This window comes from Chrysemys picta, chromosome 6, assembly GCF_011386835.1.
Source record: "Chrysemys picta bellii isolate R12L10 chromosome 6, ASM1138683v2, whole genome shotgun sequence".
NCBI classification, from domain to species: Eukaryota; Metazoa; Chordata; order Testudines; family Emydidae; genus Chrysemys; species Chrysemys picta.
In genome coordinates this window covers 130,348,236-130,416,816 of record NC_088796.1, presented here as the reverse complement: position 1 = coordinate 130,416,816, position 68,581 = coordinate 130,348,236, and the positions used below count along the sequence as shown (strand labels likewise).

General features: G+C 47.6%; 1 protein-coding gene across 3 annotated transcripts; it reads right to left on the bottom strand.

Annotated features, from left to right (window-relative positions):
* Positions 1-21,619: 21,619 nt before the first annotated feature.
* TAL2 (TAL bHLH transcription factor 2) lies at positions 21,620-66,349 on the bottom strand. Of its 3 annotated transcripts, none has more exons than XM_065549855.1 (3): positions 65,650-66,349; positions 54,542-54,673; positions 21,620-25,414 (listed from the first exon to the last, which is right to left on the bottom strand). In XM_065549855.1, exon 3 carries the CDS (start codon positions 25,402-25,404, stop codon positions 25,051-25,053), a length of 354 nt encoding a protein of 117 aa, XP_065405927.1. In that variant the 5' UTR covers positions 25,405-25,414; positions 54,542-54,673; positions 65,650-66,349; the 3' UTR covers positions 21,620-25,050. The 3 variants fall into 3 exon arrangements, with proteins under 3 accessions (XP_065405927.1, XP_065405926.1, XP_023964264.2); XM_065549854.1 differs by lacking the exon at positions 65,650-66,349 and adding an exon at positions 54,949-55,078; XM_024108496.3 differs by lacking the exons at positions 54,542-54,673; positions 65,650-66,349 and adding an exon at positions 36,003-36,128.
* Between the last annotated feature and the right edge of the window lie 2,232 nt (positions 66,350-68,581).

The following is a 68,581-nucleotide window of genomic DNA, read 5'->3' as shown; positions in this document are numbered from 1 at the left end:
ACCAGCTTGCATGTGGTCATGGGACACGGGAGAGGGAGAGAAAATGGCAATAGGTACATTTAGGAAGCCACTTTAAAAGTACTCATTGCTTCATTATACAGTACTAGATGTTCCTTTGGAGAGGGGCCTTCAAAATGCTATACTAATGATTCCCTCTCTTGTGGAATGAGGGAGACCCGGGTGCCAGAGATGGTTAGAGCCCTGCACAGATACAAAATTTGTATCTGCATCCCATCAGCAATCAGCAGAAACGATCAGCGGATATAAAGCAGATATCAGCAAATTTTCAGGGCTCTAAAAACAGTAGTGGGCCGTGCCTGATTTTTATGGTCTGGGAACAGTTTTTAAATGAAACATCAAAACGAGAGTGGCAACCAGTTCTCTTACTTCCTGGAGATGTAGGAGAAGGAGCTGGATGCCGGATGTGTATTGACAATTTAAAAAAGGTTTGCTTCTGATGCAACGAGAGAGAGAGCGCAAGCAGGAGACTACCAGTGTTTCCTAGTCAAGTTGTTACTGAAAAGCAAGGAGTGTGGCAGGCAGGTTCTTCATCTCATTATGGAAAAAATTACTTCACCAAAAATAAATCAGACATGAGCAACACATGGTCAGTGCTAGTGCTGGATTGGAATCTGATCTAGAAAAAACAACAACTGGCCACAGACTTTCCAGAGATCAAAGATACTTCAAGAGTAATTAGAAGACAGAAGATGAAGAGCATATACCTGAAATTAATCATATCCAGTCTTCTACCTGATATGCAACCACTCAGAGAGCTGATGACTCCCCTGTGTGGAATGAAGAAAAACGAAGGTGCTGAAGATGGTAGAAGTGCAGGCCTAATGGTATGTCTGCAGCACTATTAGATAAACTTCACAATACAAGGGAGAGTGGGAATCAGATGCCTTTACCTCCTCAGACCTAACAGAAATTGGGGGAGGAGCAGTGCGCACTCATCAGCACTGCAAGGCATTCAGCTTTATTGCATGAGCATGGAATTCACGATCAACTCCCCAGAGTACAAGCCGTGAATGGTTCTACAATCAAAGAAATGTTTGGATGAACTTCCACCTAAAGCAAAAAAAGTTTTGCCTTAGACACCTGCACTTCACCTACCATCCCTTACATCTGGCCTAAGAAATATTTTGACAGCTGTACTTTCCCTTTCTGAAGAAAAATGGGACTTGGAGAAAGGAGTCCAAGTGCATGTTGACTTTGTGACATAATATCCCCAAATCCACCTCCCCATCACAACAGAAAGTGGCAGTTTAAAAGACAGACACCATCATCCTGTGACTCTCCAGATCTTACAAAAGAGGCTGGAGATATACAACAAGGTATTAATCTCATACCTCATGGTGGAGAACGTACCCATAGGAAAAAGGACTGGTTGCTTTTTTTCTAGTAAAGTTGCTAGTGAAAATTAGATATACTTATTTAACCTTTAATGTCTTAATGTCTGGGATCCTTGTCGGGGGTTGAAGTCTGAACTTGGCAACAGGGCCTAGCAGCGAGAGTCAACAGCTGTGTCACCCAGTGGTGAGAGTCAATGGCTGGGGGGGTAGGGGAACCCAAGCCTTCCCTACTTCACCGGGTTCCGATTCGGGGCCCTGTGAGTAATGGTTCAACTGTGCAGCCAGGGCTCCCCATGCCTGCTCCCTGAGCCACTTCCTACCCCGGCTTCAGTTTCACTGATGCCACTGGTCTGTGTCTAGATCCCCCCTGGAGTTCTCACTGTTCATGCTCCGAAGGGTTTTCCTCTCAGTCATGGCCCGTCATTCCCACCCCTATGGATGAAGGGCCTGCAATGGCTTGGTGGTTGGGCCTGGTCCCAGCCAGGTGGAGCCCCGGCGGCATCTCTGCAGGAGCTTAGGCTAGGCTGAACTGAGCTGCTCCCGCCACTGTGAGCATGCCCAGCAGGTGCAGCTGGGCAGGGCCTTCTTGGACCCAGAGCTGCTCCTTAGCCCTCTGTCATAAGCATATAGCTAAGGGTAGCACAAAATCCCTCCTTTACCTATAAAGGGTTAAGAAGCTCAGATAACCTAGTTGGCACCTAACCAAAAGGACCAATAAGGGGAGAAGATACTTTCAAATCTGTGAGGGAAGGTTGTTTGTTTTGTCTCTTTGTGTGTTCTCTCTGGGTCAGCGAGGAACCAGGGCAGGGAAAATACATCTCCCTAAGCCATATCTGAACTAAGCATACAAGATTACGAAAATAGTAAGTAATAGCAAGGAAATGCATTAGATTATCTTTTGTTTTAGCTTGTGAATTTTCCCTCTGCTAAGAGGGAGGTTTATCCCTGTTTTTGTAACTTTAAAGTTTTGCCTAGAGAGGAAATCCTCTGTGTTTTGAATCTGATTACCCTGTAAATTACCTTCCATCCTGATTTTACAGAGGTGCTTCTTTTACTTTTTCTTTATAATAAAGTTCTGTTTTTTAAGAATCTGATTGGGTTTTTAGTGTCCTAAAAACCCAAGGGTCTGGTCTGTGCTCACCTTGGTTACTCTCAAGCCTCCCCAGGAAAGGGGGTGAAGGGAGTTGGGGGGGGGATATTTTGGGGAAACAGGAACTCCAAATGGTTCTTTTCCTGAATCTTTGTCTAACTCACTTGGTGGTGGCAGCAGTACTCATCCAAGGACAAGGAAGGATTTGTGCCTTGGAGAAGCTTTTAACCTAAGCTGGTAGAAATAAGTATAGGGGGGTTTTCATGTGGGTCTCCACATCTGTAACTCAGAGTTCAGAGTGGGGAGGGAACCCTGACAACCATGACATTACAAATATTGTGGCTTTTTTTGGTTTGATTTTTGTGCCTGTATAAGAAGCCTCCCAACCCCCAATCTCTGTGCAGTCATTCCAGGGCCAAATATAACCTTGATACACATTCAAAACCATGCGAGTTCCACTGGCTTCTTACCCACTCCTATTCCCTGGTGTGCAGGGAGCTGCCAATCTATCCTCCGCCATCCTCGCATCCATCTATTGTCTCCCTCCCTCCCCTCCCCTCCCCTTCACACATAGTCTCCTGCCTCATTTGCATTCTCCCTACAGACTCCCACACAGCCTTCTGTCCTCCACATGCCCCCTACATTCATCTGTTCCCATATTTTCCCTCACATTCTCCTTTCTCTACAACAGCTATCCTCCTGCATCCACTCAGTCTCCCCCTTTCAACTCCCATAGTCTCTTTCCTCATTCCCCATCACCCAGTCTGCCTCTTACTCCCCCACAGTACCATCACCCAGTCTCCTCCTGCAATTCACATTCTCCTATCTCCCCTCAATCACTTCCTGCAACCCACATTCCCCATCCACAGCCTTTCTGATCCTCATATTTCCATTCCACAGTCTCCCCATGTGTCCCCCTCATTGTCTCTTCTGCTTCTCACATTCCTCTGCACTGCCCTCATTCACTATTGCTGCCAGGGCTGGCTCTAGGCACCAGCAAAAGAAGCTGGGGCTTGGGATGTCACATTTTTAGGGGTGGCATGGCCGGCGCCAGAATGCCGCCCCTAAAAATGTGCCCCGGCCGCGCTAGCTCACCTCCGCTGCTGCCGCTCGCCCGCCACAGCGCGCGAAACAGCTGATTCGTGCGCCACTGCTCGCCCTCCCTCCCAGGCTCTCAAACCCGGGAGGGAGGGGGAGATCCCGAGCGGCCGCGGCGCGCGAAACAGCTGATTCGCGCGCCGCTGCTCGCCCTCCCTCCCAGGCTCTCAAACCCGGGAGGGAGGGGGAGATCCCGAGCGGCTGTGGCGCGCGAAACAGCTGATTCGCGCGCCGCTGCTCGCCCTCCCTCCCGGGTTTGAGAGCCTGGGGCGAGGAGGCAGGGCTGGGGATTTGGGGAAGGGGCGGAGCTGAGGCGGGGCCGGGGGTGGGGTAAGAAAAAAACGGGGGGGGGGGGGGCAGCCAAAATTGTTTCTGCTTGGGGCGGCAAAAATCCTAGAGCCGGCCCTGCCTGCTGCATCCCACATTCACTATATCCCTACACTCCCTGCTCCACCTCACATTTCCCCATCACTTCCAAGCTTCCCTCCTGTTCCTCACCTTGCTTCCTCCTGCAGGTCAGATTCCTCTGTCTCCTTGCAGCCTTCTGTCCAAGCACATATTTGTTTAAGTGCTTTAAAGAGTCCCAGAATAGGTTGCCTGGTAATGTAAGGATAAGGCCTTTGTCTGCAGCCATATTGTAAGGCCTAAAGCCTAAGGCCTTCGTCTGCAGCCAGATTAAAAGAGCAGCCAAGCAGCAGCCATTAGTGGAGAAGCAGGAAGTCACATGCTCACATTCCATCTAAATTACATTAAAACACTGTAATATCAGGCTGTTAAGAAGGAGACCCCGTCCTAATGACACCCACTATCACCAGATAAAGAAACAGATCTTAAGATGGTTAGAGAAAACTTAGTTTGATAGCATCTGTCTGTCAAGAAATGACTTATCAATAGGTGTGGTTGTGAAATCCTCATTTCTTTATTGTTTTGTCATTATGGTCCCCACTTCCCTATTGTTTATCTGTATAGTCTCTGTTTGGTTCTTTAATTGTTTGTCTGTTACATCATTAATTTTGCTAGGTGTAAATTAATTAAGGTGGTGGGGTAGGATTGGTTAGAAAATTTTGTTACACTGTGTTAGGATTGGTTAGCAAAATTTTAGTATAACGAATGGTTAAGGAATAGCTAAAAAGGGACTCAAATTTCACTCTATAAACTGAGTCCAAAAGGAAGTTCTTTGGTAACCAACTCCAGGACACAGCCCCAAAGATCAGAGCTGCCAGAACTCAACACTCTGCCAATGACACCGTGCAGAAACTGGAGTCCCCCAGAGGGACCTGATCCTGACTGACCATCAAGAAAAGTTCATCTGTCTGATTGGGAGTGGTGAGCACTGTATGTGTAGTGTGTGCCGTCTGCTTTTGGTGATTGTTAAGATTGTTGAGATTATGTAGGCTATTACTGTGTAGGGCTCTTTCACTGGTAAAAGGTCCTGCACATCTGCAGAACTAGTATACACCCGGAGCCCTACGTAGTGGGAAAGGGTGTGGGTACTTAAATTGACCAGGTTAGTTACACTCTGAGCCCTACGAATTGGATATGGGTGGCCCTGAGCCCTACAAATTGTGTACAGGTAGGTGCTTTTCGCCTGGAGCCCTATGGACTGGGAAAAGGTGGAGTGACTTAATGTGTGCAGGTAACAGTAGAGTAAGAACATGGGAAGGTGAAGCAGCCAAAGCCAGCATCAATCCAACCCCTATCATAATGTATCCCCCTGTGTGTGTTCATTATGGGTTGAGTTGGTGATATGGTCCCAGTTGAATAAACCAGGGTTCAGCCCATGAAGTTGAGAAATGGGATTTCCTCATAACTCAAACGGAAACACACACAGGGACATTCTGGGTCACACCTGTGTCATAAGTGGGGATCTCACACAACCTTCAACTCCTACCATGCTCCATAGTCCGTCTCCTCCATTGTGTTTGGCCTCTGGTAGAGAGCAGCAGTGAAGTATCTGGGTGGTATATAGGGACACCAGCTCCTGTCTCACCTCTCTCTATATGTATTATCCCCCAGAGTGTCAGCTCTGAATCTACTTCTAGGATCCTTAACTGATCAAATAAAGGCTCAGGTATTAAAATTGAGAGAGTGGGTTTCCTCATAAAGTAACCCCTAAAAATGAAGGGTAATAAGGCAGGACATGGGATTTTCCCAGTTCATAATCTGCTCAAGAAATAAAAGGAAAAGCGCAGATGGTAGAATACGGGGATCCGGTGCCAGACTTTTGAAAAATTAGTGAACTGAGAATAAGAAAGGCGATTCAAACCCTACAGTCAGTTCAGATCAATGCACATATGCATGTGCACACATAGGAGCCCAGATATAGATTTAAAATTATTCCTCCCTGCCCCATTCAGTGTCACTGAGTGGATCCCCTTGATAGGGTGCTAACAATATATGGCTGCTGCTCATATATACTAACCTTGAGAATGTCACCTCTTCCATGCTGGGACCTTTAATCCCTATAAACAGGTGAGTGAAGAAAGTCCCACAAACCTAAAACACAGCAGGGAGTGTTTATATTTATACACCACGATGGGTGAGTGTGACTGGGGTCTTAGTGGGGAGTCAGCTGTGGTCACTCAATTATGGTGAACTGCAAAGAATGGGGCAGACAGTCCCCATAAAGCTGGTGGATATTCCGATACTTAGATTTACCAGGCCAGCATAAAACAGTTTCTTTGTTACCTTACTGGTTACTCAGAAGTCCAAACAACACAGTTTCCTTAAAGTGATCCAGCCTCAGACCTCCATCCAGGTACCCATGTCAAATATGATGAAAATCTCTAAATCTTATTTCATCATATAAAAGAAAAGGTTCTACCAATCCTAAAGGATTGGACACATTATCTCCCAGGTTATTGAATATTCCAGATCTTACCCAAATACATGCTTAATTAATGATCTGGAGGATGGTGTAGACTGCACCCTCAGCAGGTTTGCTGATGACACTAAACTGGGAGGAGTGGAAGATACGCTGGAGGGTAGGGATAGGATACAGAGGGACCTAGACAAATTAGAGGATTGGGCCAAAAAAAATCTGAGGAGGTTCAACAAGGACAAGTGCAGAGTCCTGCACTTAAGGCGGAAGAATCCCATGCACTGCTACAGAGTAGGGACTGAGTGGCTAGGTAGCAGTTCTGCAGAAAACGACCTAGGGGTTACAGTGGACCAGAAGCTGGATATGAGTCAACACTGTGCCCTTGTTGCCAAGAAAGCTAACGGCATATTGGGCTGTATAAGTAGGGGCATTGCCAGCAGATCAAGGAACGTGATCATTCCCCTCTATTCAGCATACCCAGCATATCCAGTACTCTGGAGTATTGTGTCCAGTTTTGGGCCCCACACTACAAGAAGGATGTGGAAAAATTGGAAAGAATCCAGCGGAGGGCAACAAAAATGATTGGGGGGGGCGGAGCACATGACTATGAGGAGAGGCTGAGGGAACTGGGATTATTTAGTCTGCAGAAGAGAAGAATGAGGGGGGATTTGATAGCTGCTTTCAACTACCTGAAAGGGGGTTCCAAAGAGGATGGATCTAGACTGTTCTCAGTGGCAGCAGATGACAGAACAAGGAGTAATGGTCTCAAGTTGCAGTGGGGGAGGTTTAGGTTGAACATTAGGAAAAACTTTTTCACTAGGAGGGTTGTGAAGCACTGGAATGGGTTACCTAGGGAGGTGGTGGAATCTCCTTCCTTAGAGGTTTTTAAGGTCAGGCTTGACAAAGCCTTGGCTGGGATGATTTAGTTGGGGGTTGGTCCTGCTTTGAGCAGGGGGTTGGACTAGATGACTTCCTGAGGTTCCTTCCAACCCTGATATTCTATTCTATTCTATTCTATTCTATTCTACAGTCAATTCTTATTAACTAAAATCTAAAGGTTTATTTATAAAAAGAAAGTCATGAGTTAAAATTGGTTAAAGGAATCAATAACATACAGTAATGGCAAAGTTCTTGGCTCAGGGTTGTAGCAGTGATGGAATAAACTGCTGGCTTAAGTCAAGTTTCTGGAGTACATTAACTGCTTGGATGGGTCATTCAGTCCATTGTTCAGAGCTTCAGTTTGTAGCCAAGTTCCTCCAGAGGTAAGAAGCAGGATTGAAGACAAAGTGGAGGTGTTTCCAGGGGCTTTTGTAGCTTTTGCTATGTGGATGGCATTCCATTGTTCTTACTGTGGAAAATTACAGCAACAAGATGGAGTTTGGAGTCATGTGGGCAAGTCACATGTTCATGCCCAATTTCCCTCAGTCATTGCAGGAAGCCATTACCTACACTCCAGACAACATGTTTACACGATAGTCCACTCAGTGTAGATGGGTGTCTCCCATGGTCATTGTCAACCAAGTGTTTCTTGATGAGCCACTTAATTCAAATAGTCCCTCCAAGATGCGCTGGGTGTTACCTTGTGGGTGTTACCCCATGAGCCAACATTTGAAATCCAGGTATAGAGCCAATACTTAACTTCAAATACAAAAATGATACATGCATACAGATAGCATAATCATAACCAGCAAATCATAACCTTTTCATAGGCACCTCACTCGACAACCTTTGTACAATATTTGCTGCAAATATATAACAGTGGTTGCAACAATGATCTATATGGTCACATTTTAATCCGATAATGTCACAGTGTCTAATGGACAAACTGTGCCAAGAAAGTACATGCCCCAAAGAGCTCACAGTCTAATCAAGGAAAGTTTCAAATCATACTACAAAGAAGCTTTACCATGAAACCCTACATCAAATGTGAACTATGTCCTGGTACGATTTTTTTTAAATGAATATTTCTCCCTCTTAAAAGTATTTCCCCCACCTTTAAACAATTTAAAATGGTCACAAGTGTTTTTTAAAGCCACAGGGCTAATATTTTCCCTCCCTCAGCCTCCTCCCATGCCCCCATTCCCCTACTCCTCCCTCATCCTCCTTCTGTACCCCCACATTCCCCTACCCCCTCAGCCTTGTCCTACACCCCCACATTTCCCTGACCAACTCTCAGCCTTCTCCTATGTCCCCACATTTCCCTGCCCCTTCCTCAGCCTCTGCCTACACCCCCACATTCCCTTGCTCCCCTCAGCCTCCTCCTGCATCCCCATTCCCCTGCCCCTCCCTCAATGACCTCCTGTGACCCCACATTCGCCTGCCCCCCTCAGCCTCCTCCTGTGCCCCACATTCCCCTGCTCCTCCCTCTGCCCCCTCCCACACCCAACATTCCCCTGCTACTCCCTCAGCCTCCTCCTGCACCCCACATTCCCCTGCACCCCGCTCACCCTCCTCCTATGTCCCCACATTCCCCTGCTCCTCCCTCAGCCCCCTCCCACATTCATTCCCCTGCCCCCCCGCCTCCTCCCATGTCCCTACATTCCCTTGCCCCTTCAGCCTCCTCCTGCACCCCCATTCCCCTGCCCCTCCCTTGGCCTCCTCCCACACCCCTATATTCCACTGCCCCCCTCACCCTCCTCCTGCACCCCCACATTGCCCTTCCCCTCCCTCACCTTCCTCCCACACCCCCACATTCCACTGACCCGCTCAGCCTCCTCCTGCACCCCCATGTTCCTCTGCCCCCTCTTAGCCTTCTCCTGTGCCCCCATATTCCCCTGCAACCCCCCAGCCTCCTCCCACACCCCCACTTTCCTCTGGCCCTCCCATACCCCCACAATCCCCTGCACCCCCTTACCCTCCTCTTGCGCCCCCACGTTCTCCTGCTCCCCCCTCAGCTTCTTCCCAGAACCTCACATTCCCATGCACCCTCCAGCCCCCTCCTATGCCCACACATTCCTCTGTGCCTCTTTATGCTTTCCTGGCATATCCCTCCTTTGCCTCATCCAGAGTCCATATTCCCTGTCCCTTTTCAGCCTCTTCTCTCCTGATTCCTTCTGCAGCCCCTCAGTGTCTTCCTACTCCTCTTATTCCCTCTTGCCCTTCACATGAACATCCCAACCAAGTCTCCCCCTTCTACGTCTCACCCAGTGCGCTCACCCACCTCCCGCACCTCAGGGTAAGGATCTGTCCCTGTTTTCATGGGAACCCCCAAGGAGGAGATGTTTGTAGCACCCTCAACTGCAAACAAGAGTTGACTGGCTCTAATCAACACCGGAGCTTTGTTCTAATTCAAATCATGGTAAATTCAGAGCAAAGTACTGTACACATTCATAAAACAACCGCCTGCACAGCCCTGAAAACACTCTCTTCTGTTTAAAGTAAAAATATGAATTTCCTCTCTCCGCTCATACAAGATGGAACATTCAGGCCAAGCTATGGCTGCTATAGGTTAAATAATTGCTAATTAAGACAGGTTTACAGCTGCCTTTTTATTTTTCATAGCATACCAGTGAATGTCAAATGCCAGAACAGACACAAAGGCTGATTTATTGGTTATATCGCCATTCCACTGAACACTTGCAGCAAACAACCCCCTACTACAATACCCTCTGCTGCTGGATCTTGGGAGAGGTAAGTTATCACGGGATTTGAAACTGCTGATCGTCTTAGCTTTAGCACAACTTCTCTAAACAGAGATATTTCTGTACAGCACAAGCATCGCTCATACAACGAGCATATGTTTTGGTTCATATCCGATAGAGACTCAGAAAGATATTTGCATTATATTATAAATATAACTTGCTTTGTATATTTTTCCTTCACATCAGAGCGATGCCAGTTACTATGCAGCAAATCTAAACAATACACTCTTTATGGTTGAACTTAACCTGTTAATCCTATTTCACTTGTGTGGGGTTTTTTCCTCACTGCCTACTCACCGCTCTGCTGGAGCTAATTTTGTTAAATATTGCTGTATAAATTATCATTCCCCCTCTGAAATAATGTGAATTTAAAACACCCGTCAAGGCTGATTCCCCACTCTGGCACTTCGAGTGCAGAAGGTGGGGGCCCTCAAGGATTCTAAAAATTAATACTGGCCACTCCAGGCTGGTATTAAACTCCCAAGGTTACAGCTATTCTCTGACCTTGGATGGGTAGATGCTGCCACCAGCCAAGTGCAGAAGCCCCTTGAGAACCCAGGAAGGCGCATTGGGAATTCCTTCCTGTGGGGTACCCTCAAGCACCTTCACCCCCTCCTCCCCCCGCTCCAGGGAAGAGCTGAGAAAGAAAGGGGAAAAAAGAAATCAGCTGTTGCCACCAGCTAATTAAACAACATGTGCACAAACCTCTTAAGATACAAAAATCCAATTCTGTTCTTAAAAAAGGTAAATTTTATTAATTTAAAAAAAAAAAAAGAAAATACATCTGGGAACTCAGGGTATTGTTAGATTTTAAAAGAGCAATTACAAGGATTAAGCACCCAGAATAGCTTTCTTGAGGTTCAGCTTAAAGGTTACAAGCAAAAAAAAAAAAGCATCTGGGTTAGCACAGAGGAATCCACAAGCCATAAAGAAATAAAAGGGATAAACCTAATCACGTCTTCCTAGACATTTCCTGATCTACTTACATATCTGGGGTTTAAATGAGTAGTTTCTGGGTATGATACTGATGATTTTTTCATACCTGGCCCAAGCTGCTTACAGCATAGCTCTGCCCTGTCCGCCTCTCCCCGGAGAACAACAACAGACAGACAAAAGGGGAGTCTTCTTTCAATTTTAAAAAGTTCTAGCCTTCCCATTGGCTCTTTTGGTCAGGTGCCCACTCACTTCCCTTTACCCATGCGTAGCAGTGAGACTTTTTAACCCTTTACAGGTAGAGCAATTAGAGAACAGCTACTGAGAAGGATTTTATAGCTACTGGCTGGCTGGGTGTCCATAAAAGGGAGCTACCCTAGCCCCTTCATTTATCACAGCACTCATGGAAGTTTAGTTTAACGTGAGAACACATAAAGCATCAGCTTTAAGGAACTCACCTTTCCTCCTCTGTTTGCTTCATAAAATGGTAACCCTGAAGATTCTGCTTCATGCCATGCAGGTGAACTAACCCCAAAATGATGCCACTTTGTACTAGACATGGCACCATCTTTATTAAGGTGAAAGACAAAGCACATAAATTCTCTCAATTCCCCTTTCGTCTTGCAACTAGCTGCAAATAAACTGCATGTAGGGAGAGGAGTTATAGCCGAGAAAGGAACCATCTGAATTTTAGTGGGACACAGGGCGTGGGACTGAGACTGATACACTGACTATTAATGGAGCATTTAAAATCAACCCAGCGGTCTTTTGGAAAATTAAAGATACACACTCTTTACAGGTAGAAATTGGTCTCAAACTTCACCAGTTTGGAAGGGTTGGTTCAGGCCCATCTCTTGCGGAAAAGCCCCTTTATGATTCCTATCATTTATAAAGTGTGGTATGCGTAGATGGTGCTTTAATACAGATGTATGGAGACAGAGTCCCTACTCTAAAGAGTTTCCAATCTATATTGCAAAATAAACATCTCAGTTCCATTTTATAACACCACAATGGGTGAGGTCCCGAGCTGCTATAATGATGGAGTTATGCCTAGTCACACTAACTGAGGTACTAGCCCAAAGTCATCCCGTATTGACACAATGCCACATAGCGAACATCACAAAGCAATGCCAGCAGTGATTACTTTAATTCTACACCTGTGTTACTTAACTTTTTAAGTAATACTTTGTTCAAAAGTTGTCAGACCAAATCAAGTGCTTATTATTACTGTCGTGAAAAGTTGGGTAGGCAAAGCTACTTTGGAGACGCTACGCCTAACAGAGCTCAGTCGTGGTTATAATATTGTTTAAAACTGTTGTGTGCCCACAAACCATGCTGCCAAATTTTAAGTGGATTTAATATAGTGTCAAACCAGTAGGACCAATGAGGCCGGTTATACTTAGAAGATGTCTAATGTCACAGTCAGCTACCACCCGACTAGCAATTGGTGTGCAATACTTCAGTTACTAGATTCTGGGCAGGATTAGTTATTGAAAAAGAAAAACAACTTTCAACAGGAAACAGACTTTTCATTGTGCCCCTCATTGTATATTCACAGTGCTGCCCTTTCTGCTCAATAGCGCAGGCCAGTTTCGAACACTCTAAATTGTCAAGAGCTGCATGGGTTTCCCAGAGTGTGCTTTGTCCAACAATACAGAAGACTTTTTTTGTTAACTAACTTGAACTCATTGTCCCTCCCATCCTCCCATCCCCACCACCATCATCCCTGCAGCCCAGCCCAGATCCTGTTACAGTGTTTGGGTTCATGAAGTACAAATTAGCATAATCAGATTAGCTGCAGGGGTTGTACATTTGAAAAGGAAAGAAAAGAAAAAGTGTTTCACAAAGAGAAGCCCTGAGGAGAGCAGAAGGGGGTGTTATTGCCGTTGTGTGGAGGCTCTGAAAACCTGCACCTGCATTGCCAGCAAGTCCTCTTCTGACTAAGGACTCTTAGATGGTATTAAAACTTGGAATTGGGGGAGGGGAGAAAAGAGAAAGAAAGAAAGAAAGAATCAGCCCTGCATCCCATTAATTGATTTATCTGGACTGGGAATGTGCAGTGTGCTGACAATGGGAAATGCCGTTTGAGAGAGGCGATCAGCCCAGTAATCTGGTCTATCGAGATAAGAGTTTTAGAGTCTCTGCAGGAGACTGATAAGAAATGTAGTAGGAACAAGGCCCATTGGCTGTTGTTATTTTGCTGGTTTTGTGGCTGGTTTGCATTTCTAAATCTGGGGGAATGCTAGGTTTTTATATTACATTTCCATCCTAACATCGTTTTAATTGCCCGGCTTTCATTTTTGCCATCGTTTGGAAAACACATTTTAAAAAAGACAAAAGGGCAGAAAGATTCAGCTCCATGCAAGAGGTAGTTGGTGGGCGTAAGAAATCAGTTCCATACCCTTCAAATTTGGTGCAGAGGTTTATGGTGATGTTGGAAACATAAGCTGTTTGTTTAGTCACCCAGGTTTGCTACATACAGCCATGATGTAAATTGATTGACATGATTCCCACAGCACCCTGCTTAATTCTCTCCTCTCTGACTTTGCTTGGAGGAGAATGCTCTCAGAACACTGAAATCACCAGCCAAGGTTTTAGTGATTTGGGTGCCTACGTTTGCGAGGGCCCAAGCTGAAATGTAAATATATTACAGGGATTTGACCTTTACAAAGTGCTGAGCACTCACCTTCTGAAAATCAGATTGTCCCAGTGTCTCAGGGTAGGCACCTAAGATCACTAGTCACTGATGAACAATCTCAGCCCTTGACTTCATCGAGACTTTAGCCTCAATAAGAATGTCAGAATTCGGTCCACAGCTATCATGCAGACTCCAACCTGATGCTTTCTGGAGAAGAGATGCCGTCTTCGGCCCAGTTCTACATAAGGCATTATCGTGAAGAGCAGGCTGAATAATACCAATCAAATTTATCTGAGGAATTTTATTTTTAATACATTTTTGACAAATATTTCTTCAGTCATTTGATTATTGAGCAGGGCAATTAATTCACAAATATATTTTCCAGATGAAGGATTAGATGAATTTGGATACTTCAGTTATGATACTTGATTATTATTTTGTTACACTGCTGGCCCACCTAGATCGTTGGGGCCTAATTCAAAGACTACTGAAGTTAATCGGAGGCTTTGGATCCGCTTCTCGGAGCTCAGTTATTTAATTAACGACTGTGGTATACTTAGCTAGGTAACTGAAACATGATGTTGCAATTCCATATTCTGGGGACTGTACCTTTAAAAGTAGAGGAGGGACAGCTTCCGTTTCAGTGTGTCAGTCCCAGCACAGAATGTGTCACCATGTGTTCTCTCTGTCTCTCTTGCCCGGAGACTTTATATTCATTCTTTCTTTGCTCCTTTTCCTTAATCTGAAATAAAAATAAGCTCGATTGAAAAAAACATGTTAATGGCTAAGCACACTAATTATGAGTCTCACGTTGACTTTGATCCCAGTTTCCAGGAGCGGAAAAAAGCAGGATGTTTTATCTGTTCTGAGATTCAGCTCAGAATTCCTAGTTAAAATTCCACTTCACTATTTGCCATCTAAAGTCACTGGTTTGTGGAAAGCTTTTCCAAAAGCTGGGGTTAGGGCACAAATTTGCACGGTGCATCTCTGCAGAGTGGCATTTCCCCTGGAGACTAGCATTTCCCATGGCCAACATACCAACTGGGTTTCATTTTTCAACTGGATCCATTTAAAAGCCTAGGCGACTGAGCACTCATCTACTGGAGATCAATTAGGAATAACAAAAGCATTCATGGCAGGGACAGAGCCAGCTGCAGCGGGTAGAGAGGGAGAAGGTTGGTTGGTCATTGGTAGTGGACTGGAGAGCGAACCTGCATTCACCCAACAGCAGTAGTTCCTGTCCCGCGCAGCTGGGCCTGGATCCCGATGCCAGGTGTTGTGACATGGCGCACATGGTGACCTGGCACTGTGACCCATGTCGCAACACACTCACCGCAATTTGGCCCAGCTGAGCCTTCTTCATGACGGAAGGGCAGTCAGGACAAACCTGAATGGTGGCACCAGGTCACAATGCCCAGAGCTGGAAGCTGGGTCCAGCGCTGGGGGACAGGAGCTGTCACTGCCATGTGAGGGCAGGGTAGGCTCATTTTCCAGCCCTGTGTGAAAACATGTGTCATACACCCCCTTTTGTCAATTGCATAATATGCTTGAAAAGGCGCCACTCATTTCTTGGGGTGGGGGGAGCTTCCTATGAACTCTGCCACTGAGTCATGGTGTAATTCAGGGGAAAGGGCTGAAATAGATGCCATCATGAGAGGTTCTGTGCAACACTCCATGATGGCCCATCTCTAGTCTCAGCCAAGTCAATGGAAAACTTGCCTTTTTGCCTCTAACTACCTCTTTTACCCTGCTGCTTAGCCATGCCAGCATTTTTATGGTCTGCTTCCTGGTTTGTTTTAATTTAGGGTTTGCATTTAGTTTGAGCCACTATTCTGGTGTTTTTAAATAGGTTCCATGAGGCTTGCAGGCATTTCATTCTTGTGACTGTTCATTTTAATTTCCATCTAACTAGCTTCCTCATTTTTGTGCAGTTCCCCTTTTTGAAGTTTAATGTTACTGTGGTGGGTTTCTTTGGTATTGCCCCTCCCACAAGGATGTTAAATTTAATTACCCTGAGGTCGCTATTACTGAGCAGTTCTGCTATATTCACCTCTTGGACCAGACTCAGTGCACCACTCAGGACTAGATCAAGAATTGCCCGTCCCCTTGTGGGTTCCAGGACTGGCTTCTCCAAGAAACAGGCATTAGTGGTGTCTAGAAATTTTATCTCTGCATCCCGTGCTGAGGCGACATGTTCCAAGTCAATATGAAGTTAGCTGAAAACCCCCATTATTATTGCATTTGCTATTTTTGTAGCAGCTCTCTGTGCATTTCACAGTCACCGTCACCATCCTCGTTGGGTGGTCAGTGGTATATTCCCACTGTTATACTCTTATTATTCAAGCGTGGAATTTCTATCCATAGAGATACTATGGTACATTTGATTCATTTAGGATTTTTACTTATTTGACTCTATGCTTTCTTTCACCTGTAGCGCCACTCACAGTACGTTAGGGTCAGAACTGCCCAGGTTTATCTCCAATCTATACTCTAGTGCCTCCTGTACAACTCTAATGCTAGGTCCCACATAAGACAAGTATTGGGTTGCCTAATAAAGAAGGGACTTTGCCAAACAAAATCCACATTTAAGTACAGCACCAAAGTTAAGTCCTCTTACGCAAGAGCCACTCATCTCCCGAGGAGGTGAATACTAGTTCCACTGCCTGCCCTGTCTTCTTTGAGTGTGCTCAGAAATCCTCACCCTTTCCCCCCTTTCTGATCAGTCTGTCTCCCTCGCCCCCTCCAAAGAACATTCCTCTACCTGCCTAACCCCCTTGGTCTTCACCTCACATACCTAGCTGTTCTGACTCCACTCCCCACCCAATTTCTTCCCTCTTTGCCTGTCTCACAGCAACTCATATTCCCTACTCCAGAACCTTGCTGTTTCCCAGAACAATGGTTAGGCAGAGAAGTGAGGGGACCCAGGACGGCAAGCCATGAGTGTTTCTGGAAGTGCGGATTTGTGGGGGAATTTGGTGACCATCCACACTAGCCCTGGTCTAAAATCCATGTCCAGGTGTCATCCATCTAGTAAATGGTTCTCTAAGTTCTCTAAGGGGCCAAGTGAGGAGATTCCAGGGAAGGATAATAAAGTGTCAGCTGTTCTCTCCAGTTTTGAGACACACACTACCTTAACATTCTTCTTAAGGTTCCCCCACCTTTGCCAGTCAGTAATAACAGGAGTTACACGTTCAGCGGAGAACCGGCCCATTTAAGCAGAAGCATGGTACACATTTCCCCTGTAACTATGACTCTCTTTGCTTTCCTTGGCCTGTACCTCGATTTTAAAGTTGATTTCTTTGTGGATGTTGGTGGGTGAATAACAAACGTTATACACATTGAATATCTAATGCAAGGCCGCTGATGTCTACAGGAAGATTTCCATTAACTTCAATAAGCTTTGGGTCATCAGATCCTTAGTCATGAGCAATGATTTCCCCTGCCACGCCCCTCCCTGGCAACGGTGCTCAGATAGGGAGAACTACGTATGAGTTGTACTGCTGCTCCCACCCCATGGCTGGCACATTCTTGGAGCCTATGAAGGATTGTGATGGATTCTCCATTGCTGGACATTTTAAAAATCAAGATAAGATGTGGTGAGTGGGGTGAGCCTCTACGCCTAACGGTTGCAGCCCATGATGGCAGCATTCATTGGAAGTTATGGAGTAGGGGAACCCGGTCCCTCCCACTCCACCAGGTTGTGACCCAGTGGCCCTCTTGAGCACCATACTCCTGTGGTCTGGCTAACACTGTCTCCTGGGTCTCTTCCTATGTCTCTGCCCCACCCCTTGGAGCATGTTGTGGCTGGCGGTTGTCCCTGGAGAACTGGTCCACGGGTCTTAGCTGCGTAGAGAGTGTCAGCTCTGTGAAGCAGAGCACCCTCTGGGAATGCCTTCCTGGCATCGTCCCTCTGCAGCGGTGAGTGCAGGCCTGCCTCGCTCTGCCCGCTACCCTGCTGTGCTGAAGAGACACCCTTTTAAGTCCTTTCTCCAACTGGAGCATGCCCAGTAGGTTGTTGGGGTGGAGCTTCCCAGGCCCAGACTTGTTCCTGCACCTTTAAGTCTCCAGTGTGCAGTTTAGCCACCCCATCACAGCTGTTTTGTTCAAAGCTATGCTCTAGTTCAAACCGGAATTAACCCAGGGCGGGTCTATGGCCTGTGCTATGCAGGAGGTCACACTAGCTGATCACAATGGTCCCTTCTGGCCTTGGAATCGATGAATCTGTGGTCCCTCTTTAGGAAGACCCCGAAAAACTGAATCCAGGAGCCTGGAGCTCCAAGAATCCTGCCTTAATCCACAACTATGTGGTTTAAAATCTCTGTCATCAGACTAAAGCATGTGTAGCTGGGCTGTATATTCATACATGAAGGGTGGGATTTTCAGAACTGCTCAGCATTGTCCTAACTCTGCTCCTACTGGAGTTTTACCATTGACTTGAATGGGAGCAGAGGTAGGCCAGCACCTAGCCATAACATACTGATACATCAGCAAAAGTATGAGTTATTTCTGTGTTTGAGAGAAACATAGTAATATGTACTTTATATGAACCTAATATTTATTAGAGTTGATTCTTCGAACCATTTCCCCCTTTGATTCTTCCCTTAGCACCTGCTGCTTTAAAAGTACAATTACAGCAATGAAAACCAATGGATTTAGAGTCTGTTGCTTTATCTCTGGCTTTAAGATTTAAGGATGTGACTTTAAAATGACCTCTGACCCGCAGGTCAGCAGTTAAGCTGTCCATTTTCCCCCATTCTTTCTCACTTAGCCTTCAAAGAACAAAAGTCAGTCGTCCATTACTCACCCCTGTTTTCACTTGGTCATCTCAGGCAATTCCCTTATGTCTAAAAAAATTCATAGGGAGCAATCTTAAATTCATATGAATGACTTATTAAACATCTTTCAAATAGTACTTCCCTGAAACATATCAAACTAGAATCAGTCTTTTCTTGGTCAGTGATTTCTGGAGTTTCCTAGCAAGATAAATATTGTCCCTTTAAATATCATTCTAGGATACGTCTTGGTGTCCAGTTGTAGAACCTACTCAGTACCAGGCTCCATCACCATAGCCTAAAATCAGAGGCTGAAAATTGTGTTGCCATTGCTACACTGCTCTTTCTCACAATAACCTTTTCCAATCGTGCCTTTGATATCCTTTTTTTAATCAAATCCAGCTGGATAAGAAACCCACTGATTCCCCCCCACACACACCCACTGCTCAGTTCACGTTCCTCTCATGGTGTTCAGAGTCAGCATAGCTAACAGAGCTGTTAAGCACAGACCTTGTGCTAAGCATGGCAAGCAACTCACCACTAATTCTCCACTACCATGAAGACTGCTTCATGACGAGAGGAAGGACCCACGTTCCATGTTTCAGCCAATAAAGAGCATTTCTATTTGTTATTATTTACCTGCTTGCAGATCTATGACTAATTATTGCCCCTTGCATATTGACAGGTAACCTGACTTTCTCTGTTAGCCAGTGGCTTGTCACTGAAGTCAATAGCAAAACTCCCACTAACATCAATATAGAATCATAGAATCATAGAATATCAGAGTTGGAAGGGACCTCAAGAGGTCATCTAGTCCAACCCCCTGCTCAAAGCAGGACCAATTCCCAGCTAAATCATCCCAGCCAGGGCTTTGTCAAGCCGGGCCTTAAAAACCTCCAAGGAAGGAGACTCCACCACCTCCCTAGGTAACGCATTCCAGTGTTTCACCACCCTCCTAGTGAAATAGTTTTTCCTGATATCCAACCTGGACCTCCCCCACTGCAACTTGAGACCATTGCTCCTTGTTCTGTCAATAATACAAGGGTGTGCCCAAAATGAACTCTAGAGCCTGTTCTAAAGTCAATGGGTGACTTTCTAATGCATTCAGTGAGCTTTCGCTCAGGCTGTAATCTAGTATGTCTCCTTTAGCAAAAGAAAATAGGACACTATTCTACAGCAATTACCCCAAACCCTGCCTTCTCACTGTGGCAAGCTATACTGTTTTGTACCATTGCACTAGAATTTTGTAAAAAGGATCCAATGATGATAAAAATGGGGACATTATCAGTCGTACAAGTCATTCACATTCTAAACGTGCTACACAAAGAACTGGGATGTTTATCAAACACAGAGGTGAAAAATAGAATCCTAGGGCCAAATCCGGAGGCCGTTACTAAAAGAACTAGACTGCTGAGAACAATTCTGCCCTGGGAGGAGATGGCCCAGATAGCTTTCTTGTAAGAGAACAATAATGTCTAGAGGCCCTTCAACTCTTGGGTGCCTCACTGTGCTCTACATAGATGTAGTAAGAGACATTCTTCTTCTGAAGAGCTTACTGCATAAATAGACCTGACAAAGGAAGTATTACCCTACTTGTTTTACAGATGGGAAATTGAGGCCTAGAGAGGGAGTGACTGAAGGGTGTTGAGTGCAACACAACTGCAGGGCCAGAAAAGGCCACCAGGGGGGCATGCAGGAAGGGTGTGCTCGATCACACCACCTTATCTACCAGTGTGCTGCACTCTGTTGGTATACTCTGTGTATGTTTGCATTTCCCTTCGTGGTGTATGTGTTAAGAATCTTCTGGTCCCAATTTAGTAGCTGTGGTAATGGTTGGGGTGCAATTAGAAAATCCTTGGCAACAAGTCTCAGAGCCCAGGTCAGGTGACTTAGGCTTGCGGGGCTCAGGCTATAAAATTGCAATGTAGACATTTGGGCTTAGGCTGGAGACCAGGCCCTGAGATCCCCAAAAGCCCTAGGTATATACGTACAGCACTGAGAATTTCTGTTTTGTGAAGACATCTAGCTGGGCTACATCAGTCTCCATTTGTGCTGGGTGGAAGCAAACAATCCTATCTTTTTGCAACAAGGAGAGCATTGACATGCCCCTTCCTTCTCTACTTTCCATCCAGTTATTTTGGTAGCTGCCAAGAGATGCCTCCTTAATTGGTCTTAACCACAGATGCTTTCCACATGGCAGGGCATGTTTCCTTCCCTCCCCACCAAAAGTGGTTAATCTCCTCTGTGCCGTGCCTTGCGCAGATCACACACACTGTGTCACGCAGCCCCGCTGTACAGAAATTGTTGGTTTCCAGTGGGAAGCTCTGCAGGGGCCTTAAAACTACAGGTCGTATTCTCCTGACGCTGAGGCTGCTTCACCCCCCACTGGTAATTTTAAGGGGCATGAGTGTAACAGATTCAGGCCCCAGATTTTCTTCCTCCAGAGCCCTTTTTTTCAAGCAAATCTCCCACTGAAGTTAACAGACCCAAGTTCTCGGAGCCTCCATTCCTGTAGTTGGAATGAGTCCCACTGCAGGCATGAGTCCCATGCTAGCCCCATCTCCCAGTGACAGGAGACCCTCCTCCCACCTTTTCACCACAGTGTTGCCACCACTGGCCTTTCTAGACCCCATCCAACAACCACTGGGACTAGATTATAAAACCAACCCTTTGGGGACAGATATGGACCAGAAACAAACTCCGGATTCTAAGCATCACTGAGCTTTGGGGATATTTGAAATTCAAACCTGGATCCCAATAAGAACATGGCAAGTGTCCCCTCTCTGAACATCCCAATCTGTTGGGGTGTTCAAAATCCACAACTGGGTCCCAGTTTTGTGGTTTCAGACCATCTCTACTTTTTAAAATGGAGCTGTTTGAAATCTTTTGAATTGTTAAATTTTGGGGAAAAAATTAACGTTTTTGCAACACATTTTTACTGATCTATAACTTTTTGATCAACCAAAGAGCTGGCCATAATCTTTCAAACATTGACACTTTGATGAAACATCGACTAAAAAAAAAGTAAGAACATTTTCCAAAAAAAATATAGGGGGGTGGTTTGGTTTTATCCTTGTTTTTTTGGACCGTCTCTAACTTCTAAGCATTGCTGGTAAACTTTTCTGAAGAATCCGAAGCAGCATGCAGCTGCTGAACATGAAAATGATCCTGGTATTATAATTCATTCTGCTTTACTATTTGATATCCCCTGCCAGATGTTTTTTGAATTTAAGAGTAAATTTTAGAAAGATAAAAAGGTTAGTTTCTTAAATAATTTATTTTGAATATATTAGCAGTTAAATAACATTGTGTACAACAAAATGTGATCAGTTACACCATATTTGTTCACAGCCATACAGATAAGAAATCACAAAAAACGAAGAGAAGTCCTGACAAACAAATCTTTGGTAGATAAATCTAGTCATACACATGCTGTACCTCCGAGTAGGAGATCCTAAATGAAAAGAAAACAAAAAACACTTGAACCAAGAATAAGAAAAGCTTTCAATATATAAATAACAAGCATTTCACATTGCTTAACTGCTAGGCTTTCTTCCCGATCCTTGACAACAATACTCAGCTCAAAGATGGATCTGTTTTGACTTTCTTGCTGCTGAGAAAACATTTCCAATGATAGCAATGGGCTGATGGAAAGAATAGCACCAACAATCCTCACATGTAAATGTTTACTCCTATTTGGCCAAATTTATCCTTGGTGTAACTCCATTGAAGCCAACAGATACCCAGGATGAGAAGCTAGCCAGTTAAATTTGAGCCTATGCCTGGAATAGACAATATCAATCCATGTAGCCACATTAAAGTGGGCATAGGAAAGGATAAAGCATGAACTTCACAGATCATGAAAATGACTCTTGGCGTGTTTCCATTCAGATGCTCTTCAGTGTCTTCACTCATTTCATGTCCTCAAAATGCTGAAATCTAGGAGTAACTAGGCAGGAAACCAGAGCTCTTTGAAAAACAAAATTAATTGTTCACTAAAATTTTCAGCTTTTTTTTTGTCAGTATTTGAAAGGTTTCTGCTAGCTCCACTGTGCTTCAGCAGCAATCACAGAGCCATAGTAAAAATGTTTTTGACAAACTTTAGTCTTCGTAAGTGTTCAGATCAGCAAAAAATCATGCCCAACTGGGCCAAATCTGTTTCCTTGTCAGCTCCCCTGAGACAAATTAATATATAGGGAATGTGGAGATGTTTGTGTGATTCTGACAGGAAACTCACCATAGGGCGACAGATTCCCTATGCTACAAGCGTAAATGTTACAAGCAGTGTAATGCACTCAAAGCCCTAACTGCAGGTTCTGAAGGTGGCTCATCTTCTCACTAGGAGGCAGAAGCAGCCAAGGAGATCTGGCAGAGCACGGGTCACTTTCACTTGTTGAACCATAATGAATGTTCTTCAAACTCAGGTATGCATGTCTCTGTGAACTCAATGGGTGTTTTGTCATTGACTGCAGCGGGAGCAGGATTTGACCCAGAAACCCTTCACATTTGAATCCCTAGATGTTCTACCTGCTGTTCAAGTTGATTTTTAACACCTATGAGCTGTTCAGATATTTGCTGACACAGGAGGGCAACTCCGATACTCAAATGACCTGATTGGTGAGCAACATTCTACAGTGCAATTGCTCTCCCACTCCACATGGTCATCCTTAAACGCCTGACAATTGCCTGAGATACTTAAATGTTATCATCTCAGTATCTGCTATATAATTTAGGCATTCCCTACAGCAGTGGTTCTCAAACTTATTTGATCGGGCCCCCCTTCTTTATGTCCCCCTCCCCCCCAGTACATATACTGCCACCCAGCTCTGAAGGCAGAGCAGAGAGCAGCGGCTGCTGGCTGGACACCCAGCTCTGAAGGCAGAGCAGAGAGCAGCGGCTGCTGGCCAGGTGCCCAGCTCTGAAGGCAGCGCAAGCCAGTTGCAGCACAGAAATGAGGGTGGCAATGTGAAAAGTGATATTCATCAATATAACTTTTCACAGCAGACTTAGTGCCCCATTGCCACCCTTACTTCTGCGTTGCTGCAGCCACACCGGGACTGACAGTCAGAGCCCCACCACAGCCAGGTGAGGGATTGGGATTGGGGAAAGGATAGCCTGAGCCCCGGCTGCCTTCCAGTGAGGGATTGAGGGAGGTGGAAAGAAGAACCTGACCCCGGGGCTCTGGCTATCCCCTTTATCCCTGCTTCCCGGGTGTGCACAGCCCTTCTGCACGAGCCCTAGCCATGCGGGACTGACAGCCACAGTCCAGAGTGCTTAAAAAAACCAACCCCCCCCCATACACTGAGTGTGCACATTCCTTGACACATTCCCATGCCTCCCTTGGGAGGCCCACCCCATAGTTTGAGAACCACGCCCTACCTTAATTTGTACTGGGGCTACTGCTAATGGGGCATGATCCGTAGCCTGCTGAGTTCAATGCAAGTATTTCCTACTGCATTTTTTCCCCTTGAGTTCATTGGGCTTTGGCTCAAACTCACAGTGAGGAGAACTCATCTAATTATCAAAGGCAAAATCAGCACGTTTCAAGGGAAGCCCATGGTACATACACACAGGGTACATGTACAAACACGACCTCGCCCATTCTGGTAGAGATATGCACTGGTCTCATATGCAGGAGTGACGATCATAGGAAACCTAATTCAGGAAGGGTGCCAAATGGGCACACATGTTTGCTGGAAAAGCTGGGCTCATGTGGGCCTGTATTCTGGTCAGCAACAGCTTCACGGAGTCCCCCCTTCCTACTCTTGTTTGGCATGGTCTGCAGGTGGTGTGGAATTTGCCTAGACGTTTGCATACAGGGGCATTTGCTGGGCCAGGGGATTCATGTACATAAGGCTACCTCCTGGCCCGTTAAGTCCTGCCATGGAAGGCCGGAGGAGCAGCCTCTCTGTGGGTTTTGTATGGAGCCAGAATGAGGACGGCCAGTTTCCCCCCGGTGCTCCCACAGCTGGGTATAGATTTGCTGATGGACTCTATCCACTGCATCTGCTGAAACTTCGCCCATAACATTTCTTCTTTCAACATAGGCTGGCATTTCTGTTTTAATTTCTTGGTGGCTGTTATTTATATACTCATTTGTGCTTCATTCTGATGTTAGAGAGCCCTTCGGTCTAACAGACAAAGGCAAAACAAGATCCAGCAGTTGGAAGCTACATGTTAGAAAAATTCAATTCAGAAATAAGATGTAAACTCTTAACTTGGAAGAGCCGACCAAGGGATGTGGTAAATGCTCCATCACTTGGACCTTTCAGTCAAGGCTGGATATTTTTTAAGTGAAACACGCCAGCTGACCCACAAGCAACTGGACTTGATAGCTTCTCCTTATGTAGCAAGGAAGAATAATCTCTTCCACTGCAGCAATAACTGGATGAAATTCTATGGCCTCTGTTATACAGAGGCTCAGATCATAATGGTCCCCTCTCGGCTTTGATTTTTCCATGAATCTGTGAAATCACTATATTGAATCCTTGCAAATTCCCAAGGGTCGAACACCATTCCCTATTCATCCATGCCATTGTCCGCCTTCCAATGATTCCTTCCACCTCCTTTCCTTTTAAATAAAAATATATTTAATACAACAGTAATAGATATAAATAGATAAATACTGTACAGAGGCAAACAATCCACGTTATGCAAAGGAGACTATCAAACTAACACCAGGACTGCATCACTCATTGCCTGCTAGGGAGACGATGGCTCTGACCAGCACTCCGGGATATTGCTGCTTGTGCCCGGAGAAGGGACTCCACAGTCTTCAATCAGAGTCAGTTCCTCCATACTCTGCAAATGGGGGGCTTGTTGGAACAGCCCCAGTATACTCCCCCGGGCGGCCACTCCTGTCTGCGGCAGGCCCTGCTCCCCCAGGACCGTGACGAGGAAGTTGATGTACCTCATGGCCAAGCGTAGCGTCTCGTTCTTACTCAGTTTTTTGTCCGGAGGGTGTGTGGGGATGAGCTTCCTCAGCTTGGCAAAGGCACTGTTGACGTTTTGCTGTCTCCACCGCTCCCTGGTGTTGGTGAAGATCTTCCTGGTCATACTCAAGGCTCTGAAAAGCAAAGAGGACAACGAGGGGAAGTTAGAGGTCTCAGACCTGCCTTCAGGCTGTAGAATAGTAGCACTCTACGGGAGGTGAGAGTGTTGCTAGCAATTTGAAATTTGTCCCTGCCCTGGCTGATGGATTGCCATTCCCAGCTATGGATTAACCATAACCCCAAGGTGACCTGTGTCCCTCTCCCTGCCCAGACTACAATCTCAGCAACTGCAGTCAGAAATAGAGAACTAGCCTTGTATTGTCAGAGGATTGAGGAAGGAGCACACATAGGGAAAGATCCTGACTTCTCCCAGACAGTTCTTTTATGCCACCCAAGGGGCTGCAAAGCTCGCTTCTCCAGACATCTAAGGGTTCTTCTGGCGCGAAGGAATCCCCAGGCAGCATAGAGACAGTGTAGCTGCCTCCGCACCACTTCCCCTCACAGATCCCAGCACAGGAGGGTCTACTGGGGAGGGGACATGGTCAGAGAGCAGCAGCATTCTGACAGTCCCAAGCCAGCATAACTGCCCCGCTGGGGACCATTACCAGCTGACACAAGTTACAGTAGCCCTGAAATTGCTCTGAATTGTGCTTGGGGCCAAATCCACCCCTAGTCCAGCCTCAGAATAGGGCAAAAAGGGATAAATATGGCATAGAGCCACTGCTGCCCACCTCCACCCTGGGTCCTAAACCAAGCAAAGCCCAGCTGGACCCAAGGATTGGGCCCTGACATCTACCAATCACCATGAGAAATACTCCCCCTAGGGCAGTGGTTCCCAAACTGGGGTTCGGGAACCCCTGGGGGTTCGCAAAATGTTACAGGGAGTTCTCAGGAAAAAATTCCCTAATGGCAGACAGAGTTGTCCATAGGGACCCCGGGCAGCCCGGGGCCAGCAGCCTGGAGCCCCTGGACTTCCAAGAGCTAGGCAGATCAAAGCAAGCATATCTATCACACTGAGGAGATTTAAACTTCAAGACTCCTTATAAGAAATGGAAAGGGAGGTGGATATTTTTTGCTGGGTTTAAAATTAAACTGGCAGCTAATATTGTTTTTAAAATTATTATGAAGAACAAATTTAAGCTTTGTTGTAACGTGCGTTGTTTGCCTGGACTGCTCAAGACCTGAATGCTTGTGTAGGAGGATCTCTTTGAGTTGGCTTCTTAAATACCTTCCTGCTGTTTCACATCTGATACAACTTGATGAAATGTAGGAGCCTTGTCTTATAACAGACTTATTCAAAGTGATCCAAGCTATGAAAGTGAGATCTTGGATGAGTGTTGCCGTTTTCATAATGTAATAAAAATACTGTAATGATAAATAATAATTAATAATAGTGTGTGATAAGCATGTCATAAAAACACATTTTATATTTCCAAGATCACTGCTTTTATAATTTATACTCAGGTAAAGGAGAAAATCCCTGGAAATATTCATTTTTAGGAGGGGGTTCGCGAGACTTGACATTTTAGTGAAAGGGGTTCACAGGTTGTTAAAGTTTGGGAACCACTGCCTAGGGAAACAGCACTGGTGCACTGTAGCATTGTCTAATTAGGACTGTGACTGTAGGATGTTAGTAGAACCCTTCAGGGAAGCAGTGGCCTGCTTCTCCTCCCAATCCACATTCATCTCGTTGCTGGAAGTAAGGACTGCTCAGGAAGTAACGGGATGTGCGCTCATCACTAGAACAGACAGGGCTCAACGGGGAGGGTAAAGCAACTTGGCAAAGCTGCAAACGCTCAGTGGAAAGATACTAACTGGCTTTATTTTCACTGCTCAGTGTCGGTGAGTCTGCTATAAATGCTACTGCACTGGGCTCTGCAGGGGAAACTGTGACACAAAAAATCTGAGTTTCAACCAAAATGTAGCTTTCCTAGCTTTGACCAGCTTATATCGCAGGCTACACCCAATTTCCAGACCAATATGGCTTTACAGTGAGCCTAAAGTAATTTATATCCTATAGTATTTAAATGTGGTTCACAGGTAGGATTTCACAAAGTACCCATCATAGGCCGGACTCTGCTCCTATTGATGTCACTGGCGGCCGAGTTAGGCCAATGCCGAGCTCTTCTGAAAATCCCATCCTAAGTTGATTGGTATCCACCAATGCCATTAGGCACTTAGACCCTTCTGCGGCTCAGTGATTTACACTGCCCTTCTCTTTTTTCTAGACTAAGTATTCCTTCCCCACTCTCCTTCCCATCCACAGCTCAGAATTATCAACCGATTTTGTCCCCTCACTGCACAGTCTTTGCTAGGCGATCATCATCATCATCTTTTCATTTATGAAGTGCAAGTGCTCCTTGTGCAGGTGACATGGTTTGAGCAGGGGCTGGAAGGCAAACGTTATGTGACTTGCACAAGTTCACACAGGAAATCTGTGGCAGAACTGGGAGTTCAAAACCAGATCTTCGAAGTACTGATCCAGCACCCTAAGTACCAAACCATCACGAAAATACTGACAGCATTACTATGATTTATTTTACAATAGTGCTTAGAAGGCCAAAGTCAGAGACTGAGGCCCAACTGCATTATATACGGTGTTATAAAGATGGTCCCTGACCATAGAGCTTTCAATCTTAATGCGTTGGACGTGAAAGCATTGAACGGAGGTGCAAATTCCCCTGAGTTTGTCACTGAACATGCACTCTTCCATTTTTTTAATGTGTTCTCATGGTAATCCCCAGATCTACTTTGGTGCCTTCAATTATCATAGAATCATAGACTATCAGGGTTGGAAGGACCTCAGGAGGTCATCTAGTCCAACCCCCTGCTCAAAGCAGGACCAGTCCCCAACTAAATCATCCCAGCCAGGGCTTTGTCAAGCCGGGTCTTAAAAACCTCTAAGGATGGAGATTCCACCACCTCCCTAGGTAACCCATTCCAGTGCTTCACCACCCTCCTAGTGAAATAGTGTTTCCTAATATCCAACCTAGACCTCCCCCACTGCAATTTGAGACCATTGCTCCTTGTTCTGTCATCTGGTACCACTGAGAACAGTCTAGATCCATCCTCTTTGGATCCCCCTTTCAGGTAGTTGAAAGCAGCTATCAAATCCCCCCTCATTCTTCTCTTCCACAGACTAAACAATCCCAGTTCCCTCAGCCTCTCCTCATAACTCATGTGCTCCAGCCCCATAATCATTTTTGTTGCCCTCTGCTGGACTCTTTCCAATTTATCCACATCCTTCTTGTAGTGTGGGGCCCAAAACTGGACACAGTACTCCAGATGAGGTGTCACCAATGCCAAATAGAGGGGAATGATCACGTCCCTCAATCTGCTGGCAATGCCCCTACTTATACAGCCCAAAATGCCGTTAGCCTTCTTGGCAACAAGGGCACACTGTTGACTCATATCCAGCTTCTCGTCCACTGTAACACCTAGGTCCTTTTCTGCAGAACTGCTGCCTAGCCACTCGGTCCCTAGTCTGTAGCAGTGCATGGGATTCTTCCGTCCTAAGTGCAAGACTCTGCACTTGTCCTTGTTGAACCCAGATTTCTTTGGCCCAATTCTCTAATTTGTCTAGGTCCCTCTGTATCCTATCCCTGCCCTCCAGCGTATCTACCGCTCCTCCCAGTTTAGTGTCATCTGCAAACTTGCTGAGGGTGTAGTCCACACCATCCTCCAGATCATTAATGAAATTACATTCCGTCAGCTCCTAGAACATTTGTATTTTGTTATAATTTCACAGCTGCTATCAAGACCTGATTTTTCTAAACTGTGTTTTACCAGAGGGTAAAATGATCTCGCCAAACCACCCTTGTCTCTGTTAAAAAAAACAAAAACCAGAAATGTTGGGTCCTATTGGATTGTTCCTGCTGGGAATCTTCTCTCATTCATTTTGTGCTTCTGGTTTGCACTACAGAGCGTATATTTAATTTGTCTCTTGAACCCATTTAAAAGAGCTTGTGTGTATTTTACTTGCCAAAACACTGCTGAAGCATGGGTATTGCACTGACTTTGTACATCATCCTCATCCCTAATTTGGTACAGAAGTTGCCTGGATGCTTATGCTTTCTCCTGTATATTTTTAACGAGGTCTTCCTAGCAGTTCCTTATTATAATCGTGTGCCGCTTACGTTAGTTGCTTTGCTTATAGAGAAGTTGATTTGTGTATGAAAGTAGATACATTAAAAAGGCTGGGCAACGCTCCAGTGCTTTGTTGTTTATTTTATTAGTGGTGATGGTACCATTACAGGCTGGACTTTAATACTGGCATGTGCATTTTAATAGTTCTGAGTCTGCTTAATGCCCACTTTAAATCCAGAGTGAAAATACTGACTCTTTTCCTGGGGTTTACTTATAGCACTGAGTGAAATGCTCCAGGAGAATGGTTTAGAATAGATCACTGGCCTCACTTCAGCAACACTCTCCAAGTATTTGATCCCATCATGGCAGGGGTATTATTTTTGGAAAGATGAGCACTGCCCACTCCTTCCCGTCATTCTTTCTTTGGCTCCCCTCTCTTTTTTTCAGTGGAGGACAATACCGGATTTGTTAACACAAGTCCTGTAAGCAAACAGCTGTCTTTATCAGTCCAGCTCCTGTGTGACATATTAAAAATGTACCGCTGCATCTCTGACATTTGTTCAAGATCAGCAAACACCACACTCCTCTGCCCCCCCCCCCCCCATCGAATCCTTTTTACAGAGTCTGTATCTACTCAGGGTTTGGGACAGAGATCTCCCCACTTACAATCAACCTACTCCAACACAGCAGTAATTCTAATGTCTCAGAAACCAACCACAATTCTGGTCCATTTCTTTCTTCTAATCTAGCCCATTCTTCTACTGCCACATACAAGACCTCCCTTAAGGCATTCTGTGTCCCCTACATCTAACACTGCAAAGGCGGCCAGCATACCAAGGAAGGATCTGCCTTATGGTTCAGCTGCATCGGTGCTTCCTTCCCGACTCCCCACCTTGCTTTCAAACTATTTGCCGCTTCTGATTTATGCTAATATTACACATCTAAGGGCTGTATTATTTATTCTCTCCGATACAGTATATGGAACTTTTATCATCGACCCGCTGTTTGTTTGTTGTATAGCTACTTATTCATTGTGAATCTGTGTCAAAGCCACTATTTTATACATTTATAATACAGGAATATATATTGCACTAATCTGCAGGTATGGATTCATCATTACATTCTTTCAGTTCACCTCCACCAGACACAGACAAACAGTCCTACATTCACCTAAACAGAAAGAGAACCAGGCAAATGCCAGCTTAGACCAAGAGAACAAATTCTGCTCTCAGAGGTATAAATCCAGGGTTTCTTCATTGAAATTGGTGGTGTTATTCTGGATTTAAATCACTGTAACTGAGAACAGAATTTGGCTCATTTCCCTTGGATCATGCAAGCAAGACCCAAAATCATGTGACAGATGCTGGTTCGTGACATGAGAGCCGTATTCGCAGAATTACAGTTCAACCAAGACATGCAGATTAAATATAACCCTGCGCAGCCGAACTGTGGGTCACTCACAAAGCAGTTCAACTGCAGCAATGAGAATAAACCTCAAGCAAACAAGTACCAGAAGCAGCTCGTTACCCCGTCCACCTCCTCAGAAAACAAATTCACATGGGTTCAGATGTAGCCATACAAGTTAAACAATGCAGAGGATAGATGAAGATCTCTTTCTCAATAGCAGCAGCTCTCGCAGCCTCGCTATGTACAAGAATTAAATACCCTGAATGGGTGTTCAAGCAGAAGCGGCAGCAGGAATTCCCGGCACAAAGCGACATTTCTGCTTGGATATTCCAAAGCGAATGGCTGTTGAAGCTGTGATTAATGGGTGGGGGGCGAACGGGTCTGCGATGGAGGCCGGGACTCAGTAATTATGAACAGGCTGGATATAAACAAATATCTTGGACTAAATCTATCCCATGTCTAACACCTTTGACCTCCATGGAATTACACCATTCTTCTCCTGCCCTTGAATCTGGCCCCTTGGTTGCAATCCTGAAATCCTTGCTCAGTCATCACTCCCATTGACATCAGGGATCTGGCCCCTCACAAATACACTCACAGCACAGCACTGTTTTTCCAACAGGGAGGCCCACTGGTGGGTTAACACTCGCTATTTAATACTTCATGTCGAGGTTTTCTGAGTCCCCTCAGCCCTTGAATAACAGGAAATGAAACGAAAGATGGAGCCTGACTCACAATTCACGCAGATACTTGCCAGATTGTTTTAAAACAGGGGCCAAAGAGCCCCGGAGAAACACTTAGTACTGAGTTTTGTTCAGTGTGAATTGGTGCAATGTGAAACAAAGGAGAAAAAGGAAGCCCGTTGTTTCGCCCTTCCATTTCACGGTAGCACTGGGCTGTGGAACTCAAGCCAGCAGGGAGGGGAAGATTTGGCATGGATGTCACAAGATATTACACTGGCCAGCACTAATACGCAGGGTCTTTTGAAGTCCTGGTAGAAAACCCAGTAGAAACGAGTTTGAGTTCCCTGAAAGCAGAACATGGATGGTAGGCTTATGGGCCTAATGCTCATCACTGTGGGAATAACCAATGTCACCACCACCCCTACCTGTCCATAGCTCCTTGTGGCTCCTATAGAGGGTGGAGCCATGTTGCCAGGAGTTCCCATTGCAGGGATATCAGATTTAAAGGCAAGAAGATAAAAAAGAGGCAGTGGTGTCTAGTGCATAGAGCCTTGGACTAGGAATCAAGAAACCTGGGTCCTATTCCCAGCTCTACCACTACCTCTGGGGTGTGGCCTTGGGCAAATTCCTTCATCTCCTTGTGCCTCCATTTTCCTCTCCTCCTTGGCCTGTCTTGTCTATTTCAGTGGTAAGCTCTTTGAGACAGGAATTGTCTCTTATTGTCTGTTTGTACTGCACTTAGCACAATAGGCCTTGATCTTATTAGGGGCCAGTAGGAACTAGAACAATAATAAATATTTCTTGTGTTTAACAGTTCTAGTGACCACCTTTAATAAATACACGCAAAAGGGGGAATAAGCTGTCTGAATGAACTGGGGGCTCTTTTGTACTCTCAAGCCACGTACCGCCATCATTGTGGTCATTTCACTATGGAATATTTGAAAGCATAACACTGTGGAGAATACACAATAAGAACCAAAGCAGCCAAGGCAGAGATTTTGAATGTCTATAAATCTGTGACAAAATTGACCCTGTGAAATCTCGGCACCCAGGAACCTTCCCCTCTGAAGCCAGGGTTTGCTGGAACGCTCAAACTATAAACAAGTATTTTTAAAAGAGTACTGCCGTGTTCTAAACCAATGGTCTAAAACCTACATGCTTCAATTAGTATTACAGTATTTTGGGGATACTACATTATGCATCTGACGAAGTGGGTATTCACCCACGAAAGTTTATGCTCCAATACGTCTATTAGTCTATAAGGTGCCACAGGACTCTTTGTCACTTTTTACAGACCCAGACTAACACGGCTACCCCTCTGATACTGTAGAATATTTATCATCACATTTTTAAGAGACCAGGTGCGTGAGGTAATATCTTTTATTGGACCAACTTCTGTTGGTGAGAGAGAGAAGCTATTGGTCCAATAAAAGATGTTACCTCACCCGCCTTGTGTCACTAATATGCTAGGACCAACATGGCTACAACTCCACTGCACATTTTTAACATGATTCAATGTTGCTTTTCAGCCTGGTCAGATCTAACACTTACTGAGAAATATGGCCTGAATTTTCAAAAGTGACTTGTTATTTTGGGTGCTTCAACTTGAGACCCCTTAAAGGGGCCTGAATTTCAGAGGATGGGTGTTTAGCACTCTCTCTCTTTAGGAGGTCTCACGTTGGGCACCTAAAAATGAAGGCACCTAAAATCAGGAGTCCTGTTTTAAAAGGTAGGCCAGTAGATCTGCCAGCTTTGAGCCTATACACACATGGCAGAGCATAGAGGGTCTGTTCTCCTCTCAGCAAATTGCGAATTTAAAGATTTCCATTAATGCCTCTGAGATTTAAATTCCATGCACTTGGACAAACAGACCTCTTTGCCCTTTTTCCTTTTCCCATTGCTCGCTCATTAGGAACATTCTTTGCCCTCCTTTGTTTCGCTGCACTTATATTTCTATAAAGCCAGACCCCAGAGTCCTTTGTCAAGGAGGATTCTCATGGGCTCTGGTGGGAGTTTGGTGTGAGCAAGGGCTGACAAATTTGCATGGGTATGATGGCCTTCGCTTCAGTGCTATTTATAAAGCAATGTTAGTTAAAGATAAACACCTGTGCTCTGTATCCATTAAGCCCACATTAGTGTCAGAAATTATTTTCTGTAAAATATTTTCTTGCCCATTTGGCATTGTGCTGCTCCCCCATCCTGAAGGTAGAGGTAATTGAACCCTATCAGGCTGCGGCTTGGATCCCTGGTCCAAATGGTTTTCTTTAAAACACAGGCCCTCCATCAAATTCATTTCCCAAATATTATATACAAGTGTCACGGGTCCAGGCTTTCCTGATCAGAAAGAAAATCCAAGCACGATGGGAATACTACAGGAATTCTTGAGGGGCCCCCTATTGTGGATGACCCTCTGCTCTAAGACCACCCTTCAGTTATATCGCCAACTCATGACAACTGATGTATCTGGCCATATCTCTCTGCCTGTGCATCTGTTGCCACAAAGCTGAAGGGTAAAACGTATTATTGGAAGGGTACCCGTTTGCTTGAACCACCTAGATCTGCCTTGAACGTGAGGAGAGTCCTCCCCTTTCTTAGTGACAGAAGAAATCTGTGCCACGTCGAGAAGGAAGCAGGGATGGTACATTCTGGATCTAAGAGTTCAGCAAAAGAGCAGCCTTCCTTTGACTTCAGTAAGAGCAGATACATACATATGTATATGTCTCATATTGTGTGTATGCAGTACATATTAACTTCCAAACACACAGGGCTAAAATCATACCTGGTGCAGCTCTACTTGCTTGCATGGAGTTACCCCAGGAATTAATTTGGCTTGCTGTGTTTAAGTAAAGTTATTGCTCCCCATAATCACTGAGAAACTGATCCACTGTGGCAAATCCTACCTTTCTATGTTAAGATGGAAACTACCAGGAGACAAAGGGCCCAATCCTGATCTCACTCCACTGTAATTCCATTGACTTCAATGGGGCTACTACTCATCTCCAGTGCGAGTGAGATCAGGATTAGGTCTGTAAAATTCAGAGTTAGTGTGGTCAGAACAATATTGTTGTGACCACACTCTGCTGGCTGTGCATATTCCCTCCAAACGACATTTCAGCTGGGTTAGACGCTTTGTTAACGCGGCCTTTATTGGTATAGGGATTCGTGTCTCAACAACTTTCATCATTTATGTAAAGGGGAAAAGAGAAGGTTGTTTATATATTGGAATTTTAAAAACAAAAAAGAAACACAAATCTTTAGAGAAAGGATCTAACATACACAATGCTGGGTCTAATCCTGCTCCTATGGAAGTTTTGACAATTTATTTTAGAAACATTTTCTTTCTATTATTTATTCATTTGCTTAGTCAAATAGAGCTTTATGCAATAGACCTGAACATGAAATTTGGAACCACCGTAGACTAGCAGGTACGAACCAATTTAAGAAGCTTTTTTAATTTTTTTTAAAAAGTGCTATTTATATTGTTTTTTAGAATGTTATTGATATTATTTTTTTCAGATAGACTGGAAGGGGAGGAAACCTAAATCTTCCTCCTAGGGAACTGTTCCATTAAATGAAAATCATTCACATCTCTCTCGCGCTCTCTCTCACATGCACAGTAAAGGAGTAGTGATGGAATATGGATTTTTTAAATGTATATGTGTGAATCTAGAATTTAAAGCTCTCTCTGTAGATCTTTATCTATTGATATTCATAGTATTTAAATGCATATTATTTACACACAATCTACTGCACAAATATGCATAACAAGCTGCCTACTTTAGGCTTTCTAAAAGCTTTGTTGTGAAATGCCCGAAGCCATTAGACGGTGCTATCGAGTTATATTCGTTTTATTTCTGAGATCAAAGGGCTTTATTTTCTGTGCAGTCATTTTCACCAGTGTAAAATGAGTGTCAATTCTGATCCAGGGCCATTCTACACCCACTTTGCACTGGTGGAAGTGACTGCACCGGGAGCAGAGCAATACAGAATTAGGCCCACAGTGTTTGGTTATAAAAATCACAGAATCCCGCGTTTTAAGAAGTTTGTTTGGATTTTATATAATTTTTAAATAGCCCCACTCGGTTTTTTTTTTTAAATGATCAAAAGCAGCAAATATTTGCTCCTTGCTTGAGATTTTTATTGCCAAGTTTTAGCAAATTTTAAACAGCCTGAAAAATATAGGCACATAAGGAGTACAACACAAGTGTCTCTTTTCGGTTGAATTCAGTAACCTGTAAGTAGCAGTTTTCATAGCACTTCAGCTGGTCTGTTATGTTGCTTTTTTATTAGCTTTACAGAGACAGGACACGGGAGTCATTATTAGTAAAGACCCAGCTGATGGCAAAAGGAATTCAGGAATTCCTTCCTGGAAGGGTACACTTGGCTGTGTATACCCGACAGCAAACTTGTGCACACCCAGGAAAGTTGCAATGCAGACATACAAGCCCCCAAATGACTAGCTAAGCAGAAAGCCATTGTCACTTACTTCCCCAAACACAGGTGCTTGCTGCTCTTGAAACCTGGTTCAGCCAGTGAACTTCCAGCAGATTAGGGTGCTTTCCCTTCTGTCTCTTTGCGCTCACAGACCCTGGACAGAGAGGCTGCTCTTGCTGCAGTCAGCCACTTGCTGATCCTGGCTGCCTCATTTATAGGATGCCAGCTCCTTTGTCTGGCGCGTGTCACCACTAGTCCTAGCAATCCAGGGAGCTTGTTTTGCATCTCCCGGGAGATTCTCTCTGTCCTGCCTTTTCTCTCTCCCCTACACACCCTCTCCTTTCTCTGCAAGGATGAGCCAGGCCGCTTTAGGTGAAACAGCAGCTACCAGCCGTAGAGATTTAAGCAGGGTCTGGCTGCACTTTGGGGAAAGCTGGACAGGGCATTGCTGGGGCATAACTTAGCAAGAATTTTATTTTCTTGATTGTTTTAGTACAGTCAGGGCTTGTGAAAGGTGACAAAGTGATGCCCCCAGAGACCAGTGTTGTGAAGGCCAAAACTATTACAGAGTTTAAAAAATAAATTAGATAAGTTCCTGGAGGATCGGTCCATCAATGGCTATTAGCCAGGATGGGCAGGGATGCAACCCTCTGCTCTGAGTGTCCCTAGCCTCTGACTGCCAGGAGCTGGGAGTGGGACACAGGGGATGGATCACTCGATAATTGCCTGGTCTGTTCATTCCCTCTGGGGCGCCTGGCATTGGCCACTGCTGGGAGACAGGAGACTGGGCTAGATGGACCATTGGTCTGACCCAGTGTGGCCGTTCTTATGTTCTATAATCCTCTGCTCATTTTAAAATAAATTTTAATTCAGAAACTAATGAACAGATTTACTTATATTCTCAGAAGATTCATTCTGTTGCCAAAGACTAAACACTGCGAGTTTAGGGAGGATATGCTGGATTCTTCATACATGACAAAGAGACTGACTCTCTGCTTTAAGTTCAAAAGTCAGCAAAGGCTGAACTTCTCACAGAACAGGTACAGCCTGGGGCAACTGAAATCCCAGCTTCCCCACACTGCCCCACCAGTCTGATTCCAAGAGATCTGCTCTCGGGATGGAGGGCAACGTACCTGTGGTCCAGGTGGACCTTGGCCGCCCTGCTGAAGCTGCCAACAAAAATGCCAGTTAGTGTCTATAGTTCTTGCATGGTGTACACCTGTTCATTAGCAGCTGGGCAGAGATCTCCCCCCTCATTCCACACAGAATGAATGGGGTATTGGTTGTTTGTGTGACTGCTACCTTCTCCTGGATAGAATGACAGAGCTATTCAAATACTTGTGCACGGCATCATGTTGCCTGCTAGAGGTTTCAGCCATCAGGGGATATGAACCTTGTGTCATCACCGGGGCGATGCTCTGGAATTACTCCGTATGAAACCAGTCAGGACTCTGGGGGAGCCTCTTGTCTCTGAGCATACTGTCACCAGGGCAAGAAGCTAACACAGCTTCAACTTTCCTGGGTCTGACCTTGGAGCATTCAGCCTCCCCTTCCACACCATGCGCTTCCCACAGCGAGTCTGCCCAGGTGGGGCTCCTGGGGAAGCCAGAGGGCCCTGCACCCCAACTCCGCAGTCAGACTTGACTCTCAGCCAGCGTAAAATGGAAGGTTTATTAGTTGACGGGAACATAGCGTGGAACAGACCTTGTTAGCACAGAAATCAGTGACTTTCAGCCAAGTCCATCTTGGGGAGTCCTGGGCCAGGCAGCCTGGACTCCCCCTCTTCCAGTCCCTGCAGGCAGACTGCCAACTTCCAGCAACCCAACCTCAGACACCCCCGTTGCGCCTCCTCCTTCTCTTTGTCTCACTTCCTGGGCAAAGAGTCACCTGGTCGTCACCTGGTTGCATCCCCCTCCTGAGTCTCAGGTTACGAAGGGCACCAGCCATAGCATAGGTGCAGGCAGCTGGAGCATCTTCACCTGCCCCAGAGGTCTCAGCCAAAGTCACACACCCCTCTTCCCACCACTGAGGTATTGGCGCAGCACACGGGGAAACTGAGGCACACACAGGATTCATGCAAAACAGTAAAACACACATAGGCTCAACAGTAAGACTCACATACAACATAACAAGGGGAAATCCCCACTTCATCACACCTTGTTACTACTAGAGCTCACAGCCCTTTATCTTTTGTTCAGGCAGCAAAGACCCTCGTTTTTGAAGCAGAAGGTCATGAGTTATACCCTGCTGCCGCATGACTGTGAAATGAGCAGTGAGTATATGTGTATGATTGGCCACAGATTATTTATTTATAAAATACAGGGCCACTGAACAGCCCTTGGATGGTAAGAACTTTCAGTCACTACAGATAGGGCTGGATTCGAATTGGTGCCTTGCAGCTGAGAAACTGGATAGCACATCACCAATCCTTTGAGCCAGGCTGTCTCCCATCTTACCAACATCCAATTCCCTCCACTTAGGGCTAAGCCATGGAGGATCATCCCAACATCCTCTTCTCAAGTGCCACATCGCAGCAACCGGTCTTCTGACCAGGACTGGGTGGGACTCTGTTCGGACCCACGAAAGCTCTCAGATTAGCCGGACACATTGCAGCAGACCAATACGGGGTTCTCTTGCCCTAAATAGCCAAGGCTCCTATGTTGCTCTCACATGGCAGTGCAGGGCACCATCCAAGGGGCCAGGAGCTTGGCCTGATTTGAAAAATACCATTTACATTTAAAATAAACAGCGCTGGCTTTCAAGAGCAGTAACCTGGATCTCCTTCCCAGCTTGGATGGACATGGCTCATGGGGCTTGCTGATCTCTAAGCACACTGACTCCAGAGGGCAGGGAAGGAGAGGTTGACCACTTTTGTGAGGGAGAAGAGACTGAGGGGGAATGAGAGATTGTCATGGGGACGCTGAAGAATAACCTCCCTTAGACCCAGTTCAGAAAAACATCCCTGTTCAGGACAGCACTTAACTTCAAGCACATGCTTAAGTCCCATTAAAGTCAGTGGAACCTGAAGTTAAGCACAAGCTTACATGCTATCCTGAACTGGGCACTGAGGGAGCCCCCAAAATCGTCAACCTGCCCTGAATCAAGGTATCAAAGGCTGGAAGAGTTTGCCTTCACCTCTGGCCTTCTGGACTTTAAAGAATTTGCTGGTGTTTTATGTAATCGGATTGTGCCCTACACCATTAACAAACCCCCTCTGGAGGGACGTCGTTTTCTCAGGGAAGACCGAGTCACAGACCCTTGCTGCTGCAGTTCTCTCCCTGAAGAGCTAAAGTGGACCTTCAGCCCTTTTGCACGGCAAATTAAAAGCAGCACTACACTCTGAAAGCTGTGTCAACCGCTTCATTTAGCACAAGTGTTATGTGAACTAACAGCCCTATTCCACAGGGGCCTTTGGCCTCACAGAAGCCTAATTTCCATGTAATTTACATTGGACAGTCGCAGAATGCACCTCCTCTGTGTAACTTCCTCTAAATCATTATTTACCCACAGCATGCAATGAGCTACTCCAGCCAGTACACAATGGATGGGGAACAGGGGATGCCATTCCAAAACGGGGAGAGAGAGAAGCTGTTATCCGTGGTTGTTTAGACTCCTCATTGCTCAGGATTTTCAAAACCAGGCCAGACAAAACACTGGAAAATGTACTGGCGGGAGTGTGTCTGCCATGGCAGGGTGAGGGCTGCATGGACTCGTATTAATTCTTCTTGTTCTATTATTTATCAGCACAAAACAAAAAATAAACAGTCAGATCCTGCTCCCATTGCAGTCAACAGGGATTTTGCCCTTGACTTCAGTAGGAACAGCCCAGGTGCCGGTTCATCCTTGCCTTAGGGAATTTACCGTCTATAACTCCAATCCTGCAAGCACATGGGGTGAGCGCTCCCCTTCACATGTGTGGAGTGTCTCTGATGTCAGTGGGGCTCAGTGCGGAGGCAGGGGTTCACCCACCCTCCGGAGTTCACATAATCAGGGCCATAAAGAGAGGCACAGAAGACAAGATGCACTGCAGCATGAAGGTGGTTACTCTGTGCTTCTATTGACTTTGGAGATTAGTGGTTGTGAAAGGGAGGGAGTCTCTTGGAGGGATTTGTGTGAGGAAAGGTGGTGGGAGGGCCTGGTGCACCAGGGCTGAGAGGTCATTCTCTACACAGGGAATAACACAAAGGAAGGTCCGAAGGCAGGAGTGGGAAAAGGAACGAGGGAGCAACCGAGGCTGATGCTGTTGGCAGAGCAGAGAGGTGTGGGGCACCAGGCCTTCTCCAACTGTAACCATGATCCCGTGACTGGGCCATCCCACTGCATGTCCCAACACCTAAGACAAAGTTTGAAATCAGAAATGAGAAAGTTAAAGCTGCCCAAGCACCAATACATGTGCCCGGCCTCAAACATACAGCCTCTGCTCCCTGCCCTAAACATGTGGTCTCTCCTCGCAAGTAACACCACGCACCACTACTCCAGGCCTAGCTTGCAGCTTGGGTGGATGCCACAGAAGGCTACACTGAAGGGCCAGAGAGCATTGGCACCTCGAGAAATCCTTGCCCTGGGAGTGGGGTTTGCCGGATGGAGGCATCCACAGGGAGCTCCATACAGCATATCTTCTGCTAGGACTCTCCAAGGGCAAAGCCTCTCCTTTTCCAAGCACCTAGCAGACCCATGCCTCCATAACACAGCCACAAAACAGAGCATGCAGAAAGCCAACCAGCCCACCTGCTGTTGTCTTTGCGGGCAGATAGCAAGTCTTCTCCTTCCAGTGTCCTCTGGGGTTGTGACAGATTCGGTCACAGAGACCCCCTTGGGACTGTCACCTGAGACAGTTTTCCCTGCCAGCTTGAGACTCCAGAACCCTGCCTTGTTGAGCCAGACACACTAGCCTGCTGCAACACAGACCCAGGTCTGGTCTATGCCCCCAAAAGCTGCAGACTTTAACCAAAAACTGCTCAACAGGTCACCTATCTCCAGCACCCAGACACCCAGTTCCCAATGGGATCCAAACCCCAAATAAATCTGTTTTACTCTGTATAAAGCTTATACAGGGTAAACTCATAAATTGTCTGCCCTCTATAACACTGATAGAGAGATATGCACAGCTGTTTGCTCCCCCAGGTATTAATCACTTACTCTGGGTTAATTAATAAACAAAAGTGATTTTATTAAGTATAAAAAGTAGGATTTAAGTGGTTTCAAGTAATAACAAACAGAACAAAGTACGTTACCAAGCAAAATAAAACAAAACACACAAGTCTAAGCCGAATACATTAAGAAATTGAATACAGGTAAATCTCACCCTCAGAGATGTTTCAATAAGCTTCTTTCACAGACTAGACTCCTTCCTAGTCTGGCCCAATCCTTTCCCCTGGTATAGTCCTTTTTAGTTCCAGCTCAGGTGGTAACTAGAGGATTTCTCATGTCTGGCAGCCCTCTTTGTTTTGTTCCACTCCCTTCTATATCTGTGGCACAAGGTGGGAATCTTTTGTCTCTCTCTGGGTTCCCACCCCTCCTTCTAAATGAAAAAGCACCAGGTTAAAGATGGATTCCAGTATCAAGTGACATATTCACATGTCCTGTGAGACCCCAAGCCTCCATTCCTCCAGGACTGGCCCACAGGTATGCAGTGGAGGCTTGCAGGTAAACAGAGCCATCTACAGTCAATTGTCCTAGTCAATGGGAGTGATCAAGATTCTAAACCACCATTAATGGCCCACACTTTGCATAATTACAATAGGACCTCAGAGTTATGCTACATTTTTCTAGTTTTAGATACAAGAATGATACATACATACAAATAGGATGACCGTACTCAGTAGATCATAAGCTTTGTAATGATACCTTACAAGAGACCTTTTGCATGAAGCATATCCCAGTTATGTTTATAAGTGTGAATATAATGTATTTCCATAAAACATATGGAGTGCAATGTCACAGGGGTATCTCCCGTCTCCCTAGGCAGTCCCAGCAGTCTCTGTTTTCATGCCCCTCCCTGCTGGGCAGTGGAAAGAACATTTAGTCAGGAGACACCCAGGCTGGGGGCTTGACTGTAGTGGCCACCATGGAGCTGCTCCCTGGCCTGGGAGGAGTATCCTGTCTCCCCCTCCCTATGCACCAATGTCACGTTTACCTGAGGGGAGGATTTGCCTCGGGTGCCCATCCACAGTCTGTCTCTTCTCTCTGTGTTAAATACGCTGGGCGAGATCCCCGGCCAGCAGAAATCAGCAGAGCTCCATGGACTTCCGTGGAGTTACCCCAGCTGAGGAACTGGCTCTCCCACTGTACCTAATGGGTGGCAGAACCGTGGTCTCTCATGGTACTAAAAGTGAAATTCCCCCCCTTGATCAGATCCTGAAAGACACCATACACCAAAGCCTCTCCATTTTTAAAACTAGTAGATGCAAGTTATCTGGACCATCGTTTTAAACATAGACTTTAGAAGCTGCTTTTTAACATCTTCCTGAGATACTAGTTGAACAGAAAGTACTATAATATGATATAATTACATCCTCTGTTTTGTCCCCAAATATAGAACAGAAATGTTTGTTGAACACTTCTGCCTTTTCTGCATTATTATTGATAATTCTACTATTTCCATCTAGTGATGGACCAATACCATTGTCAGGATTCTTGTTGTTCATGTTATACTTTCAAAACTCCTCCTTATTGTCCTTAACTCTGTTGGTGAGCGTGTTCTCCTTGTGTCCCTTTGCTTCTCTAATCAATTTTCTACAATTCATAGCTTCTTGATTTAGACTTCAATGCGGTTCAGAATTTCACCCACTATTATCCATGATTATTTGCATAACGTGGGTAGCTCTCTCACTAATTAATGCAAAGAGGTGGAGAGTCACAAAAAAGGTTAATGTGATAGCACTGGGCCATTACATTTTACACCTACTGAAAGCACTTTTACACTGCCAGATTGCTTTTAAGGTTAGTGTAAATGTCTGTGCCCACTGTCTTTATTAAGCTTTCTATTGCACTCACTCTACTTGGCACTAATCATCCCAACTGGACTTGCTCAGTTTCTTCTTCATTTAGTTCTCCTTGTTGCTGGTATCGGCACTGGAGCAGAGCAGAATTCCCCGAATAACTTACTGATAAGCAGTCTGCAACGTCGGAGCATTGCCAGCAGATCGAGGGACATGATCATTCCCCTCTATTCGGCATTGGTAAGGCCTCATCTGGAGTATTGTGTCCAGTTTGGGGCCCCACACTACAAGAAGGATCTGGAAAAATTGGAAAGAGTCCAGCAGAGGGCAACAAAAATGATAAGGGGCTGGAGCACATGACTGGATTGTTTAGTCTGCAGAAGAGAAGAATGAGGGGGGATTTGATAGCTGCTTTCAACTACCTGAAAGGGGGTTCCAAAGAGGATGGATCTAGACCAGGGGTAGGCAACCTATGGCATGCATGCCGCAGGCAGCACACGAGCTGATTTTCAGTGGCACTCACACTGCCCGGGTCCTGACCACCGGTCCGGGGGGCTCTGCATTTTAATTTAATTTTAAATGAAGCTTCTTAAACATTTTAAAAACCTAATTTACTTTACATACAACAATAGTTTAGTTATATATTATAGACTTATAGAAAGAGACCTTCTAAAAACATTAATATGTATTACTGGCACGCCAAACCTTAAATCAGAGTGAATAAATGAAGACTCGGCACATCACTTCTGAAAGGTTGCCGACCCCTGATCTAGACTGTTCTCAGTAGTAGCCGATGACAGAACAAGGAGTAATGGTCTCAAGTTGCAGTGGGGGAGGTTTAGTTTGGATATTAGGAAACACTATTTCACTAGAAGGGTGGTGAAGCACTGGAATGGGTTACCTAGGGAGGTGGTGGAATCTCCTTCCTTGGAGGTTTTTAAGGCCCGGCTTGACAAAGCCCTGGCTGGGATGATTTAGCTGGGGACTGGTCCTGCTTTGAGCAGGGGATTGGACTAGATGACCTCCTGAGGTCCCTTCCAACCCTGATATTCTATGTTTCTAAAGTCTTAGAGACCCTTCCATGGAATGACTGACTATTTTCAGAAAGGACACCTTCGCTGTGTATTTAACCACATGGTTAATAAAGAAAGCAAAATAATTCCTACAAACCCAAAGTGCCCTCTTTCACGTCCTAGGATTTCCTCAGTGGACCTGTGTTATTGATGTTATAATCTATGATGTGCCTTTGATCCAGTAGGCAATTCTTATTTCAGTAACTCTTCAAATTGTCACGAGCGATCTGCAGAATTTTTTTTTAACTAAAAAAAACAAAACCAACAACAACAACAAAACAGGCCCTTTGGTGCTTCCTCAACATCCTCAGAACAATCCTTGTCCGTTTTAAACTATCCTAGTTTCTGACCTTTATGTTTCCTCCCATTCGTGATGGTCAGAATCAGTATGTTAATTGTGTGCCCCTCACTTATGAAATGGTGTCAATGGGACCCAGCACATTTTTGTAACTAATCATCCTGACTATGGCACTCTGTTATTTGTATTATGGTAGCATGTAATGGCCCCAACTGAGTTCAGGGCTGAATTGTGCTAGGCGCTGTACATCTACATAATAAGAGATGGTCCCTACCCTGAGAAACTTATTGTCTAAGTAGATGAGTTAGACAAAGGGTGGGAGGAAAGGAAGACTGATTATCCCATTTCACAGCTGGGGAACTGAAGCACAGAGAGATTTGCCCTAAGGTCACATAGGAGGTTGTTGCAGAATCAAGAACTGAATACAGAACGGCTGTGCCCCAGTCCAACGCCTTATCCACTTGACCAGCTTTCCTGTTTCCACTTGTGATGTTCGGTCTTGTCTTATTATTTGAGGTAAAGCTCTGGCAAGATGTTCATCATTTTTACTGTTCTAAAGCACTGATAGATACATTATGGTCAGCTGTTCAGCATGCTAAGATACTGTTGCTAAGGGCAACAGATAGATCCAGATGCAACAATAGCTCGTATTTTATTCTTAATCATTATACAGTGGCATAAGTGTACACGTGGTCCATAGAGTGGAAGATAAGAGGACGGACACAGACACTTCAAAGAAGGCAAGCCCATACATGTGACATCTGGGTGTGGATGTCATCACATGAATTAGGTTCCTTGCGTCCATTTGCCATGTCAGCATTTAAATCACATGCTCTGAAACTGCCAAGGGGACTAACCAGGCATCTAAAAGAAAGCAAATCTGTTCTTGGCTTATTCTACTGTGTACTATTCACGTTGTAGCATAAAGGCATCATTCGGCTACCACCGCAGTCAGTGACACAACTCCTGTTGACTTCAGTGAGAGCAGAAGCATGTGTACGGGAGCACACACAGATATAACATATGGATTAGAGATGAGAAAACGATTGCTATGTCTGTCTGTGTCTCCTGCTAGGCCAAATCTTGAGTCGCTTCTTACTCAGGGAAAGCTCTCATTGAAAGTGATGGGGTTCTCTTGAAGCCAATTAGAGGTTTGCCTGTCTATGGACTGAGTGAAAACTGAGCACAGACTTCAGAAAGTGGCCCCCGGCTTAAATTACTTCCCCCCTCTTTGGATCTGAGGACAAAAAGGCACATGAAAGTGACTGATGGAGGAGCAATAGTATGTATTTGTGTGTGTGTGTGTGTGTGTGTGTGTGTGTGTGTGTGTTTTATCGCCATGCACTCAGAGCCACATACTACAGATGGGAACAATAAGAAACAATTATACACATCTGTTCAAAAGCTTGTCTCTTCCACCAACAGAAGTTGGTCCAATAAAAGTTATTACCTCCCCCACCTTGTCTCTTTTTAAAAGTGTTAATCCGTAGAGTTTGAATACAGTTAGTTAGAAAAGCTCCATGAGGTTCCGGTACCAGCTGGACTCTAATATTAAACTTCTATCATCTGAAGGTGTTTGTAACCTTTTGAATGTCTTATTAGTGGTAATAAAACACTCCCAAGGGGGGAGGGGCAATACTTGGCTTTCTAGGCATACTTTCAACTTAATTCCAGAAGCCAAGTGCTTCCGTTTTAATGCTGAAACACTGATTGACTAGATGGAAACGTTTCGCTGGGGAAGAAATTGGGGACTTGATGTTTCTTTTACACTAGTCTTGGGGAAGGGGAAGAAAAACAAGAAGCTAATCTACACTTTATCACAGAAGTATCTAGACATGAAAGGACTTCTTGAAAGCAAGGAAGAATAAAGGGAAAATAAATTAAATGCATCAGAACAACACCACCTCCTAAAACAAGAGTTTTGCGTCCATTTTTGTCAGGAGCTGGCTATCTCACCAAGCTTGTGTGAGCAAGCGCCCTTCCCAACCAGTCCACACCATATATAAACTCCTCGCTGGGGTGTGCTTTTTGAGCAAAGAAATTAACACTGGGTTGACATAGTTTAATGAAAGCCTACGACCCCCTGCTTCCTCCTTCAGGACTGGTCAACCCACACCCTCAATCCAAGAGAGAGAGAGAGCCCACTCCCACTTCCCATATACCCCAATGAATCATTTGCCTCCGAGAGTCAGCAGAGCCAATTTATGCCAATGTACAGAACACAGTTCAGTCATCAGCCTCAAGTTTGTGTGCAATGTGACTGAAGGAAAAGGAACTTAACAGGGAAAAATAATCACCTACAATGGAAGGCTTGTTGTAAAACTCCGCAGCCACCTTTCATATCAGTTATGACCCTGAGAAGCACCTGCCTTAGGGAAGTGAGAGTGGTCCATTAACACAGAGGACTGGGTACTAGGAGACCTGGATTCTATTTCCAGTTCTACCATTGTGTGAATATGGGCAAGTCACTTAACCTTCATGTGCCTGTTTTTCTCATCTGTAAAACGAGGGTAATGATGCTTGCCCAACTTTTTAACATGCTTTGAGTGCTATGCGCTCTGAGAATACTGTTCGGGGTGGGAGTCAGCATGTGGCATTTCTCCACAGTCTTACAAGTTCTTTTCCTGGGTGCTTGAGCAAGGTCCAGTTTTTGAAGACATACTCTCCTGTCACTTGTTTTTGTAGCACCGGGTTCTTTGAGGAAAGCTGTTGCAAACAGCAAGAGAGTTTGCTTTGTATCTCAGGCATTGGTGCGTGTGAATCCCTGCTATTTGCTGCCTGTGTAAACACAATAGTTTAGTCTCCAGAGGGTTGTAATACTTCAATCTTATCCAAATTACTGGATTTAATACACGGGTAGCTGGGTGGAGTTTAACCCCTGTGGTATGCAGGAGGTCAGAGTCAATCATCTGGTGGTGTCTTCTGGCCTTAAACTCTATGACTAATCCCTTTAACCAGAGTCTATCCTTGGTGCAGATCTGCTCCCTGGGAACTGTGCATGGGTGTTTGGCTGAGATTCCTGAAAGAAGGGTTGACTGTGGGCTGTTTGTGACCACCTCTGTTCAAGGACTGGCATATGTGCCTACATAAAAACATTACATTAATAAAATACACAGACTGTGCCATGGATCTCTCCTCCAATAGGAAACTGACTTCCAAGATCCTGGAATCTGCTGCCATTTGACAGAGGGATGACAACACATAGGCACTTATATTATTACAACCTGGGGTGGTTAGGAGAACCCATACTTTAGTACCAAGGACCTCCCCCTATATGAAAATCATCTCCAAGAAGTCCAAAGCAGTTTCTGTACTCAGAACACAGTTCATTCTGATCACACAGTAAAATCTCCTTGCAGAACAATACATGAAATATTAACTCTTCCGGTCAGACACCAGAGGATGCTAGCTTTTCTTACTCACAATGCAGAATTTTCTTATTTCATTTCTAAAGATTTACCATTAACATTTTTTTCTTACTTTCCTACTTGTTACAGTGAGGATGGGGAGATGCTGCTGTTATTCTAAACCTCTATGTTTAGAATAGATCTGGGTCAGATCCTCCGCTGGTGTAAATTGATGTAGCTCCATGGACTACAATGAAGCTGCACCAATTTGCACCATTTTAGGATCTGGGCCAGTTATAGTTTTAATTTACCTACCACTGCTGCCCTCAAATAAAGCTTATCCTGCTGCTACCATTAAGTGAGAACACTAGAGTTTATTCTACAAAGGGCCATTTTAGTGTCTACTTTAAACCAGCCCTGCAAAAGTCTACTCACCCATTGATGGAATGAATACAGGTTTTGAACAAGAGAATGTTTCATTAATAATGTATCATTCGTTTCTTTTTGGCCATTACGGGAAGGGTAGGCAAGTCCTGGCTGGTGCATTTTTATAATGACTGTGGAAGGCTATCTGAACACTTCGAATACTGCAGGCGAGTATATGCTCCGCTCTCCAAAATGCGGATATGAATCTGTTCTGACGAGCAGGCTTCCCAGACTTGCATGCAGCCACGTTTTGTTTGCACAGATTTTGGGAGAGGAGTTTTTACTATCGTTTGTATCACAATGATAATGCCTACAAGCTCGAGTCAGGGACCAGAACTGCATTGTCTGTACAAGCAGAGAACAAAAAAACCCAGACTCAACCAGCGAATTCTGAATATCGCATACTCCAGGGCATAATTTCAATAGTTCACGAACAAGCCTTGGGACGCAAATATTTTTGTTACCGACAACAAACAAGGGGTCAGCGTCAGGCTTCGCTTATAGGGTAACAGAAAGAAAGGACAAATTCTGCTAATACACATTGAGTAGCTGAACTAGCTCTACTGGAAAACCTCACTGGTAGCATGTTGCATCTGCCATAGGAAAGACAACCTCTGTCTTTGTTACGAACAGAACTAACGGCTTTAACCAAAGGAGGTTACACAGAACAGGTCAGCCCAGCTTTCTGGGTAGCTCTAAATGGTGACACACAGAACAACGAACTTCCGCTTTCTGTCTGAAGCCTGACCATTCCCATCTGCCTCAGCTTCCCATGCTGATGGTTCAAAAGGACAGTCCCCTGCGTCGAAATGTAACACCCTCGTTCCTTGGAACGCAAAGGAGGGACACTCCTTGAACCAAGTTTCCGGTACTTGCCTCCAAAAGGTCAGATTCTGAAATGTGCAAATCACGCTGTTTGCGATGCCAAGAGGCCATATACATGCACAGAGTGGCTAACGCTGTGGTGCAAACCAGAATGTAGGGTGCTATTGGCTCTTTGGTACATGCAAATGAGTTTTTTGAGTAAATATGTCAGTTCTAATGGCATGGCCCAGACAGACTTTGATGACACAATGCATACAGAATTTGCATATGTACTTTAAATGGCCATTTTTGGTCATTTGGCCCCTGGTTGTCTTGCTTAATCATCTTGAAACTGAAAGAATGAAAGTTTGGTCATTGGTCCTCAAACCATAACCTTATTGTGAGTGGCAGCACCTTTCAGATATGGCCACTAGAGGCTTGAACCTTGAATGAGGCTTTAAAAAAAAGGAGGGATGGAAAGTCAAACATCCCCTGCTTCACTGGAGTCCCTGAGCCAAGGACAAAGCCACAGGGATGTCAAGTAACTGCCTCCTTGACCTGTCCTCAGACAGTGCTGATACACGGACAGGGCACAAACCTGGCCTTTGATTCACTGCCTTCTTAATGCTTTGCCAGCCAAGAATGCTTTGCCACACAGGAACAAAGCATGACTCTACCGCTCCCGTAAAGCTAGCCCGTCCCTAAATGGACTGGGTGTCCCCACTCTTTTAGCAGAGCTGCCTGCCTCTGTGCAGATCAAATTTTCCTTTTAGAGCAGCTATTTCGTTTTGCAGCTTGGAGAGTGGGGGACGAGAGTTGGGGGTGTTGAAGTAGGAATTTACATAATCTGATTAAAAGGGGATTATCCAATGGCTGCTAAACAGCCTCAGTGTGCTTGAGCTAAAAGCCTTACTATTCATTGCTCTCACCACCCTGCAGAGAGATTGCACCTGCAGCACTGGCTAGCTCTCTACTGGGATCTTCAAGGTGGGGAGGAAGGGGATTTTAGAGACATGCTGCTTCATGTGTACATAGCCTTTAATTGAACTGTCTGGATTAGTTTTAAAGAAGCTAAAATGAAAGCGGGGCCAGTTAGCGTTATCGGGAAGGGTCATCGGGTTCTGAAAAGGGCCAACTTGCATCGCTCCTCCTTGGTTTCCATTTGGATGATTTATAATGTTGGATTAGCCAATAAGATCTGCCTAGAAGATAATTCAGACCGAGGTGCCCTGCATGTGCAAGAACTAGTGTCCATCAGTCTTACCCGAGTTTGTTAGTGGCCAGTGCTAAAGAGGGCGGAGTAAACCATGCAATAGCCATCTCAACCCTGAACCCAACTGGCCAGTGGCAGAAGATCAGTACATCAAATTAGTGAAAGCACCCTTGGGTGGGGGCCATGCCAACTTACTCCACAGAGAAGGGGCAGAGGAGAATATCAGTGGGGGCAGCGGTATATGGTCCCAGATCCACTCCACCCCTCACTGTAAACATGCTTCTGCAGCCGTGAAGTTCCTTCACTCCTGGCTCTATGGCGCACAGCCTTGGGAACAGCCTGCATCTTGTTCCACCTCGCCACAAAGGGAAATAATGAAACAACATGGACTAAAATGCCAGCAACACGCAGATGAAGCTTCCCACTCTATCTCACTGCCACCTCATTCAGAAACAGCACCATGCCACAGCTATTCAGGCAGGCTTTGCTGAGATCAGCAATGGGGTGAAGAGGAATCTAGGAAGGCCTGAGGCAATGCGAGTGGGTAGAAGGAAACACTTTGAACAACCCACCAGGTTGTTAACGATTGTTCACTACTTCAGTGTCCACCTGGACTCCTTACTGCTCCCAGAGAAGATTGTGAGCCTCTCAGCAAAACAGAAATTTGACTTTGAAGAGGGAACAAAAAGATGAAAACCCTACACTGCACCTAGAATCTCCCGCCAATGCCCAAGAGGAAAAGAATGAACCACATGTGTCACATATTAGTCACATCACTTAATGAACTATTGGAAGGTGCAAGTGATATAAGCAGTATAAACACAGTACAGAATAGCACACATGGCACAGGATGATAAATGCTAAAGCAATATCACAGGACAGAAGGGAAAAGGAAAACAATGACACTATATCCATGAGTGATGCTGTAGACAGGGATGCTACAAGGACAAAAATATTCTTAATTTAATGGAACAATAATTTGCACTGAATATCATTCTTTGGAGGGTGGGGCAGGCGGGCGGGGGAGACATCGTCGTAACAGACACAGAAAAGAAGGTCCTCTTGGTAGACGTCACGGTGCCTTTTGAAAACAGGTCACCGGCCTTCCACGAGGCCCGAGCACGGAAGGAGTCTAAGTACACCCCACTGGACGAGACCCTGAGAGCCCAGGGCTACGAGGTCCAGATACATGCCCTGATCGTGGGAGCCCTGGGCTCGTGGGACCTCCACGACGAGCCGGTTCTGAGAGCGTGCGGAGTCGGTCGACGCTAAGCCCGGCTCATGAGACAGGTCATGGTGTCAGACACCATCAGGTGTTCCAGAGACATTTATACGGAACACATCACAGGACACCACCAATACCACACTGAGTAACTGAGATCGCCGACCAGGGAAATAACCCACTTCCTTCCCTGACGAACCAAGGGACGCACCCCACCCATGTACTCATTTGCTAACCGATACTGACTTGGACTCCTTATACATTCCATGGGTGGCGTACCCGAGCCCACTTATCCACTGACACTCTTGCACCCCAATCTGGGTCTATGCCGGTTATGTGATATGTATGTATGTATGTATGTATGTCTTCACCCTTGCAACCGATACCTGTAAACCCTCATAACCCAATCCAGACCCCAGATGTACCGTACCTTCTCTCTTCACTTGTGTATATTTCATTTTAAACGTTCACTTTAATACAATTTTTAAATCTGTTCTTTGGAGGGTGGGGCAGGCGGTGGGGGAGGCCTGTGCCCAAAGCTTCCTGTCTGTCTGCATGAGTCTTTCCTGGAGTTTATATGTCTTCCATTGTTGCAAGGTGCTTCCTCCTGAACAGGCAACTATTAAAGGTCTAAAGACGAGCTACAGCCTCGCAAATGGTGTATTCCACATCTACACAGAGGCAATCCATGATACAATTTCATAACTTCATGACATTAGCCAGAATTCATGAGGTGTCCAAAGACAGATTCCCCAAATCGTCACAAGCACGGATATAAAAATTACTGGGAAGAGCATATCTAAATCTAGCGCACAGAGTGATCACACTCTAGCAGAGTATTTCATGCCAATGGAATACGGAGAGCTAGGACAGGCTTTGAACAACTGCATGAATCAATGACCAGAGCAAGGAGGCAGAAACTGGGAGTTCTACAAAGCACAGTACATCCAGAGAACTGGGTAACCCGTGTCAGAGGACAGACACACATGGAGAGAAGCTGCTTTTACTCCAACATTCCAAAAAGCTAGGCAGTACAAGAGATTCCTGCAAGTGATGTTGAACGATCAAAGGATTTTCATTGAAATGAGAGGAGAAAAAACTCTGCATGACCCTGGGAGAAAGGAGAGAGATGGTGCCATATTGCGTAGCAACTTCCCACCAAATCAGAAATGGACAAAGGACACAGGGGTAAAACCCCAAATATACTTTGAAGCTTTACGCCAGGCAGATTGTAATTAATCTGGCTGCCTTGTCGCTGACTTTTTAAAAAACACGTTGGCAACATTTGTATAGCTTGGTGTGTTGGGCCCCTGTATTAGAAAGATAAACGGTTAAATCTTTCTTACCCAGGGCCTAGGCCACAGCCCAATGCATTCAATAGGAGGTCTTTCCATTGACCTCCAATGGGCTTTGTATTAGGCTCTAAATGGAAGATAACCACAGGTGAACTCCTGACTCCACTGAAGTGACTGGGGTTCTACTATTGACCTCAATAGAGCCAGGATTTCATCCCAGGCATCTGTCCTCACTGCGGAGCTGATGTTAAGGGACTGAGGCAGACTCCAGGGCTAGGGATGGTTCTTTTAAACAAGAGTTTAAAGGTGCTTTGGAGAGGCTGCTCTCTGAACCAGAGAAGATATCAGGCAGCGTGTGCTGGCCTCTCCCAGCAATCAGGAGAAACCCATAGCATTAAGAAAGGCTCTGGCTGCTGGTAAAGGGGAAATGAACTTGACATCTTTCCCTTGCTCTGAGTACACTTTTGTCAACCCTGGCAGCCCCAAGAGACCATGAACCATCCTGGCAAACAGAAGCTGGATTCCCCAGAAGAAAAGGGCTTTTTTTTTATTCAACCCAACCCAATCCAAAAATTCCCCTTTATAATCACCCGGGACTACTTTGTGGGCCTTTGTTTACAGGGCCACACCCCAACTAGGTCCTGACATACTGGTGCCCCCTGACCACATTCACCCACCGCTGCTGTCTGTCTTGGGCTGGGCTGCAAGCGGCCATCCACAATCGTCACCCAAACACATTTTAAGCGGGATTTATTTTTTCTCCTCCCTGACTCTCAATATTTTAATAGTAGTAAGTGTGAATAAATCATGATGCAGAATGATCTGTGAAATGGACAGAGCATCAACAGAAGGAAGACGTTCTGCCTGTTTTATTTTTTCTCCAATTCATATAACAGGGAAGGGAGCTTTCCTTCTTTTTTAGGGCAAAATGAAAAATAACAAGGGTGGTAAACTGCCGTTAGTGTCTTGTTCTAGATATGCTCTCTGGGCCAGATCCCGCTCTGGTGTAAGTCCGCTTCAGCAGAGCTACGGCCACTTACACCAGCTGGCTCTCTAACTTTGAGCTGCAGAACCCCATGGGTGCAATCTGATGCTGATTGACGAGTCCCACACAGTCACCAGGGGAAATTCTCTGGCCTGTGGCGTGCAGGGGGTCAGACAAGGGGATCATAATGGTCCCTCTTCTGGACTCACAATCTATGACTCTCCAATACACCTTGTAAGATGCCAAATACCACACAGTGAGGGGAATCAGACAAATGCTCATAAAGACAAAAACTCACCCCTGAACTTCGGTATAACTCAGATTCAAATCCAAATTAGCAGCTGGTCTGGATCTCTAGAAGAAGCTACACCAAATCCCTGGATCCAAACACTCCTGAACTTCGGGAGAGTTCAGCTCTGTATCCCTATGAAGTGGCTGAAGCCCAGCTCTGCTATTGACATAATTCTCCTTATCACCCTCACCATTTTGATTTTGTCCAGATATCTTCAGAATGAGGTCAGACTGTGATACCTTACTCGAGGGATAGGTCCACTGGAATTCATGGGACCATTCTATTATTATTATTTATTTGTATTACAGTAGTGTCTTGAGACCCCATTGTGCAAGGCACTGTACATAAACATAAAGAATGACCCCTCCCCCAAAAAGCTTAAAATCCAAATAGGCAACACACAGAAACAGAGGCATTGAGAGGTGAAGTGACTTGCCACGGTCATACATAAGGTAAATGAAAGAGCCAGGAATAGAACCCAGACATTCTGAGTCCCATGCCAGGTCCCGCCCCACTTGACCACACTGCTGCTCCTAGAATGAGGAGCTAGAAGCCCTAAGTGTCTGGCTTCTCATGATGTCCCTGGGACAAAGAACATTTTCACTGAGAACAATCACGCTGCTAAATGGACACACAACAGCAGCATCTATTGTCTCCATCCCATATTCCTGCAGGCAGCCCCTTTCGGATGTTACCCTGAACTTTGCAGTGGGTCAGTAAAACTTCCTCTCGATCACCATCACTCTTTCTCCACGCCTTTGTGCCCCGGGGAGCTTTCAGATCCCTTTAACTGCCATCCATTCCCCAGGTACACAAAGTCGACCGCCCTGGAAAGACAAAATGGGCGAGAAAGGAAAGAAAAGCTTCACTTGAGCAGCAGGTACATTTCTCACCATAAATCTCAACCCCCCCCCAGTCTTGCAAACAACTGGGGCTGCTCGCTCCAGCACCCAGCAGAGCTGTGGAGCAATTGCCATGCCAAGGAAACACATTCAACCTCAGGGCCACTGCGGACAGTCTCTGATAGACACAAGTGACTAGAATGGTGGGGTGTGGTGTAGCAAGCTGGTTTGGGGAAACGGATGTTGTTCCTGTAACTAACCTGATGTGTTGCTTGTTTCTTTTATGGAAAAGGACACCCCGTAGAGAGCACCCTCCCTTCTCTCCCGCTCCATTTGTTTGCACTGCTGAACAGCCGCTCAGCAATCGAGGACAGTTCAGTTCTGAAGCCCTTATGTTATTTATGAGGTTGGAAATCAGAGACGTTTGGTTCATCGCCAGTAAATGGCACTGATTGGAAGGCAGGAGGGGAGGGCTTGTGCTTGGCTCTCCATTCCCTATTCATTGTGAAAAGGGGATCACTCCAGCTAACTGGCCCGTGGAGATAAGGATTTCAGACAATCTGCATTAGCCTGATAAGGACGATTCTCATTGCAGAAAGATTATTTGTTAAGAACCTCAGTAAAATAAAATACAGTCAGAGGGCTTATCACGGTAACTCATTTCCCACTCCCCAAGCATGCCCACCCCCACCAATTTTTCTATAAATAAAGCCCCCTGCTTGTGTCCCAACTATCCAGGGATTGGGAGCCTGGTGCCCAGGGAAGAATATCCTGGAATCACCCAGTCTCTCTTTTTTTCACGCTCTCATTGTTTGAATTATTGCTGGGATTCGAATGATCTGCAAGGGTAGAAACATGTTGTTCTGGTTTCAAAACACAGCTGGTGTAAGGCACCATGAAGTCACCAGCACGGCACCAGTTTGCACCAGCTGAGATCTGGCCCACAGGGGCTGTTTCTCTCTCTCGTTTTACCGCTCCCCCTCCAAAAAGTAAACCCCATCTCTGACATACAGAGCCTGGGGATTTCTGAGCCCCTTGCAGCCCTTCCCTCCCCTCCTCACACAAAGCCAGGCAGGTGTTTGCAAGAGGCTCTGTTGTGACTCCTGCTTAGGGAAACAGCCAGGGGGTTTGCTATAGCCTCCCTCCCCCAACTTTGGAAACCTTTTAAAGGAACCCCCATCTCAGAGCTTTACCCCCCCACACACATACACCTCCCAGGCAGGAATACGAGAGGGCTGCCTGGCTCCTGTATCCTTTGTTGCTCTTTCCTTCTATCCCATTCCAGTGTCGTGCAGCGTTCTTTAACCAGCATGTGCACTGGCTGCTCCCCATCCCCCTCCGAATCACAAACCCCACTGATATCAATAGTAAGACGACCCCGCCCCCCAGAGGTGGATTAAGGTTTCCTGGGGCCCTGGGCCAGAGCAAATTGGGGGCTCTCCCACCCCTTTCTGCCCCTTCCCCTGGGCCCCACCCCTGTTCCACTCACGGTCCTCCCCATTCTGTCCCCGCACTGTGGCCCCAAGACCGGAGAAGCTCTGTCCCCCACCCCATCCCTGAGGCCACAGCAGGAAGCAAGACCTCCTCCAGTCCTGGGGCAGCAGCAGGGGTCCCAGTGGTGGGGCTTCCCCTGCTGTCCCCCAGCTTCTGCCAGGGACAGGATGGGGGGGTGCTGGGGGCTTCCCAGCTGCTCCCTGGCTTCTGACAAGAATGGGGGGGGTGCTGTAGGCTTCCCTGCTGTTCTCTGGCTTCTGCTGGGGTTGGGGGGTGCTGGGGGCTTCCCCTGCCACCCCCCAACTGCTGCCGGGGACAGGGTCTGGGGGCACTGGGGCTTCCCCCACCGCCTCCCGGCTGCTGCTGGGGAGCAGGGTCTGGAGTCATGGGGGTTTCCCCTGCCCAGCCGCCGGGGAGCAGGGTCAGGGGCCTGGGGGTTTCCCCCATCTGGCCGCCGGGGAGCAGGGTTGGGGATGTGGGGTGCTTCCCCCACCGCTGCACCGTCCCGCCCACCCAGCACTGCCCCCGCCAGCTTAGGGCCCCTGGGCATGGGCCCCGTAGTCCCAATGGCTAATCCGCCACTGACCCCCTCCCTCCCCAAGCTTTCAATCGTCTTTGGACCAGTCCCGTCGACGCAGCATTCAGTGGAATATCCTGACTTCAGCCAACTGTAATGGGGCAGCGCCCTGATCCTGAGGCGGCAGCAATCGCACCCAGAGAAAAACATTCGTCCCTTGTCCCGTTCCTCCCCATTGTTCTTTTCCAAGCGGAGAAGTGAAATGACAAACTGACTTGTCCTGGAGGCCGTGTGGTCAGAGTAGCGTTGAGAGCCTCTCAGCTCAACATAAGGGTGGCCAAATCTGTTCCTGAGTTAGGGGAGTTTCCAAGTGCCCAGTTGGATAAACTAATAAGAAACAATTGTAATAACGGCAGCTACCTGTCAACTATGGCTCAATACGTTGCCTGAAGGAAATGAATGTATAAAGAGAATAGAGGCCAGTCTACTCTCTCTCACTGCTGGCTCAGGACACAGTCATAGGTCTGCTAAGTACACAAGCACAAATTTATGACAGGACTTCAGAGAAGTGATACCAGGCATGAGCTTGTCTCCCAGCCTCCTGTGTTATTAAAGCTATTTCCAGAACATTTCCTTTCGGGTGGAGGAGGATAACCACAGCCTGCAGCAGAGTAATGGGGTTTCTAGGCGATAAACAGGTGTGTGTGTGTGTGTGTGTGTGTGTGTATGTGTGTGTGTAACACTGAAAACATAGGACATCATCCAGAACATTGCCCACTTACGGAAGACGACCTTTCTCTTCTAAGTCAACTGTGGGCACACCTCTGATTGTAAATCATGAGCTCTGATCTCTGTCCAGATTCTAGCAGACAGGTTTTTATTACATGGATGCCATCATTTGTCATCAAAATTTCAAACTATTCTAAATTTTTCTAACCAGATCTATTCAAAGTCACCTACGGACTGAGTAACTTCAGCCATCATTGCTATGCTCACCCTTGTCATAAGACTAGTGAATTTTACTTCGGGAAGATCCTAACGGACCAGAAAGTACAAGTAGTACATTTTCTCTCTCCACTTCACAGCTTCCCCTGATGTTTTCATGTTAGTCAAACTTTGGTACCTAATACTGTCACTGTGTTCTGCAAATAGGAGGATTTTTCTCTTCCATCAGAGTATCCCAAAGCTCTTTACAAACCGCGAATGAAGCCTTCCAATACACACACAAGGCAGGACAGTCCTATTCTACAAGTCGGTCGTAAACTGAGGCCCGGCAGGTTGTGTGACTTGACTGAGATCACCTTATGAACCACTGACATAGGAATAAAACATACAGTCAGGAATAAAACAGAGATCAGATTCCCGGCCAACTGGGAATCCTCCTCTCTGTCCTTCCCTGGGATTATAAATCACACAACTGTAGATTTTCTTTTGACGCATAGTTCTGAGAGCTAAATTATTCAGTTGTTTTGAATGGTTTTTGCATAGCCTCAGATTCTTGAGCACAGTTCTGTGGCCAAGGGTGGAGTCCGTGGCTGCACAATCAATAGGCTCATGTGACTATAGGTAGAAGAATGGATGTACCAAAAAACCCCGACTTGAAACTTTGTTCTTACTTTTAGCTCTGGTCTAATACACAGATTTGGACAGGTCTAAACTACTCTGGTAAGAGTGGTTTTTTTTACCAGTATAGTCACATTGATACAACGCTGAGTGCAGATGCAGTTATACCGGCATAAAGGTGTTTTATATTGGCATAGCTTATTCCCTTCCCATATGGAAACAGCTATACCAGTATACCTGCATTCAGCTAGGGACATTGTACCACTTCAACTATACCGGTTTAGTTGAAGGAGTACAATTATGGTGTGTAGACAAGCCCTTAGGCTTTCTGCCTGTTTTCTCTATGGCTAAGGCTGACAAGGATGTAGAAAAATACTTGTCAAGGCACCCATGTTTACAAATAAAGAAAAACAGATTCCCCAGGAGATCAGGCACCATATGTCTGATCAGTCATGGAGCCAAGCTGAGACCCACACGCACATAATGGCTTCCCGAAATAACCATTCCGGGCTAGCTCTTGTCTCTAGCGGCTGGCACCTTTTTAATCAGCTCACCCATGCGGTGTTTGCTCAGTACTCCCTCTTTCAGTGCAGCTAAGGGCGACCAAGCCTGAATGCTGACAATGGGGGATGATTCTAACAGCCCGAAGAGTAAACACGCAGACTTTTCATCCAAAGACGCTGCCATGCCATGCCAGAGGCTGAGCGATGGCTCCTGCCACACAGAGTGATAAGTGGGGTGTAATGTCAGTTCAAGATGAGAGGCTACGAAAGTCAAACAGCAATTCTATGGCACTATAGCTACCCTCAAGAGTCTTGATTTTCCTGACTGGAGGTGACTGGTTAAAAAGTCAAAATCAGCATTAATTAGCTTATTTGTGGGAAAGGGGGCTGTTCGGTTTATTTTGTAGAAACAGCAATGCTAATGGCTGAGCCAGGGAGAAGGGAAGAGAGTTGGGCACTGAAAGGACAGCTTCAGACAACATTCCAGCCAGTATCAAACAGTTCTAAGTCCACTGAAGACAATGGAAGATTCCCATTGACTTCAGGACCAAAATTCATCAGCTATGCACTTAGTGTTAGCTTGTGAATGTGCGCTTTGCTCTGATGCAATTTCACTGGAGTACCTAGAAGGCATTCCTTCTACTCCATATACTCCTAATGTCATAGATTCAGAGTTATCAGGCTCCCTTCAGATCTCTCCATAACTGAGATGGAGACTAACCTTGCGGTGGATCTACTGAAATCAAAATGACCAGCCTAAGATCGCAATAGAATGAGATCAGTATAGTTAACAGCAAACCCTGACCAGCGAGCACCACGTACGGTTTTGGGAGTGGAAAAATTCTTTTTTAGTCCAATGCCTGGACCCCAGTGGTCTGTGGTTCTCTCCCAGTGCAGCACCTGCAGCCCAGAAATCTGCGGTTAATTTTTACTCCTGTACCTTCTAAACACGTTTCAAAAAGATCTGATATTGTTGCTTGCTGCTCTTGGTTTTCATTTCTTCCATTTTAAATCCTGATTTAATATTTAGGGATTAATTTTCTAACACAAGAAGCTAAGTACTCACGAGATCAGCAAAAAGGGGAAACTGCACTTACTGTGTAAGCAAAATGTAGGTGCTGTGACAGGGTCAGGCCAGATGGCTACAGGAAAGTGATCCTGTTGGTATCCAGGAAGTGGGCGAGGGAAGCCCGCCCACTGAGAAAGGACCTCCCCCCAGCCTAAGGGAAGGATCCACAGGTCTGTGATACCAAATAAATACGGGGCACAACTAATGAAAAAAAAAAAACAGGAACGGGAGTGAGGTCATAGGACTAAACAAAGGGAACCTGATGGAGACGCCGAGCAGAGAACCCCGGACAGCACCCACTGCTCCTCAAAGGCATCAAGAGAGCCAGCGGACGCCGCCCAGAGGAACTCTGCCCAGATACGTGAACGTACGGAGGAGCGGAAATAGGCCCCACAGTCGCAGGAATCCCGTCGGCCAACCTCCTCTCCCTGGTTTTGTAGATGGCCAGTTTGGCCAGGGCTAAGAGGAGGTTGATAAGGAGATCCTGCGACTTTGTGGGGCCATGGATGGGGAGTGCATAGATGAACAGGTGAGGGAAAAGTGCAACCAAAAACGTAATAATATATCTAAGAGGAGCTGGAATAGGGGCTGCAACCTGGCGCACTCTAGATAAATGTGCGCCAGGGTTTCCTTCATGCCGCAAAAGGGGCAGGTGTTTGGGAAGGAGCCGCCAACTGATATCCCCGGCGGGCCTTGGAACCAAGGTGGAGTATAGGCTGGCCCACTGGGGCTTCTCACCCTCGAGAGGTGGCAGGAGGTCCCGCCACTTTGTGTCAGGGCGGGACGCGAGGGTGAGGAAGTGAAGGGTGTGGAGCACGAGCGTGTACAGATGTTTCTTTGGTGCAGTCTGGAACAGAACCGGCTGCAGATCATGCAGCCGGCTCACAGTGAAAGGGCGGGGTGGGGGGGCTGGTTGGGTCCATGGGGCAGGGGCCTGATGAAAAGGGCCACAGGGCCTGGGGTGGAGGGTGGGTGGGGCGTGCCCTCTCGCAGGACCCGGTCGAGGTAGACCCAAGCAGCGGGCGGTAAAGCGGCCTTCACCTCCTGAAGTACACGCTGGGGAGTGCGAGGTCTGGAGAGCCCCATGCACCGAGCGAGTGTCAGGGGATCCAGCCAGTCTCCCTGGTCGTAGTCTAGGAGGTCTCCGACTCTGGTGACTTCAGCCAGGACCAACCTCTGGCGCACCGCGGGGGACTCCGCCACTTGCACATGCAGCTGGGGGTTGTGTAGCAGGGGCTCCACAAGGAGATCAGCCCCCACGGTGGCCGCCACGGACCTGGTCATTGAAAATAGCTTCCAGGTGTGGAGGAGGTCTTGGTAGAAGACCGGCAGCCCGGAGAGGTCTTGCGGAAGACCTCTCGGATAGAGATAAAGGAGCTGCCGGTTGTATCGGAGCCCTCGGAAGCGGCGTAGGAAGGTGTGCGCCAGTACTCTCCACGCCAGACTACCTGCACCATACAGGAGCCTCTGCAGGGCCTGGAGGCGGAAGACATGGACCTGAGTGTGTAGGCACTTCAGGCCCTGCCCCCCCTTCTCCAGGGGCAGGTGGAGGACCCCTGCAGAGACCCAGTGCATTCATGGCCAAAAGAACTCCAGAATCGCCGTCCGGAGGTTGGCCAGGAAACTCGGGGCCGGGACCAGGATGTTGAGCCGGTACCAGAGCATGGACAGGACTAGTTGATTGAGCACCAGTGCCATCCCTCGGAGGGAGAGGCACCAGAGTAGTCCTGTCCATTTTGGGAGCCGCACCGCCACTGCCCTCTAAGCCGTGCCAGTTCTCCGGCAGAGACGGATGCGTGGCAGAAAGGTAAACGCTGAGATAGAGCAGTGGACCTGTGCTCCACCAGATGGCCTGAAGCGCGGGTGGGGGGGAGCTCGCCTGCCACCCGTCCCCTACCACCAGGCCAGAGCTCTTGACCCAGTTGACCTGGGCGGAGGAGGCTTCTGAGTAGATGGCCTGGCAAGCCTCCACCCGCGCTAAGTCGCCCGGGTCCTGGACCACGAGGAGCACATCGTCGGCGTACGCCGATAGGACCAGCTGCAGCTCTGGCTCCCACAGCACCAACCCCGTCAACTTCCTAAGGAGGAGACAGAGGAAGGGCTTGATCGCCAGAGCATACAGCTGGCCCAAGAGGGGGCACCCTTGACGTACTCCTCGCCTGAAGCTGACCGGTTCGGTCAGGGTCCGGTTGAGCCTGACCAAACACTCTGCGGAGGCGTACAGCACCTGGAGAAAACCCACAAACTGGGGCCCGAAGCCAAACGCTCGCAGAGTGCCCAGGAGATACCCGTGGTCCACCCTGTCGAACGCCTTCTCCTGATCCAGGGACAGGAGGGCGAACGACAGACCATCCCTACACCCGAGTTCCAAGAGGTCCCGGACCAGATACAAGTTGTCGAAGATGTTGCGGCCCGGGACGGTGTAGGTCCGGTCTGGGTGGATCACGTCCGCCAGCATGGACCCTAGCCGCAGCGAGATGGCCTTCGCTATGGCTTTATAGTCCATGCTGAGGAGCGAGATGGGACGCCAATTCCGTAAATCGCGGAGGTCCCCCTTCTTCGGCAAAAAGAGGGAGGACCCTGCCCTGCAATGACTCGGCCCAGACGGTGACAAGGTCCGGGCCGAGGACGTCCCAAAACACGCGGTAGAACTCCACAGTCAGCCCGTCCATGCCCGGAGATTTATTGGTGAGCATGCGGCGGAGGGCTTCCGAGAACTCGGCCAGAGTGAGATGCAGCTCCAGCCGGTCTCGGTCACCCGCGCTAACCATCGGGAGTTCATCCCAGAGCATTCTGCAAGCATTAGGATCGGTCGGATCCGGGGAGAAAAGGTGTGCATAGAAGGCCCTGGCCCTCCCGCACATCTCCACCGGATCCGCGACGGGGGTGCCGTCCTCTGCTAGAAGGCAGATGACGTGCTTCTTGACCCCCCCTCTTTTTCTCCAGGTGTAGAAGAAGCGGGAGCCACGATCCATCTCCCAAAGGAGGCGGATGCGGGATCGAACAAAGGCACCTCGGGCCCAATGGTCCTCGAGGGTCCGGAGCTCCTCCCGCTTCTCCCGGCACACTCCGCAGAGGGATGGATCACCGGGGCTGGTGGCCAGACGCCTCTCCAGCTCTAAGACCTCCCGTTCCAACTGCCCTATCACCACATCCCTGTGTAGTCACGGCAGAAGAGCCGAGCGTGCACCTTCTCCAGGTCCCACCACCGCCGCGCCGAGGGAAAGGCACGCCGCTGCCCTCGCCAGGCCAGCCAGAACTCTCGGAAGGACTCCACGAAGCCCACGTCCTCCAACAAGCTATTATTAAAGTGCCAATAGGCCGGCCCCAGCCTCTCCGCGCAGAGAGAGGCTGTCACGGTGGCTAGATGGTGATCTGAAAAAGGGGCTGGCTGGACGCTGGAGGAGTGGGCCCATGAAAGATGGAAGCGTGACAAATAGATGCGGAAGCCCATCAGGGGCTTCCATAGGAAGGGACTCCGGAGGAGGGGCAATTTTACCTTCCAGTGCTGCCACGACGTCCCCAGCCGGCAATGGTGGACAAAATCTACCCGAGGGCAAAGCGGAAGGCTTGGCAGCAGTGCCCTCTTTCCTGGTCTTCCGGGGGGGCTTCCGCATCAGATGGGAGGAGCGGAGATCGAGCCTTCCGCTTGCCCCGCTTCCCCCGTGCTAAGGACCAGCCCTCCATGGCATCATCTGGGGGCTGGCTAACAGGGGTCGGGTCAGGGAGCAAGGGTGATGGCTCAGGGACTCGGGGAGGTAAAGGTGAGGCAGCATGTAGGAGGGAAGAATCCCTTGGGGGCGGGCTCTCTGTTATGCCCGGCGGTATCCCTACCTCAGCCTCCTCCACAGACCCCGCCAGATCGTCTGGGCGCACTGGGGGAGATACCCCTTGGCCCCGAGCGGGAGCATTGGTGGGTCGAAAATTAGGAGGGGCGGCTTCGAGTGCCGGGCAGCCAGGGACGCCGGCGATGATGGGGCCGGCGCCCTGCCGGGGCTCGGGGATCCCGGATGCCTCTCTGTGCTGGGCCAAGGGGCAGTCCCTCCGGACGTGCCCCATCGCCCGGCAGAAGTAGCATCGGGCCTCCCCCGTTGAATAATGCACCCGGTAACGGGCCCCTTGGTAGGGGACCAAGAAGGACCCCTCGAGTGCCTCACCATCACGCGCCGCCAGCGGCAGTTGTAACTGTACCTGCCGGCGGAACAAGAGGACATGACGGAGGGCGGGGTCTTTGCAGCCCAATGGGAGAGGGCTGACCACAGAGATCGGCCTACCCAGGGTAGAGAGGGCGGGTAACAGGGCGGCATTAGGAAGGAAGGTAGGGACAGAGGTCAGGACCAGTTGGGTGCCCAGGTCTTCTAGCGGCTCCAGGGGGACGAATACGCCCCCCACCGCCAGGCCTTTCTCCACCGCCTCCTGGGTGGCGGCCTCCAATGTTAGGAAGAAGCCGACCTTTCCGTACATCTCGGAGGCCGCCACAATGGCCGTGGGCCCCACCACCCTCGCCAACGCCCGCACGTAGGTCTCCACATGGGGCGAGGCGGGTACCGGGAGGCAGGTCAACCACTCCTCCCCTTTGGCTGCAGGCAGGAAAGGAGGGTGCTGAAAAAGGGGATAGGCTGGATGGGGAGGGGCTATCAAGGGTTAGGGGTCAGTCACCGACTCGGGGAGGGTTTCCAGCTCCTCTAGTCGCACCAAGGAAGGGGGGATATAACAGCAGTGGGGGGTGCAGTGAGACAGGTTCAAACTAAAACGGGGAGGGGCACAAGCGCATAGGAGGGGACATGGGCGCATGAGGGGAGGGGCTAATCAGGGCAAGGGGACCGCAGGGAGAAGGGAACAACCAGGCTGGGAGTGGGGCAGAGGAACCACGGGGCTAGCTTCAGAGGCTGGGGTGGGTCAAACAGAGAAAGGCTGCACAGGGAAAGGGTGTGGCAGGCAAACAAACTGGAGCTAGCGAGGGGCTGGGGCAAGGGGGAGGGGCAAAAGGCAGCAAGGGGCAAATGGGTAGGCAGCAGGCAGGGCCGGCTTTAGGCCGATTCAGCCGATTCGGCTGAATTGGGCCCCGCGCCAAGAGGGCCCCGCGCTGCAGCTATCCATCCCGCCCCCAGCTCACTTCCCCCTCCTCCCCTTCCCTGAACGCTCCGCCCCCTTCCCGCGGGAAGTCCGAAAAGAAGCAGGGGCGGGCCGGCAGCACAAGGTAAGCTGGGGTGGTGGGGGCACGAGAAGGGCTCCGGGGAGGCGCGGCCCGTTCCCGCAGGCCCCAGCGGCGCTGGCCCGGCTTGGCTCCAGCCCGGCCCCCCGCGGCTCGGGTCGGCTCCGGCCCGGTCCCTGCGGCGCGGCTCGGGTCTCCCCGTCCCCCCCCACGGCGCAGCTCGGGTCTCCCCCCGTGGCGCGATTCCTGGGGGCGGGGCTTGCAGCAAGCCCCACCCCCAGGAATCGGGCCCCGCTCTTGCTAAAGCCGGCCCTGGCAGCAGGGGCAAAGCTGGGGGCTCGCTGCAGGGGGGAGCAGGTCAGTCCAAAAAGGGGAGGGCACGTGCACTTGTAACAAAAAGGAAAGTCTAGGCTGGCTGCTGTATCAGGCCCAATGGTGGCAACAGGGCGTGGCAAGCCTAGGGGAGCAGCTGAGTCCCAGAGGTAGGAGCCCAAGGCAGATGGTGAGTAGCCAGTGGGGGTGGTGGAGGGGGCAGCGATGATGGTGGGAGGGGCTCGGGGGGGGAGACAGATGGAACGGGGGGGAGGCTCCACGCCACACCCCCTGTGTCCCACAAACACAGTCTAGACCCCCACCACAAGAGCACAGTTCAAAAGTTACCCCCTCCACGGTGGTCTGTAGCATTCCTACGCACTCCCCCACTGGCAGATGGTCTCTTCTTCTCCTTCTCCTCCTCGGGGCTTCAGCAGCTCCCAGCAGCAAACACAGCAGGAAGGACCCCTCTCAGGTGGAAGTGGTGTCCACAGCAGCAGGAGCAATGGCTGGGGTCCCTCCCTCCCCTCTGGGGAATGGGCCAGCAGCCCCCCCCCAAGGGGCTGTAGCTGGAGCAGCAGCAACCAAGGGATGGGGGGGGGTCTAGCAGCCAGCAAGCAGGTAGCAGAGAAGGGGAGGGGGGGTCTGGCCCAGCCAGGGGAGTAGCTGGAGCAGCAGCAGCAGTTGTAGGGAGAGCCCAGGGCCTAGTAGCAGGAAGAGCAGCCCCCTCCCTCCGGCCAGAGGGCAGCAGGAGAGTGATCGAAGGAAGAGATCTATTAGCCCCACGTTAAGGAGGTCCCTTTTCCCTGGGTAAGGTAACAGGGAAGGTTCTAGAACAATCAGGAACTTTCTGGAAACAATTAAGGCAGACAGGCTGATTAGAACACCTGCAGCCAATCAAGAAGCTGCTAGAATCAATTAAGGCCGTCTAATAGGGTTATCATACGTCCGGATTTCCCCGGACATGTCCGGTTTTTTGGTCCCCAAATCCCCATCCGGGGGGAATTGCCAAAAAGCCGGACATGTCCGGGGAAATAGGGAGGCTAGGGTCTCCGAATCTGTGTGTGTGGGTCGCCCGCTGTGACATCATCTCGGTGCGACACTCGGCTCCTGCCCAGGGCATGCTGCGGGCTGTAGTCCGGCCGGGCCTCACGCTCCAGGGAGAGCCGGGAACTACAACTCCCAGCGGCCCCTGCGACGCGACCAACCTGCCCCGTGAGGCAGCAAGCCGTCGGGGGAGGGGGAGCGCGAGCCCCTGTCCTTTGGGTCGGGGGTGTCTCTGGGCACCGCTCGGCAGCCATCGCAGGGCTGGGGGGCGCCCCCGGGGGTTGTGGATGCCAGCGCGTTGCGGGGAGCCGGCACTGTCTGGATTTGCGTCCCCCTGGGGCTGGAGCTGCGCCCCCGGCCCCGAGCACCAGTCACGTAGGGTTACCGATACGTCCGGTTTTTCCGCAATCAAACCCCCGTCCGGGGGGAATTGCCAAAAAGCCGAACATGTCCGGGAAAAATACCGGACGGGCACTTCCTCTCCCACGGCCCCTCTGCTCCTCCCCGGACTCAGACTTCGGCTCTGTTTAAGGCTCTGTTTAAGGCTCTGTTTAGGCTCCACCTAACGAAGAGAGGGAAGAGCATCTTCGCCAGCAGGCTGGCTAACCTAGTGAGGAGGGCTTTAAACTAGGTTCACCGGGGGAAGGAGACCAAAGCCCTGAGGTAAGTGGGGAAATGGGATCCTGGGAGGAAGCACAAGCAGGAGAGCGCAAGAGGGGAGGACTCCTGTCTCATGCTGAGAAAGAGGGACGATCGAGGAGTTATCTTAAGTGCCTATACACAAATGCAAGAAGCCTGGGAAACAAGCAGGGAGAACTGGAAGTCCTGGCACAGTCAGGGAACTATGATGTGATTGGAATAACAGAGACTTGGTGGGATAACTCACATGACTGGAGTACTGTCATGGATGGATATAAACTGTTCAGGAAGGACAGGCAGGGCAGAAAAGGTGGGGGAGTTGCGTTGTATGTAAGAGAGGAGTATGACTGCTCAGAGCTCCGGTATGAAACTGCAGAAAAACCTGAGAGTCTCTGGATAAAGTTGAGAAGTGGGAGCAACAAGGGTGATGTCGTGGTTGGAGTCTGCTATAGACCACCAGACCAGGGGGATGAGGTGGATGAGGCTTTCTTCTGGCAACTAGCAGAAGTTGCTAGATCGCAGGCCCTGGTTCTCATGGGAGACTTTAATCACCCTGATATCTGCTGGGAGAGCAATACAGCGGTGCACAGGCAATCCAGGAAATTTTTGGAAAGTGTAGGGGACAATTTCCTGGTGCAAGTGCTGGAGGAACCAACTAGGGGCAAAGCTTTTCTTGACCTGCTGCTCACAAACAGGGAAGAACTAGTAGGGAAAGCAAAAGTGGATGGGAACCTGGGAGGCAGTGACCATGAGATGGTCGAGTTCAGGATCCTGACCAAAGGAAGAAAGGAGAGCAGCAGAATACGGACCCTGGACTTCAGAAAAGCAGACTTTGACTCCCTCAGGGAACAGATGGGCAGGATCCCCTGGGAGAATAACATGAAGGGCAAAGGGGTCCAGGAGAGCTGGCTGTATTTTAAAGAATCCTATTGAGGTTGCAGGAACAAACCATCCCGATGTGTAGAAAGAATAGTAAATATGGCAGGCGACCAGCTTGGCTAAACAGTGAAATCCTTGCTGATCTTAAACGCAAAAAAGAAGCTTACAAGAAGTGGAAGATTGGACAAATGACCAGGGAGGAGTATAAAAATATTGCTCAGGCTTGCAGGAGTGAAATCAGGAAGGCCAAATCCCACTTGGAGTTGCAGTTAGCAAGAGATGTTAAGAGTAACAAGAAGGGTTTCTTCAGGTATGTTGGCAACAAGAAAAAAATCAAGGAAAGTGTGGGCCCCTTACTGAATAAGGGAGGCAACTTAGTGACCGAGGATGTGGAAAAAGCTAATGTACTCAATGATTTTTTTGCCTCTGTCTTCACGCACAAGGTCAGCTCCCAGATTGCTGCACTGGGCAGTACAGCATGGGGAGAAGGTGACCAACCCTCTGTGGAGAAAGAAGTGGTTCGGGACTATTTAGAAATAGTGGGGCAGCGCTGGGCCCTTCTGCTCCGCACTAGGGCCGGGTGGGCGTGTTCAGCTGGGATTGGAACCCACCAGCACTTGTGGGTGCGAATGTGGGGCTGGAACGCAACGTGGGGCGCTCCCACCTCGCCCGGGGGCGACTGGGGGGAAGGGCAGAGAGACACCTGGGCTGAGAC

Bases quoted from the DNA above. Each gene is read 5' to 3' on its own strand.
- TAL2 (XM_065549855.1), bottom strand. From the start codon at position 25,404: ATGACCAGGAAGATCTTCACCAACACCAGGGAGCGGTGGAGACAGCAA.